Raw genomic sequence first — 70,912 nt, 5'->3', positions numbered from 1 at the left:
TTTGTGTCACCTTGAGTTAGCATGTGAGGTAATATTGGAAGAGTTGTTTTAAGATGAACCTGTAGTTTTAGTCAGGAAATGATTGTCTTTATTGAGTGTTGAAAACTAATGATGTACTTTATGCATTGAGTAGGGCAGCTGTAATATGACCTCTATCAAATGCTCTCTTTTAAGATCCCCTCGTGCTCATTAGTGTATTTTTACAATCCCTTAAAAAACACATTTGAGCCTTTTGTCAAGGTGCTGATGTGCTCAACCTGATGGGCGAACAAAAGTCGGTGAATTTGGATCATGTCACCAAACATCAGTCAAATCCCGCAGTGATGCTACCTTACCAACCAGCTGTAGCTTTCTACTCTGTTGAGCTGCACCTGCAGGATTTGATGCTACAAAACAGGTGTGCTCCTAAACTACATCAGATCTTTTAGCTTTTGGACGACAATACAAGTGCGCAGTCGAGGACCAACAAAGGAAAAACACTCAAGAAGATAACCTTGGTTTTGAACAATCTCTTACATCTGCTGTCCTCATTGTATAAGCGTATGCTTTGATGAACTCAGAGTAGCAGACAGACAATCCCACAAATAGATGTTCCTTCATTTCCACAGCTGCACATCCTTGAGGAAGCACAATATGACATGCAACTGTTGATGCCATCTGTGCAGAATTGGTTGGAGTGCTCGAGAAGTTCTTGCTTTTTTTCCCTTCTTCCTTTGGTTATATAAGTGCAAGCGTGTGGCTTCATAGTATTTTTCTGGAACGATATACCCACAGACAGCCCCGCTCCATGCATCACTTGGTCAGATTACCCAGTGGGCATCCGTTATTGTGGTGGTGGGGACTGAAGCAATGCATGAACTGGCATTAAGAGTGTGAAGGTCATCTGTAGAGATACAGTGTATGCATGCATAATGATTTGTTCCTTATATATGCATTTAGGTGATGAACCTTTACTGTAAAAGCATTTGAAGACGGGTGCTGTGTCTGTGAGGTTTAAAGCGGCAGAAAAATGGTCCCTTGGTAATTCGCTCTGACAGTTAGTCACCTCCACTCACTTTAGCTGAATGTTTCTCCATGAGTTGGATTTTACATGGCAATAATTGAAGACTTGACCGAGATGATCAAAAATGTTTGCCAAGAAAGGATGCTACTGAAGTAAATAATCACAGAGCATTAAAACAGTATTTTTAATACTCTTGTATTCTGCATTCAGCCGAAGATCAGGCAGCTGCTCGCTCTCATTTAAATAACAGTCAGTTTGGACCTTGTTTGGCTTTATTTTGAAGAAGCTTTTCTGTGCACTCATGAATAGCGATGTCCCATTTTAATAAACCTGTAGCTCTCTCTGTAGTCGGGATGACAGCTGGGGAAATAACTTTTGCCCCCTGGTTAGTTGGCTAATTATAATGAAATGACTGGCTGAACTTTAGCCTCAACTTCTGGCCAACACAATTATTGGGTAATGTGGGCACAGAAAACTGAAATTGAAGTAATTTACCAGCATGGTTCTTAATGATTTAAGTCAACTATTGAAAATCCCTGATACCTTTTAAGCTCTGCTCCATCAATAAAACTACCCATACATTTAGACTGTGTCATCAGAGGGAATCAGGCTGTCAGTTAAATGTGTTCAGCTGTTTACTCTGCTGTTTTAATCAGATGTTAGAGGATTACTGAATACAATTTCTTAATTTTGAAGCATTGCGGTTGGTACTATATTATAGTCTGTGATTGCGCAGTACAGCGACATTGCCTCAAGAAAGATAGAACAATCATACAAATGTATGTTTTTGTATTTATAATTATACTAGTACGTTAATCTGGAAAATGTATTTTAATCACCCTTGAGGACTTTGTTCTTGATGGTGCTGTTTCGAACTATAATCTTTGTTAGACAGGATAGTCAAAAGTAAACACTTTAGCCCTTTGTAATAAATCGGAATAATTATTTTAAGGCGAGAAAATGGGAAGCTGAAAATAAAAGATTAGTTGGGTGAGGCTGACAGTGGGACATAGGCATTTTATTGTTGCCATGCAATAAACTCCACCATTGGCATTAGAGGGGGATGAGGGTTAGGGTTCCTGTTTTGTTAAATGATTCTGTTAGTCTGCCACTAGGGGATTGAGATGTTTTATAACTCCTGCGACAGAGGCTCGGTGGTGTGTTCTGTTGTGCATCCTTGTGACCTGCAGCACAGATTCATGGATGGCATCAGTTGCTCATGTCATGACAAATTACCCCCTCTCCCCTCTCACTGCGGTGCTTTCCTCGGTCATGACTGACCTGACTCCACACTTCTCTGTGACTGGCAGACATATGCCCGTCACCCTCCCCCCCCCCCCACCATCCCACCTTCTTGTTGACTCCATGCTTCCATAATCTCAGTCACGGTCTCTACCCCTGTCTTTGCTCCTGCTCCCATGTCTGGCCTCCCCCTGTCCCAAATGCTGCCCCAGGACCAAAAGAAGAACTACAAGGCAGTGCAGTCCTGTGAGGAGGGGGGATCTGGGGGGGGCCTATCTTGAGCCGCTATTGGCCCTGGCCCAGAACGGAGCCAGCATGCACACCGTACTGGGGCCTGCGTGCATCTTTCTACGCAAGGGCTTCGCTGAGAGCCGGCAGGCTGTACGTAAGTCCAGACAATATCATGTGCATGCATGGCAAGAGATAAGAACACATGACAGTAATAACAAAAACATGTGATGAAAGTGTGTCGTAATCACCTCTCACTGTAACATCAACACTAACAGCATGTACGGAAAACGTGGTTGAAATGACAGGCTATTATTTTAGAAGATGAAATATGATTTAGTCCTTTTGAGATCAAGAAGGCAAGGGTGTGTGTCTGTGTGTATAGTTATGCATGAGGAAGCATTACTCAAACAATGGTGGAGATTTGTAGCAAGATGGAGAATTGTTAAATCTGGGCTATGGTAATGGCGGATATGTTCCTAACATGATTATCTAACCAATCTAATTTGTTTGGACAAAGTCTTGTTCTTTTAAGAAAACAGTGAGTCCTCAGGGTAGACGACCGCTGTTTTAATGACTCTTCTGAAGACAAACTCTCAGATAACGGATGCAGGGGTTGAGATTGAGTCATGTTGATTTAATGGATGGGGAAATGGAGCATCTGTTTTGAGCTTTGCGTCCCTCCAATGTCTCTGCATTTCATCATTTTTCTGATATTTTTACTTTCCCAAAACCCTAATGTGTTATTTTTCCACAGGGTGTAACAGAGTGCCAGGAGTGCTTGTTTTCTGCAGCAGGTGATCTCACTGAAAAGCTCTTCCCCTCTGACTGGAAGGAAACATGTAGACTCTTGGCACTCTGCGGCACATGCCTGCTGTTATTGTATTGTTTGTGGAATGCTACGTTTTGGCATGATTTGAAAGATACCAGCAGTGTTTGAATCCTGACCTTTCACTGATCTTTCACAGGACCGAGAGTTGAGGCCCGAAGAAATGGATGGTAAATTCAGTAAAAAATAAAGAATGAGTAGATATAACTCTAATTTTTACAATATTCTTAAATAATCTTCACATATTCTCTCTTGATGTCTCTCGCTCTCAGAGTTGCGTGAGGGTTTTAAGGAGTTTGACAAAGACAAAGATGGGTTTATCGGCTGTAAAGACTTGGGGAACTGCATGAGAACTATGGGATACATGCCAACAGAGATGGAGCTTATTGAACTGAGCCAGCAGATCAACATGAATTGTGAGTAAAATTGTGCCTTTGTATATGTGCATTAATGTGCCTGTTTATACATTTTTTCATCTGAAAAATATCTAGAATCAGTTGTGCATGCTATGACTAATTATCAGGTAAAGTACAAATAAATAATAGGCTACATCTCGTGTCTCTTAGATTACCGTAAAGGTTAACCCATTTTATTATTTTAACCTGTCCAACAGTGGGGGGACATGTTGACTTTGAGGACTTCGTTGAACTCATGGGGCCCAAACTTCTGGCTGAAACCGCAGACATGATTGGGGTGAAGGAGCTGAGAGATGCATTCAAGGAGGTGAGGAAAGACACGTACAGAAAAGCAAACTGAGTGATAACAACAATACGTATATAGAGCTTATCAAACATCATGTCATATAGCAATAATCTAAGGATGTTCTACCGGGGGTTTGTTTAATTCAGATATGATGATAGTGGTTGAAAAAAGCTAAGGATTAGATGTAAGAAAAGGGGGAATAGCATAATGCATTTAATTGTATACATTTCAAAAATAATTAAAGAGCCTTTGCATTCGAAAAAAACATTTAATATAAGCCTAGAAATATGCAGTAATAAACACACAGACAATAAAATGGAAAACAAAAAACATAGATTTTCACAATATAGTATTTTATGATTTTAATGTAATAACTGTGTCTCGTTTTTTTTTTCTCTCTCAGTTCGACACTAATGGTGACGGCCAGATCAGCACAGCAGAACTCAGAGAAGCAATGAAAAAACTGTTGGGCCAACAGGTAGAGAGTGTCTATCCTCTCTGTTTATCAATCATGGTGTCCGTCTCCGTTTATTCACACCTTCCCCTCAACCTGACTCTTTCAGGTCGGACACAGAGACCTGGAGGACATCCTACGAGACATCGACCTCAACGGAGATGGGCATGTGGACTTTGAAGGTAAAGAATCCTATGCAGTGCATCACACCATGCCTTGCTATTTATACACACTATACGAATTTCACAGCGTGCAGAGCCTGGAAATCAAACATGCTTACATCATAACTTTGTCTCTCGCTTTAAATCACACTCAGAGACACTTCAAAGTAAAATCCTAGCATGTGTTCTGATATCTGGACACCACGCTGATCGTGAGGTGAGGGGATGAAGGCACTACAGTAGGTCTGTCTGTCAGATTATCTCCACACCAAGGGATTATGTCACCTCACAGATTACCCACAGAGGAAAAGATGGCAACACATCAGGGATGAAAGTATTTGAAACCACTGCTACTCTCAGTTGTAAAACGATACTTACATCGACATCATTTAATATGTTTTCCTGAATTCTATACAACCCATCAGAAATAATGTCCAAGCTAAATTTGATTGTATTCCTTATGTATGCATATAGGTGGTGTAGATTTACTGTAAACGTATTTGATGATTGGTGTGAGGTTCTAAGCAGCAGAACCATTTTTCCTTAGCTGTGACAGTGAGTCCACTGCTCTCCACAAAAAGAGACTGATCTTTGAAAGTCCTAGATACATGCACAGTAGATCATGGTCAAAATGTTCCTTATGAATGGGATTTATGGGATTGGATGCATGGCAGGAAGTAACCAAGTCATATAAATGGTGAGAAGTTCTGTTTGGATCTATGATTAGAGTGTTTGTTACCAATCAATAATTTTAGAAAATAAAATGGTTATTGTGTCTGTTTTTACTGAAAACAATACAATGTTTTGATACTGTGAGTTGAGATCAACTAAAGTTAAAGTGATAATGGAGATTTGGCATTAAAATGACAGCCTCTTTACATTAACAATAATTGTATCATATGTATAAAAGAGTAGTTGTGCAGCATCAAATATTATATTGAGGTGAATTAACAAACGCTTGGTAAAAAAAAAAAATCAGCTCTTTCCTTTAATTCCCAGAGTTTGTGCGGATGATGTCTCGATGAGGTCCTGACAGAGAATCGACATGAACTCTGGTGTGGGAGCACGAGGAAAGAGACCAGCACAGAGCACCAACGGATCTTGAACTACTGAGCTTTCAATGGAAACGAAAACATATCAACCCCGCCCTGAAACTGCCATGCTGAAGCACACAGGCTGTTTACCACAGCCAGAAGCAACACTGTTAATTTCTTAGAAAATAATCAAAACCAACAGCTGCATTTGTAACTTTTACAAAGTTTATTTAAAAAACACATTTTCCTTAAAAATACCAACATCTTTAATGCTGACTCAATGGGTACAACTGGATGTTTGGACGGGATGCTCAAACACCGTTTGTTGTAAAAATCTGTCACTCAGACATTATTGTTAAATAAGAGATTAACTGCTCCTCCCCCACATCCCCATGTCGGTCCTCCCCAGTTCCTGGTGCCTCAAGCTCCTCCCCCACATCCCCATGTCGGTCCTCCCCAGTTCCTGGTGCCTCAAGCTCCTCCCCCACATCCCCATGTCGGTCCTCCCCAGTTCCTGGTGCCTCAAGCGTCCACCCTACATCCCCTTGTGGGTCCTCCCCAGTTACAGGTGCCCCAAGAGTATCCCCCACGTCCCCTTGTGGGTCTCCCCCAGTACCAGGTGCCTGACGCTCCAGTCGAGCGAGGGGCTGACTGGACTGGAGGGGCACTTGGAGCATCAGTCCAGCGGGGGTCCGACTAGACATGGGGGGCACTTGGAGCATCAGTTGACATGCACTGTGTGTCCATATCTGGGTTTGCGGTAGAACATTATCTTCACAATCTGTGTCATATTCACCACTACAGCTTGAGGCCTGTACGACGAAGCCGGTTCAACATAACCTGGATATGTTTGAGTTAGCCGGTTGGCCTAATCCAAAACATAAGCACTCTCGCTAAGCGGTCCTACGACGCAGGTTATCAAGTGGATCGCTCAAGCCAGCCGTGTCCTATCTAGTTAGGTGCACGTTCACATGAAAGGGGTGGTATTTGGAGCATTCGACCAATCACAAACATGGACAAGCGTACTGACAACGCAGCGCGTCATACCTCCTGAATGAAAAGTCAACTATAATATTAGACAAATATGAAGAAGTTAAACTTTAAACATCCATAACTTAAACACTTTATCCAGGATAAAAGCCACATAGTTGCACCTGCAAGGTGAATACAGCTGGTAAAAGAAAAAGTGTTTGAATGCGTACATTAACAGGTTTATGATATCACTGCCCCGTCTAACCCCTAGTTTCCACTGGGTCCGTCTGCGGTGCGTTACGGGCGCGTTGCGGCTGCGCCGCGCCGTCCGCAAGGATCGCGGCCACTCTAGTCAATGGGTGCTATTCCACCAGACGCGCCGTGTTACGGCTCAGAAGCGTCCCAGAAGCGTCTCGCCGCTGGGCTCCGCTCAAAATAGGATTGAAGTCTATTTTTCGACGCGACGCAGCCGTAAGGTAATGTCGGGCAGGAAGTGGAACGGTGACAGCATCCGGCCCACCCCCCAAAACCGGTTCCTTCTCCTCCCCCCATCCCTCCTCTGTAGTCTTTCCAGTAGGAGAATAAAGGCCAGCATTCTCCTTCGGTTTACAGGCACTGTGTGTAAATTATATAGAATAATTATGATGATGAATGCATTTTTTTTTTACCACTAAAATACAGCAACCCATCTTTGATTCATGTTGTTTTTAACTGGACTATTACAATTATTATTAATTATGTCAACAAAATAGGAAATAACAACAATAAACACGATTTAAACAGACACAAAAATAAACCATTTAACTACGTAGCCTACTTACTTTCTTGTAGAAGTACAAATGTCCAGGAAATATGCCCAAATCAACAAGAACTGCGAGCCGGCAGGCACGACGCTCCGCTTCCGTAATGCTTCTGAAACGCGCCCGGTAGGGTATGACGCCGGAGGAGGCCGGACCAAAACCGCGGCGCAGCCGTAACACGTCGCAGACGGACCCAGTGGAAACTAGGGGTTAGACACGATCTGACTTTAATTACATTTGACTTGAGAGTGTTCCGTCAACTTAATATGTTGCTTAAAATAATACTTCTGCATACAGTATGTGACACTGTGAGTGTTGCACGGCCAGATACGGCTCAGCTGACTCAGATAAGGAAATATATGATACATTATGATGTGATATGAATGATAATGGGACACATCTACGTCTGCACTCACACTGGGGCGGACTGTACGTAATGTTACTTTGATCCGGTTACTTATGTTGTGGCAGATATTTAAGTAAGCTTTCTTAACGCTAATGTTATAATAGTCAGATTGCTCTGAAGATGGGAGGTGATATTCTATATGTTCACGTTCACACAGTCGGTAATTTTTGCCGGCCGTCTTTCCTGCAACGGCAGTTTAAACTGTATTTCCTTTCTCCTGTAATATGACTTGATCGCTTTAAACTCCGCACACTGAGCTCTGATTGGTCAGCAGGCAGTGCTTTCACTGAGTTGATCTCTTAGCCTGCAACCTAACCTGCTCCGTACCAGGTTAACCGCTCAGCTTAAGTTACCATGGAGATCTTGCCCGCTAAAAAGAGAACCAGCGTCGTAGGACCGGAAACCGAGTTTTCCCTTAAATTAGCCCGCTAAGCAAAAATCCAGCTTCGTCGTACAGGCCTCAGGAAGAGCTACAATACTCTGCAACAAACAAATCAAATATTGCTTTCGCCAGATAAGCCTAAACAAGCTATCAATAAACCTAATCACCAATGAACGTAAACACAACTTACTCAAATAATGCATCGATATTCAGCTTGTGAAGAGCGCACATGGGGATCAGCTTGATGCTACTGGAGAGACTGAGCAGGGCTGAATACAGGCCTTAAATGGGATCAGGTGTGGCCTGGTAGGTGGAGGCTAAGCCCCGCCTCCCACCAGACCAAAAAAGGCAGGAGAATTTACAACACTGTTAATTACATTTCATGTCACTTGTTAGACGCTTTTATCCAAAGCGACTTACATACTCAATACTGTGGGCAATCCCCACAGGAGCAATTTGGAGTGAAGTGTCTCGCAGGGACACAACGACATGCTGACTGCAGTGGGGTTTGAACCTGTGACCCCCTGATCCGAACACCAACAGACAACCCACTGTACCACACGCCTCCCTGGTAATATATGTAGCATTTAAAAAAACACATTTTTAACTACAGCTGTAAGCCAGCAAACATCTGAACTAACACAGCACATTTGTTGCTAAAGCAGAGGACATCTAAAGCACAAACATAAAATGGCAATATGAAAATATTTGATGTGATTCTATCAAAGATGTGTGTTTGTGTTTGTGTTTTGTGCATAATGTTGTCTCTTTCCAACCTACTGTCGGTTTAATGTCCCCTAAGACTATGGTCATACATACCCTGGTTAAGGAAAGCCAATATTTGTTTTGTAATTATGTACAATGTAGCACTTATGCAGTTCTGCTGATTTTAATAACATTATGCCTATCTTACTGTGATAAATGTCATGTTCAGTGTGCATCAACTGCAAAAAAATCTCGAAGGGAATTCTCTTGAGTTACAGTGAGTTTCTAATCTTGACTACTGCGATATGCCTTTTTTATTACATGTATTATTTATTCAGAATTTTGCTTGCAGGAATTCATAAAGTTTGACAGATACCACAGAGCGTTAAAACTAAACTGTAAATGAAAGAGAAATTCTGTTTATGCTTTAATTTTTTCAGAGAGCTTTATGAACTTTGCCTGTTTTATTGGGGTTTCGTGAGTCTAAACAATCCTGAATTGATTTAACTTTAATACCTCAAGATTAATTGAACAATCGACCTCATCCACTAAACTGTCCCTATCATAAGCTCTAATATCTTTCTTTTTTTTACCCTTCTGCCATGATTACGTATACTTGTGAAGAAGCCACATTTGCTTCTTTATGGAAAAAGCCAAAGAAAGTTTACAAGAAAAACATGAGTCTTATTCAGTGTATTAAGTGTGTACATTGTGTTTTAGAAGTACAATCCAAGATTATATGTTTTTAAATGGCTACTTGAAATGCCCTTCCAAGTTGATGGGGCAGCTAAATTCTAGATTGACTGTTCATAAATGGACATGGGGGGGCTTATGCATGTTATAATGTTGAGACATTCTTCCAAAGGGAAATCTTACTTTGTGTTTTACTTGTCTTAAGTGTGTGAAACTATGCATGCAAGAAACAACTGACATTTGTAGCAGATTAAATAAAGATTTTTATTAGAACTTTTCTGTCTTAAATACAAATTATTGTGAGGACATGTATCTGTCCAGACCATAGACTGGTCCAGACCGACACATTATATTTTGTGTCTATCTTTCTGGTGAACATTTCTAAGGTAAGGTTTGAACCACAGACAATTCTCAGTGTTGATTGTATGACAGGTATCCATTCATTTCTATGGACAATCAATATTGGACAAGTTAAATGAATAAAGTGTTGGACCATGTGGGTTTAATTCCAACACAGTATGCATATGGTTTGAAATCAGCAACATTAGAAACATTCCTTTTAAGAGATTGGATGTTGCAAAAGCCAAAATGAAAAAGCTTAATCAAACTTTCATGGTTTATCAAAATTAATAATTTCTAGAAAAGATGCAAAACATCTCTGACATTTACAAAAATGTATTAAATAGCAATCTGACAAGTGTTCTTAATGATCTAAACACACAGTCCTTTCTATAATGACTCATTGTGTTAAGTAACAGGACACAGTAGGCTACCATCTTCACCCTCTCATTAAATCCAAATACATTTTCAAAGGATAAAACTATAACTGCTTGCAGGTTGTTTAAGGTTATTTTTCTTCATAGATTAGTCTCTTTAGGTAAAGAGATTATATGATAAATTAGGTTATATGATAAGTAGCTCTTATCATAAATGCCAAGCGCATTATCATTTTTTAAACATGATTAATAATGGATACTAGTCTATGTGATGATAATAATGTATTGCTTTGGATAAAAGCGTCACTAAAATGTAATGTATTATTATAATGTGTTTTCTTCTTGGTATTTCTGTCCAGTGTGAGCGCATTACATTGACAATAAGCAGGTTATATTCGTTTCATGGAAGCTCTGTAATCAGATTACTGTGCACTTCCTGCCCACAGTGACGGCGGCTCTCATTGGTCACCTTTTGTCATGTTGCTATGGTAAACCTGTAAATAAAGCCAGCAGCTGCACACAGATACATGTAACGATTTTACAGCCGGGGCTGTCCTGATGGAGAAACACCTGCTGGACCTGCTGACCGACTGTCACCCCACTCCTCCGCCGCCACAACACTACCGTTAGAACCGGGGGGCGGTAAAAGCCGTTACCAGGTAGCCGTTGGTCACAGCTTTATTAACCTAGCAGCTACCTTCTTATATGCTAGCATGTTGCGAAACTAACTAATGGAAACTTGCTGATAAATATTGCATACTGCGACAGAGTAACTTAACATTAGCTAGTAGGCTACACTAGTGGTGAAACCATATGCATAGAAAACAGTAGCTGTTCATTCTTATTATGTTGGTAATAAATACGGTAATGCGGGTGATAATGTGTGACATTATTGTAGCTAGATAGCCCTGCTTGTTGTACCATAACGTTAATGATATATAGTTTAACTGTATCAAAGTAGGTTATTTATTTAGAGTAACTAGCTTTTATTATTCAACCTTTCAGTGTTAATTGCATCCCTCTGCTCTGAGGTTTAACTGGTAATGTACCTTCAAATGTATTCTTACATGTATTTGTTATCATTCAATTCATAGCTACAGTAGTGACAATATTAATTTAGTGTTCTTTAAACCTTTTAATCTATTTTTTTAATTCAAAAATAACCATACACTCTCCGACAAAGGACCTCAAATAAATAAGATAAACGCAAAGAAAAGGAGGGCGAAAACTGTAGACCCTGTATTTTGTCTAGCATCTAGTAATATATGAGGGTGTCACATGTGTCTAATACATAGGTCTAATATCATACCCATTATTGGTAAACAGCAAAAAATGATATTGTTCAAAATATAAGTCAATCACAATTTAGCACAAGTCACCTGACAGGGATTCTAAACATTGTCCTTATGACTAATCTTGATCATTTGATCTGTCTTTATCTGACGCAGACAATGACTTTCTCCTAATGTTCGTTCCACCGTGGGCTTCGGACGGCGTCTCTTCAAACTAACCAGGAGTCTGTGAGCAGCATGGCTTGGTTCACAATTCCTGTTGAGAACCTGCTGTGCAGGTGCCTCTGCATCTTCATCACCGTCTGGTTGACTCTTCTAATTGTCTTCATAATGGTGCCGGCCGTCCTTGGAATATCTTTTGGTATCCGCAGACTTTACATGAGGACCCTTCTCAAGATCTTTGAGGTGAGTTTGGTCTCTGTGTAATGCACCTTGTTTTTAGAACGATACATAATCAAATTCATTTGTCTTGATATGGTTTTGGACCAGGGTGTTGTTTATTTATTATAAACTCAACACAACAAGTAAGGCAATTTGTGTTTGGTAGATGATTTCTATGTTGTAACAATGCTTTTTGGCAATACATCTTATATCGTTGAAAAGCCTGTTTTCTTATCCAATAGTAACACATTTGTGAGGAACAGGCAGGCAGGCCATCCCATCCTCTCCACTCCTACTCTATCGGTGCAGCAATCAGCAAAGCGTTCTCTGCGTCTTCTCCACACTGTGACCCTGCAATCCAATTGATGTAGGCAGATTCTGGACTCAACTAAATGTTCCTCCACATGTTGAGGTTCCAGTGCAAGTGGGCCTGAAGGTGAAGGGCAGGCTCCTGGCAGCCGTATGAGACCAGAGAGTGGCTGCTGTTTGGCATTGGCAGACAATTTTTCATGGGCACAGCACAACCCACATACTTAGCTCTGCTGCTCATCCCACAAATGCATGTTCCTCACAAATGTGGTACCATTGGAAAGGTAAGAAAACAGGCTTTCCAACGGTATAAGATTCATTGCCAAAAAGCATTGTTACAACAACGAAATCATCTACCAAACACAAATTGCCTTACCTTTTGTGTTAAGTTAACCCTGAGATGCATAAGTGGGTCTTTTTGGACCCGGTGAGGTGGTTTACTTGAAGTATCTTTATAATTACATTTTTTTTTATCATTTAATATTCCAGCTATTCCTCAAAAAACATGTTTTGGATATCATGCCATTCACATTTAAAATTTACATTTTATACTTTTTAAGAAATTGTAGTTTTTGTATTTCTACCCCAAGCTTCCATAAGTGGGTCAAAAATGACCTGCATGCATTTTCTATGGAATTTCGTTTTTTTTTCAAAATGTAAAAAAAAATTCTAAAATTCTAAATAGTGAAAAATGAAATATAAAATATTTCTAGTGTGAACCAAAATATAATACTAAATATTATACTATTGATTTTTCTTAACCAAAATGACAAAAATGGTATAAAAACACATATTATTCTAATACGGGTCCTTTTTGACCCACTTATGGAAGACTGTAGGGTCCAGTCACTCGTGTATCTAAGGGTTAACAACATGTTGGAACAAATATCCTGCCACTAAACTGCTACAGTGTAAATCTCATTGATTTCCCCAAATAATAAATCCATCCCCTGCTTAATGGGATCTATTGGTTCTCTAGCTCGGGGGGGCTATTAGAGGTAGAGGCAGGGCCGCCCATGGACAACTTGGGGCCCCAAGCGACATTGTGAGATGAGGCCCCCCCCCCCCCAACCGACAGGAGTGAAAACATTTTTTTTGGAAACAAAGTAGGCTACTTTGCAAATATAATTCCTGTTTATTATTATTATTATCAACAGTTACTTTTTTATACGACATACATGCATGCACATTCAGTATGCGTTTACAGGTGAATACGTCTGCATTTCCTGCCAAATACTACCCTCAAAAAGATTAAAATATAATTAATGCAAATAAACTACTTCTACTAATAATCATAATCAATTCAATAATAAAAATACTATATTGTTTTATTATAATATAGTTGTAATATAGTCAAGACAAAACATGCTTATGACATGCTCAAGAACTGATATTTCTTAAATCTGTATTCAAATGTAGTTCACTCTGTCATCAATGTATCAACAACTACACACACATTTCTATCAGTATTTCTCTGTGTTGTGGTTGACATGATGATGACTGTTAGGAGTTCAGGGGAGAGGCTGAGCATCACCATGAAATGTGCAAATTGACATAAAAATTAATAAAAGGGGGAAAAATGCTCCATGTTTTTTAGGCTGTAAACTTTAACTGTTATGTAAGCCAACTAGACTAGACGATTAGCAGATAAAAGGCATAACATACTTGAATGAATGTTAAATAAAGAATGCTGGAAATAACTGCATCTCCATTAGCCTATATAATATATGCTATGCAGAGACTGCCTTCTTCATGTCGTGAATTGCAGCTGATGTTTTAATATGGCAATTGGCAATTTGACTTATACAACATTCGCAAGTTGTACATTTGACTCATACAATAAACCACCACTCACTCTCGCGGGGGGTGCGCGGAGAACTGAGCGGAGAACTGAGCGGAGAACTGCGCACAGCAGCTGAGGCCCTCTGGGCGGGGCCCCCTGCGCAAGGCGGGGCCCCCTGCGCAAGGCGGGGCCCCCTGCGCAAGGCAGCGTGATTGGCCTGTAGGGAGGGGCGGCCCTGGGTAGAGGCCATGATGATGCCTAGTCTTCCTCAGGGATTTGAGGACACATGGTAGGGAGCAACACACTTTTAGCCATGGGACCACTATCTGAGGGTGCTGTGGAGACTGCAGGGAGCTTAGACCTCTGGGATGATTAGTATCTACTGCTGGAGGATTTTTGTGATGTGCTGCGGAGAACAAACGGTATTTCTCCTCAAGTCCCGCCCCTGGGGTCCTTCAGTTTCTGAGGGAGTTGTAAGAACTCCCCTTTTACACAAGAATTCGGGAAATAACTGAGGTTGCAACGAGACTGCTAACTGTTTTACTAATTTCCCAAAGGTTGTATTAGAACTGTTGAAGGCAGCTAGTTGCCATTTTACCAACATTGCTGTTTAGTTTGTTTTACTATTTTATTTGAGCTATTTAGATCTGGCTCTCTGTTTCTTTTGGACCTATCTACACCACCATATCAGTTATGTTTTTTTACAGGGCTTCTAAGCATTTATAATTATCTTTGCTTCATGCAGCAGCTCTGTAAATAGTTGATTGTGTAGGAGTGTTTGTATGTAATAATTGTGAATCGTTAGTTTTTTTTTATGGGCTTCAACACATGTTGTAGGCCAAGTGACCTATTTTCCATGTCAGACGAAGCGGGAATCTGGAACACAATCATGTTTCTGAATTGTCTCTGTATTGTTTAGTCATCTGCAAGCTTCTCAGAAAAATATATTCTCTGAATCTGTCATCTTAAAAAATGTAACAATGTTATTTTCAGTTGTAAAAAATATGTTTTTCTTATTAGTGGGCAACCTCACGAATGGAGATGGGAGCAAAAGAGAAGAACCAGCAACTCTATAAACCATGTAATGGTAAACAAGTTCTATTTGAATATTTCTCACTCATAACTGCTCTTATCACTGACTATTACGTCAAATGCATGTCTTCTTTTTGTTCTCATTGTAGGAATCATAGCCAAAAAACCACCAACGTCCCTGCAGCAGGATCTCAAGGAGCTCCGTGGTTCTGCCAGCTGTCCGCGCTCAGAGCCTCAGTTTGAGATGGCCGACATCTTCTTCTTCTGCCGGAGAGGTGTGGAGAGCATCCTGGACGACGAGGTGACCAAGCGCTTTTCTTCCCAGGAACTGGATAGCTGGAACTTGTTGACTCGCAGCAACTACAACGTCCGTCACATCAGTCTGAGACTCACGGTCATCTGGGGCCTCGGAGTGCTCGTCCGCTACGGAGTGCTGCTGCCTCTCAGGTCAGATCACAGCCAGGTGATGGGGTCGAGGGAGTAATAAAGTACATCTCATCGTGCAAAAACTAGTTCAGTCAATATATGTAAGACTGTACCCAATATCTTTTGCTTTTTAGATATGAGGCTTCTATTGAGGTTTTCGATTTAGCTGTAAATGTATGTCGCCATATTTCTGATCTCATCACCCTATATATATATATATATATATATCCTTTATTTAACCAGGTAAAGATTATATATATATATATATATATATATATGGAATATAATTATACTTTATTTGACTGCAGTGAAGTTTAACAGAACAACCTGATCTGCTTTCTTCTGCAGGGTTACTCTGGCAGTCACTGGCATCGGTCTCCTTGTAGTTCTGACTACTTTGCTGGGCTTTTTACCAAATAGAGAGTAAGTTTCCCACAATTCTCAGTAACAATTCAAGGTCCCTTTAACAAGGATAGAAACTAAAGCTACAAGCTACATGATACATATTGGAACCAAATTATAAGCTTGAAGAGTGCACCTGCACCCTAAGGGGACTGGAGTAATTGTTGTTATGTGTTTAGGTTAAGGTTCTCCCTGAGTGAGAAGATTCATCTGATGTGTCACCGCATCTGTGTGAGAGCTCTCACAGCAATCATCACTTATCATAACAGGTACAGTATGTTCGGTATTATGAAACAAAACCAGTTCAGACAGAGATGGAATTAGAACATTATGATCATCCGAACTGTAATATTCACAGGTTTTCATATCATATTTCAGAGAGAACAAACCGAAGAATGGAGGGATCTGTGTATCCAATCACACAACACCCATTGATGTCATCATCTTGGCTAATGACGGCTGCTACTCTATGGTAGAAAAGTGTGTGTGTTTCTGTGAGTGAATGTGTGTGTTTTCAGAGTAAATGATTATGACCAATTAGAGATAAGTAGAGCTGTTGTTTTTTAGATGAACTTGTGCTGAACTGGTCTCTCAGGTCGGCCAGGTGCATGGAGGGCTGATGGGAATGATCCAACGAGCCATGGTGAAGTCCTCTCCTCACATCTGGTTTGAACGCTCAGAAGTCAAAGACCGACATCTAGTGGCCAAGAGGTAACAGTGCATCTTCTCAGTGTTAGAATCACAATCAGAAACGGGTTTATTACCAGGTAGGTTAACACATGCGAGGAATTTGACTTGTGTTGTGGTGCATACATAAAAGTAAAACAAAAATTAAAAACACAGATAGAATACTATTTGAAGAAAACTATAATAACATTACAAAAATATAGTAAAATATAGCAGTATTTACATTGAATATGATTGAAATCGTAGAAATTGAATTAGAATAAAATATGTGCAGTAATGACAAACAAAATAATTGTAAATATTGTGTGCATTAATGTAATGCATAGAGTCTATGATTTCTAAGACATTTCCAACTCAGGTGATATTTGAACTTGAAATGGATCATGGGGTATACATACTGATTTGGGTTGCTATAAAAGCAGTGGTTAATATTTAATTTAATTTAACTGTAAGCCTAGAGGTTAATGGCGAGAGTCTTTAAAAACATATTGATATCTTCTGATTTGCCATTTTAGGCTAAGTGATCATGTTGCCGACAAAACGAAACAACCTATCCTGATCTTCCCTGAGGGTATGATATATATATATACATACATGTAAAGCCCATAGCATTGTGTTGTTTTGTGTCAATAAAGTCTTCACGCTACAGTATGTCTGCTGCAGGTACTTGCATCAACAACACATCAGTGATGATGTTCAAAAAGGGCAGCTTTGAAATTGCCTGCACGGTCTATCCAGTTGCTATAAAGGTAGGAACTTTCTTGGTCTTTTACCTCCTTTCTACACATTTTGCCATCCTATATAACTTTATTTTCATCTTGCAGTATGATCCTCGGTTTGGGGATGCTTTCTGGAACAGCAGTAAGTTTGGCATGGTGTATTATCTGCTGAGGATGATGAGCAGCTGGGCCGTTGTCTGCAGCGTTTGGTACCTGCCGCCCATGAACAGAGAGGTGAAGCTCTTTGTCCCAATAACAATATACAGGACTTTATCAAAAATGTACTGGATTTCATTTTGCACTCTCACTTGACTTCATCTGTATACAGTTTACTTTTGCCGGCTAATTCCTGAATGCACCATAAAGTCCTTTGCACCATTGTCTTTCTTTATTTTAGGTTGCTTGTCTCTTTGTAATTATATTGCATTGTGGGAGGAGCCTGGGCCAACAGCTAGGCTTTAGATATTGTGCAGATGACAATGAAGACTTTGAAAGATTAAACTTCAGTGATAGATCTTTCCGATGATCTATTGTTTATTTCATTGACTGGAATGCTTTACCCTCCTTTCTTTAGCCTGTTGATTTGCGTTTTCCTGTGTAGGAAGGGGAGGATGCGGTGCAGTTTGCAAACAGGGTGAAAGCTGCCATAGCTGCACAAGGGGGATTAGTGGATCTAATTTGGTGAGTCAATAGCTAAATTTACATCCAAATGTAGTGAAAATAATACATACAAAAATAGCAAAATAAATGCAGTTTTTTGCATGTTATCATTCATGACCGTTGCATTTATGTCCATTCTTTTTTTACTTAGTTAATATGAGCAGTATGTTGGATTGTTTTTAGCTTTAACAGAAACGTTTGAGTATTACATGGAAGACACTGATGACACTGTTGAGTCTGTGTCTTTTCAGGGATGGAGGGCTGAAACGAGCAAAAGTGAAAGATGCTTTTAAAGAAGAGCAGCAGAACCTTTACAGTAAAGTTCTTCTAGGTGAGCAGGACGAGCGGGACCTAGGTGACGACCAACATTAAGAGGATGAAAGAAATCAAGATCCAACAAAAGAACAATGAGGACACAGAGAATATAGGCCATTATAAATAAAGAGTCTTACATCTTATAACGTGATGGTGGATGTGAATTATAAGAAGTAGAAATGTCTATTAATATATGTCAGTACTGTGACTGTTATTTTTACCAGCCTGAAGGAAAATATTTTTCTTTTTCATATTTATGTGTAAAATGTCTATTTATTTACATTGTTTGTATGATTTAAAGCTAGGAGAATAGTTACACTTACAGTACCGAAAGCTCAAACTTTGAAAGACATGCAAAAGCTTAAAGGTCAGTTTGTCTTTGTTTTAAAACGGATTGATCATAGACCAAAGTCCGATAGTGACCTTCATTTTACTGCAATGTGAGCTTGTTGTATATCTGATTAAAACACATTCTCATCTAAAAGAAAGTCTAAAAATGTTGAGTTTCTAGTACTACAGTCATCACATCACTGCCAGACAGGGGCCGTGCCAACTTTCGTGAGTCACCTTGCTAATTGGCTCAAGGCTCTATAAGTGTCTTCGCCCTTAATCTTGAAAACAAGGGAGAGGTGAAAGTGAGACCAAACATTTTCAGGCCTAACACACCATGTAAACCAAATATCAAATGTTTGTCTGTGGTTGTTAGAATAGTCTATGAAGGATTCAAGATTTAGATTGATGCAATGTGTTAATTTGCTCTCTTTACAACAGCAGGAGTCAGTGTTGTTAGACATAAACCGTATCACATATTGTGGCATGAAAAATAAAGATACAGCTGTCTTGAATACATAGATTCCCCAACACATCTAATCAAACTCATGGGAATGAGGGTGAGTTAAATGCAGGGGAATAACTCTTAAAAAGCCAGTCTATTCATCCACTAAAACAGAAGGAATACCAAACACATTCCACATGTATCAAGGCATTCAGTCCTGAATCTGAAATCCATGCAGACACTGCAGCCTGATTAAGAGTCCAACTGGAGCTGCTTGTGAAACTGAATACAACCTATCAGCTGTCAGGCGTGTCAGGTATCCTGGCCTATCTCCACAATTGGATCACAGGTCTCTTGTTTTTAGATTTACAGTGGATAATAAAGATGTTAAAGCAGGAGAAAACAATGTAACTGACAGTAAATGATTAAAGAATACACTAGAATGTGTTTAAATGTGATGACCAGAATAATCCATCCAATTAAGTATGCAGATTAAACACTGTCACCGTATCAATCAGTCATTTGAATACAGTTGATGCTCTCTGTCAACTGTCAACAGGCATCATGTGTGGCCTGTTGTAAAACATTGTTGTGGAGTGAATGTGCCACGCAGATTTGCATGTAATCTGCTAATCTGGAGGAGTGTCTCGTCTCCACCAAGGACCCCTCTCGGTGTAACCACGCCCTATCAGCTGTTTCCTCAAAATCACCGGAGCTCACGGGAAAAAACTTTTCCTCCAGTCGCTTCAGTGCAGTCTCACAGTGAACCCATGAGAGACTTCACTGCGTCTCGGAGTTAAATTCTGTGCGATCCAGTTCTCAGCATGTCTATGGCGGATCTGCAGTGGTGTCCCACAAACGTCCAGGTAACGGTACTCCAATCCAGAGGCCTCCGGATAAAGGGGAAAAACGGCACCAACGATGCGTACGCTATCATGCAAGTGGGCAAGGAGAAGTTCCAGACCTCGGTGATGGAGAAGAGCGTGGCCCCGGTGTGGAAGGAGGAGGCGGCCTTCGACCTTCCGCCGCCCGGCCGAGGAGGACCGGAGCGCGGCACGCTGCATGTCCACGTCCTGCACCGGGCTCTGGTGGGGCCGGACAAACTGCTGGGACAGGCGGTCATCAACCTGCTGGAGCTCAGCGAGGACAAGACCCGCAGCAAGACCGAGTGAGTGCACACACTGCAGGAAGTTACAGGGTCATTATTTAATAGGTGTATAATATGGAAATATAAATGTACCTGGTTTGACAAAGCCTGGTTCTGAACCCAACTATTGTTTTACTTTTTAGTTGTTGTGTTATGATTTAATGTAGAATAATTGTCAAAGTTCCCCTCCCAAGATGTCAGACAGACCAAAAATGCCCTTATTTGAAAGTTTAGAAAACCAGAAATAATCTAAATTAAAGAAACTGGAACCAGTTGCAGAAACATTTTCTGTCAATCAACTTGTCAAAAGTCCTTTAAACCTCTATGAACAAATATCATTAACTCATTTTAAGGAGGTATCATTGACCTGTCCCCTCCATAATCCTTATTAAATCCTTTAATAATTACAAACCAAGGTTTCTATAATCTAACAAATAAAAAAAACTCTAGATTAGGGTTGCCATATGAATATATTTGATTTAATTTGTGCATGTATTAATTAAGACTCTTTGGAAGTGAGTTCGCTCTGAGATATTTGTATGTATTTCCACTGAGGTATTACACACACGCGCGCACACACACACACAGACCCAGACTCCACCCCACTTTGCCCAATGAAGCACGTTTCTGTAATTGCTAAATTCATCAAGCTTTCACATTTTCATAACGCTGCATTCACACGGAGCGAGGAACATGAAGCAATTAGCCACCCAGTGTTTACAGGCTTCGCTGCTGATATTGTAAGGACTCACTAATGGTTACCTGCATGCTCTTCAAAGCATGACGATGTAAACAATAAGCTCTTCCGTCTCTCAAAGAAAACATTTAACGTTTCAATTCAAGGTATCCTTGCTGAAATTAGAAATGCTTTCAGCCATGTCTTTAGTTCAGTAGGCTACGAGTGGGAAATGTTTTGTTGTCCTAAGCTGTTTCTGAGAATGTTAGTCCCCCGCCGTGTGACCAGTATTATATAAAATCCTACACACACACACACACACACACACACACACACACACACACACACACACACACACACACACACACACACACACACACACACACCACACACACACACACACACACCACACACACACACACACACACACACACACACACCACCGACGCCCTTTCTCATTTCTCTAACTCCCCTCCTCGACTCCTATCCTCGAGACTTAGTCCCGCCCACAGGAGATGTGAACGGAGGAGTCAAGGAGGGGAGCCGAGGAGAGAGGAGGGGAAGCAGCAGGCGGTTTAGAGAAATGAGAACTCCTCTCCTCTGAGCGGTCATTTTAAAGAGACGTCCATTAATGATGACCGGAGGCACAGCAGCCCTCTGTCTGATGGACAGATGTGTTCATGACCACTTATATATTTACTTTTAATTCATTCACAGTGCGGTATAATGAGACAATAACAGGCTACAGATGCGGGCACACACACACACACACACACACACACACACACACACACACACACACACACACACACACACACATATATGTATATATTTATATACATATATACAATTTCAGAATCAAACAGAGCACTCATAATAACGTACACTATCAGAGACTGGATATATATCCCCCCCTCTCCCCTCTCTGGTCGCTACAATGAGGAAAATAAATTACGGGCCAAAAGTTTTATTTACAAGTATTGAAAGTAAGCAGAGGACACCACTGAGACCTGTCTGTCAGCTGCATCTACGCACTGTACAACACACACACCTACACACTGTACAAAACACACACCTACACACTGTACCACACGCACCTACTGCTCCTAAAGCATCATCAGGCTACAGCCGTTGTGTATTTTATTATGTGAAGCACTAAATGGTTTTAGAAAAATATCGACTCTTTGTTTGTAGATATCTACTAAACTACAGCAAATACAGAACGTAATGTAGGACTGTTATACTGAGTGATATATATTATACACACTGCTCTGCTTTCTGCACGGACCTCACAGCTGTTCTCTCTGTAAACATCGCGATGCGATGAAAGCAGTTAATAAAATAATATCCAGGGGATGCATGCAGAGCTGTCATTAGCTGAGATAAGTCCGGCCGTGCGTCACGACTCTTTGAAACATCTCTGTTCCCGGAAATGCATCCACGAAGGAGCCATGGAGGACCCATCAGTGTATCCTCGGTTAGAGCTCCTCCAGAGAGCCTCCTCGATGCTAGATGCTCGGTCCTCGAAGTGCATTTAGAGAAATGAGATGTCCTTCAACATGGCGCGCTGAAATTCATTTCCGGGTCACTACCGGAGGACCGAGGAGTCTAGGAGTCGAGGAGGGGGATTTGATGAAATGAGAAAGGGCCAGAGTCTCCAGGGTTGTTTGTTGTTGAGGTCTGTCAGCTCTGTTTGATGTATTGGGTCATTGGATGAATTGTAATGTGGCAGTTGACGTGCATTACTGCTCATGTTTTGTACAGCATAAAACAATATCGATTTCCTGTCCAATCATTATGACAAACAACCTTTTTCATAAACCTTTTATAAAACAGAGCAGTAAAACCACTTGAAGATTTTATTCTATCAGACCTGAGAGCATGTAGTGAGCTGTGATTTTAAAAGGCCTTTGCATATCGTTCTGCTTTCGGGCCTGGCTTGTGTCCAACTCCTCAGCATGCTAAACTGAACCTCACCTGGCTGTACGATGCATACTTAATCGTGCATGGTTTTGTAGTGTGTGCATCACATCTGCTCTATTTGGCACTGTCAGTCAAATAATCAAGTTTTCTGAGGAAATCATGTTTTAGCTGGTGTTGTGTAAATGCTCAACATGTTTTCTGTTGATCTTTCAGTAGCCTTCTGTGAGCTGTGTGAGTGCACCTTGACTCAGAGGTTTAAATCCAGCTTCAGCCTCGCATTCCTGACTGTTTTTATCTATGAAAAGCAAACAGTGATGGCAACAGACACATTCTAGCGAGGTCAGTTTTTCTGAGCAACACCTCTGTGTCTGTACTGCTGACCTCAGACTGACAAACATAAGCTGCCTGCACAACAGCTCCACTGTTTAAGGTACATGGTGTGTGCGGAATTTAGCCAAAGCTGTTTTTCCACCAAGTTTCATGTGTTGCTTTCTTAAAGAAGGCACTACAGATGTGACTCAAAAGTCTTCGGAAACATTTAGACAGTCAAGAAGGAAATGAGCAAATGTCTTGAAATAACTTTAGGGAGTAGTAGAAGTATGTATTGTTTTTTGTTTAAAGTTTTTTGTTTGTACCTGTGCCTTTCTTATTCTGACATCTAAAATGATCTTCTAGCAGAATTAACTAAGTGTATAGTTTTGCCTCTAATACAACAATCTGCTGTCAGGCCTGAGAGCAAATGCGCTGTGAAGCATGGAAAGTGAAATAAAAAGGACCCACGTTGTTAAACACAGTAAATTGAGACTCCTTATTGAATAATTGGTGTAAGAATCTGTAGTATGCACGTCTCAGAGTGTGTACAGCATTTTGCCGCTTAACAGTCCATCTTTCCTGGCTTTCTCTTGGATGTGTGTAGATGGATTTTGGTGAGAAAAGGAATTTATTCGCCAGTTTCTTTGCACAGTCCTTCATTTTGGTTCACTGACTTCACTCGGGCACCTGTATGCTGTACAAAACATGAGCTGCAATGAACGTCAACTGCCAACAATAAGCCCTAGACAGTTTTGGTCCTTGAACATTATCACTCCTGAGTTGTTTTACTCACTCAGCTCTCCTCCCACTCACACAGCTGTGCCCACTGATAAGGCCTGAGCCACACATTGTCTTATCAGCAGCTTCACAAGGAAGGATGTGTGTGTGTGCAGAAAGTAGAATACATTTTACAAAATGTTTAGTCATGCGTTATCCTCTTGTGTTTGTGTCTGTACAGCAGAGAAGAACACTTTCTTCTCTTCACGAGTTTAAAGGCGTTATCTTCTTCATCCTCTGTTAAGGCACTGTTAAGTGAAGACACTTTCACAGTTTTGTTCCTTCCCCTGCACACACTTACTACCCCAGCCAGTTAACGCCCCAACACTTTTGCAACTTCCCTTTTGTTTAAACTGAACTAGCTACTTCTTCTCTTCATTATTTCCTAAAGGGATGTAATTGTGTGTGTGGCATGTGCCGGCTAAAGCAGCAGTAGTTGTTCAAAGGTCAGGGTTGTAAACACACTTCACGTTATAGTATAGTAACTGTAGGACTTCTTACTGTTAGAATAGTTTAGTATGCTACAGGCTGTCGTAGTTCATTGAAAGTATGATACACAATTGATATATGCTTATACTATACATTGTGCTTTGCTATATATCGTTACTTGCATAAATCATATACTATGTTTTTACTTATAATTTTGCCCTCTACTTGTACAATACATTGATATTGTGCTATACTAGGCACAACAATAACTTACATTTTCACTGATATATATCTAAATAGTTTGTCAAAATGCAAGTCAGTATTACATTAAGTATTGTGGTGCAGCAAAGATTGCAACGCCTCCAAATCTAATTCTATAAAGGTTTAGGACAAAATCTTTGTTGGATTCTTACGGAAAAAATCCCACCATGATCAATTTATTATATTTTTTCATATTTTTTTTAATAAAAATGGAAAACTTATGCAAACGAACTATTTTATATTTTTCTCATATTTTTCAAAAGGTTCATCCCTTTTCTATGATACAGGTTTAGAAATACTATGTGTTATACTTCTAATTACCGGTTATCCAGAATTATCGATACAAGAGAGGCTCGTTTGTGGGGTGAAATGACGAGAATGCACTATAATCAATATTTTAATTAACAATGGATTACATGACTCATGTAAAAGGGGTTGCTCATTAAAAACTTTACCAGACTCCTCTCAGCTCTATGACACTTTGAAGAGTCAAGTGTAAGTTTGAAAGAGCTGGAGTTTTTACATTTGGCATGGATTTGTAGATGTTAAAATAAAAAATGTATGAGCTCTTGATATGGATATAAGGGGATTAAGGTGTTACCTGAGGTGAAGCTAAAATGTGGGTGAAATATCAGCTTAGTTTAATTAATGGCAATTTTAAATAGCTTCAGATCAGATACCAGGGTCAAGAAAAAGCTTTGAAACTCAACTTTTGAGCATAGTCCTTTAGGCTATAATCAATATTTGTTTGCAGGTCACTAACTTTGTTTGTAATCAATAATCCAGTAAGAATAATCACCCAATTCCACTCAGTGTTTTAGCCACACCAGTCAGCAGTTGGTTGGTTTCTTGTTGTTGTTTTTTCAAATGATCTTGTGATTTAATGCAGTTTTAAAGTCCTCATTTATTTATCTTCATTTGTCTGAAGCTCTATCAAAAATAATGACTGTCAGCACTTCCATATAACACATTGCTGTGAAGCATCATACATCCTTTTATAATGTTTGTTTTGAGGCCATATTGGGTTTATTGTATAACTGTTCTTCTTTGACAACTAACCTATTCAAAAGGATGTTTTGATGCCTTGGATGAAATATTATTTTTCATAACCTTTCATAACCTTCTACCACATGTATGAGATGACAACAAACCCTGTCCACATTTGAATGATAAAAACATGCAATATGTATCTAGCAGTGTTTGTTTGAAGGATGCACATCAGCCAAAGGAGGGTTTCTATAGTGCAATATGTATAATGTCAAGCTCTATTACTCATCAACAGTAGGAGGCAGAGGTGCTGTGACAGCAGTCTCACCCATTTAACAACTTCCATGAAAACACATTTCCCTCCTTATGTTTGTGCAACAATGAAGCAATGTAGGAGGGGGAGGAGGAGGAGTGTGAATCTCAACATTATACCTCATTCAGTACCAGCGAGAGGAAGACACAGGGAGGGATGTTATGTAATGAGTGGGGGGGGGGGGGTTACAGTTTATGCCACATACAAATAAATTCAAATTTAAGACGATCACAATGTTGTGTAATGCTTTTTCTGATTCAAGTAACTTATTTTTTGCTTGACATAGCAAGGAAGGACAGTTATGATGCCTCACAAAAGAATGCTATACACACACACACACACACACACACACACACACACACACACACACACACACACCAATTGCACCCACAGCCCCCTTCCTCATTTCCTCATTTCCCCAGGAATCCAGATTTCAGTTGGAGTTGTTTGTTCAGCGGTGAGCTGACCTCAGATTTCTGCCTGATTGGCACTTTTTATGCTGACTGCTCCTTTCCGTTGTTCTTTTAAAGTATTCTGCTTTTTCTGAGACCCCTTTGGACCGTGACACAGATGCAGAAGTTGACTCAACCTGGTCTCAGTGGAAGTTTCTTCATGTTATTACAATAATTACATTTTGAGTTGCTATTTTGAGCTTCAAATGTATGTTTCTGTTGGGTTCCTTGAATGGTATTTTATTGTCAAGCTACATCAAAATGTGTTGGGCATTGCAAATGGTGGTTATGAGGTTTGTAATAGATTTTTCCAGACGAACCCTGAATAGTTTTAGCTTTTTGAGGAGTGGAGATTAAGCTTGATGGATAAAAACTCCCTCTTATAAGGAGCCGACTGGTCTACTGATTGTCTGCCTGCAGGGTTAGATGTCTGAAAAAGTGCGGAAAATGCAAAAGGTCGATTATTACGCATATCTTCAAGGCATAGAGTGTAACAATCGGAGAGCCTGCTAAGTAATACATCTACCCTTTATTATCAGTCTGATACTAAAGTAATACTTAATATGATTTGCTTCTGTGAGACTTTGGCGGAAAAAGTTTATAAAGGTTGCCTATTGGTGCAAAAATAGTAAACACAATAAAAGCATTCATTACCTCCCCCCCACGAATGGATGCCAGAGGCGGAACATTATTATTATTATTATTTGGTCAGTTTGCCTCACAGACCTTGCGAAAACATTAGAGTCACTGCTGAGTCACTCTCAGTTTGCTACTGGATTGATCAAAGTTTCCACAAAGAAGCTGCAAGGATGAAAAATATATCCACTCAGTAGATTACATTATGGTGAATAACAGCCTGTGTGGAAAAAATTCTCCAACAAAACATGTTTCCTCCGTGGCATCTTGTTACTGCAGTTTGTTTTTGAAGCATTACGTTTGTAAAGTGAATGTTAATGCACAATGGGCAGTATTTAGATTTTGAAAGTTCTACAGAGAGTCTAGGTTATTTGTTCAGCTAAATGACACTAAGCTTTCATACTTTTGTAGTAAGTAGAAAATAAATCTAAAATGACTACTATAACTCCCTCCTGGCTGGTCTACTTGCAAATGCCATCCGACCTCTACAGCTAATTCAAAATGCAGCAACCTCCCCAAGTTCTCCCACAATACGCCTCCCCTTCGCTCCCCTCACCGGCTGCCAGAATGTGCTTTCAGACACTTGTACTGGCTTACCATGCTGTAAAGGGATCTGGTCAATCCTACATCTAAGACGTGGTCAAACCATACTCCAGCACGTGCACTTCGCTCTGCATCTGCCAATCGGCTTGCTCCTCTCTCACTACGAAGTGGAACCAGGTACACCTCAACAAACAAAAAAGCCTTTTCGCTATCCTGGCTCCCAAATGGTGGAATGAGCTTCCCACTGATATCAGGACAGCGGAGAATCTACATATGTCGTTGCAAACTGAAGCGCCACCTGTTTCGCTTATACCATGCCGAATAATCACAACAACTTAAAAAAAGCACTAAAGAGTGTTACTTACAGTACAAGCACTTACAGTGATATTTTCTTGTTTGAAGTAAATATGTCAGCAGTTTTAGTTTGGACCTTTATGGTATATTGCGCTTATTGTTAGTCGCTTAATATGTAATTATGTGATGTAGAGTGAATACTGGACTTATCTCCTCTGCACCAGGTAGCCTAAAACAGTTTTTCCCAACTATTAGAATGTGTTTAACCTCAAAGATGAAGATAAGAACATCCAGAATAAAACATAGAATAGTTTTCTTTCACTTTTTAAATTAGGTCGCCCAATTTTTAAAACATTTGACATTTTGTGGTTAAAAAGCATTAAAATAAAAAACTGTGTCCTCTCTTACACAGATGGTTCAAGTTGCTGGACAAAACTGGCAAGGCAGATAAAGACAGAGGAGAGGTTCTGGTGGACATCCAGTTCACGAGGAACAACATGACGGCCAGCATGTTCGACATCTCCGCTGCCGGCAAATCCAAATCTCGTCTGGGCAAGTTCAAGGACAAAGTACGCGGCAAGAAAAAGGAATCTGACGCTGCGTCTAACATACTGCCGTCCTTCAGTCAAGTCCTGACCGACAGCGAGGAGGAGGGGAACGGTGAGGGGAACGGTGAGGGGACTGCGGGAAAGGACGATAAAAAGAAGAAACACAAGATTAAGTCTTTGTTTTCTACCAAGTCCAACCTGCAGAGGAACATGTCTCAGTCCATGTCTATTCTGCCCGCCAAGAACTCCTCGCTGAGCGGCAGCCAGTCGTCTGGGCTGAACGTGGATTCCTCTGAAGGTGAGGAGCAACAGTTTTTCTTTATTTACTCCATCACCTTTGTATACCAATAGAACCGCCAATATTCATTGTTAATTTTCATCATTTCATATAACACAACAAAACATTTATTTAAACTCAGTTAATGGTTAATTTAGAAATTGCTTCAGTTTACAATAAATCAATAAATGGTGCGCTTCTACAAACAAATAACAACATACTAAATACATTTAAACTATAGTTATTGTAGATTAACTACAGTATTCAAATTGTATAACCTTTGGCGGTTCTAAAAATAAATCTTACAGTATATTTTCTGTTCTTTTCATCCCACATCCCCCAAAATGTACCTAGATGATAAACATATTTTTAGGAAAAGTCATGGATGTCATGAACTTTATTCCCACCCCCCCCCCTACAGAATAAAACCAGATTAATAGTACAAACACATTTAAAATTAAAGACAAACAAATGGTTGAAATCACAGCACAAAAAACTAAAACAAATCAACAACAAAATCGCATAACAAGGTCGAGATAAATGTTAGTGATGGTTGACTATAGTAAATCTGTGTTTTAATTCAGTCTAAAAAAAAAAATAATAATTATATATCGGTTAGGGAAGCATTTCAAACTTTCCATGTACGTTAAAAAAGCCACCCAAAGTACACTTTATTTTCTCCATGTGTAGAAACTTCATAAGTTCTGTTGTGGGTTTTATTTGAACAGGGTTACATGTATTTGAAAACGCAGGGGGGTTAAAATGACCCTCTTGGCGGTTCTAGTGTTAATTGATGTTCTCTGTTAACTTTTCACCTCCTTCCAGGTAAAAAGAAGTTCAAGTTCATGATACACAAGCGCTCAGGCAGCTCAGACAGCAAAGACTCCGGTCATCAGAAACAAGGTGCTGCAGAACAGAGTAACCTCTGCATCAATGGCAGCCATGTTTACCGTGAAGAGCCGCCCCCCCGGTCCTCTCGCATCGGATCAAACTTCAGTCTGACCAGCTCAGGAAACGGCTCCATGGAGGATGTCCCCGAAAACTCTCCTCCATCTGTGGATTCACTGAGAGCCGTGAGGCAGTATTCACCATGGACAGAGGAGGAAGAGGAGGAAGAGGAAGTAGAGGAAGTAGAACACATGGAACAGGATGTGGAGGAACAAAGAGAAGAAGAAAGGATTAAGATGGAAAAAGAGAGAAGTAGGAAACAAGAGGAAGAACAAAGGGTTAGGAAGCAGGAAGAAGAGATTGAGAGGTTGGCAGAGGAGAAGAGACTAGAGGAAGAAAAAAGGAGGGAAGAAGAGAGAGTTAGAAAGGAAGAAGAGGATGGGATTAGGAGGGAGGAGGAAGAAGAAAGGTCCCAGGAAGAGAGGAGGCGACAAGAGGAAGAGGAGAGGGAAAGATTAGCGGAGGAAAAGAGGAGACGAGAGGAACAAGAAAGGATTGAAGAAGAGAAAGTTAGAAAGGAGGATGAGGAGAGGATAAGGATTGAGGAGGAGACGGGACGAGAGGAAGAGGAGAGGGAAAGATTAGCGGAGGAAAAGAGGAGACGTGAGGAACAAGAAAGGATTGAAGAAGAGAAAGTTAGAAAGGAGGAGGAGAGGAGACAAGGAGAAGAAAAGGAGAGAGCGAGGAGACAAGAGGATGAGTTAGCAGAGGAAAAGAGGAGACTGGAAGAAGAAAGACAGATTGAAGAGGAGGGATTCAGAAAGGAGGAAGAGAAAAGGATGAGGAGGGAGCAGGAGAGGGCTGAGGAAGAACAGAGGAGTCAAGAGGAAGAGCATGAGAAAAAGAGGAGACGTGAGGAACAGGAAGAGAGGCAAAGGGAGGAAGAGGACAGAATAAGGATGGAGGAGGAAAGGACTCAGGAAGAGCATGAGAAAAAGAGGAGACGTGAGGAACAGGAAGAGAGGCAAAGGGAGGACGAGGACAGAATAAGGATGGAGGAGGAAAGGACTCAGGAAGAGAAGAGGAGACAAGAGGAGAGCGCAAGGAGAGAAGAACAGTGTCGATCAGCAGAGAAGAGAAGAGTGGAGGAAGAGAGAAGCATAAGAGAGGAGATGAGGATTAGGAGGGAGGAGGCTGAGGAAGAGAGGAGGCAAAGAGAGACAGAGGAGATGGTGAGAAGACAACAAGAGGAGCGTGAGGAACAAGAAAGGAGGCAAAGGGAGGAAGAGGAAAGAATGAAGACAGAAGAGGAGGAAACTACTAGGAGGGAAAAGGAAACACTGAGACAAGAGGAAGAAAGAAGAAGGATTGAGGCAGAAGAGAAAAAGAAACAGGAGGAAAGGATAAGAATGGAGGAAGAGATGAGGAGGAGGAAGAAAGAGGAAGAGCGCAAGCAGTTGGCAGAGGAAAAGAGGAAACTAGAAGAACAAGAAATGTGGAGGATTGAGGAGGAAGAAAAGTTTAGGAAAGAGGAAGAGAGGAGACAAGTAGAGAGATCTAAGAAGGAAAAGGAAGAAAGACTGTTAGAGGAGGAAATGAGACGAGAGACTAAACGGATTGAGGAAGAGGAGAAAGTTAAAAGAGAGGAGGAGGAGAGGATTAGGAGGGAGGAGAAAGAGAGAGGAGAAGAGGCCAGGAAGCTAGAGGAAGAGAAGGCAACTCTGAAAGCAGAACAACAAAAGAAGAAGGATGCATCTGAAAACAAACCCAAAGCGGCTGTGGAGATCCCTGCAGAAGTGTCTTCCAATCCGTTTGATGAGAAATGTGCAACTAATCCCTTTGAAGAGGACCCAGACTCACCGGCTGGAGCAGACGGCAGCGCAGACAAGATGTCTGCCATCCAGCAGAGGTTAGATTTACACGCTGCATTTCAAATGTTCTTACTCTCCATCAATTGTTCCAACCTGATTCGAAATTCACTTATGGGAAACGGGGAAGGTTGTGGGTGTTTCAGGGTAAATGGAGTTAAGTTTTGTTCTTTGGGGTTTTCCCTTTCCTGTAGTGTTTGTATATAGGTATTTGTTGTGATGGAAATGGTCTGCGATGGCTAACATTCCAAAATCCTTTTCCATCCTCTGAAACGCCTCGATTGCCCTTTGTTTACATCAGAAACACTCACGGTTCTATTGGCTGGCGCTCCAACACATTGTACGTAGTAATAGGCTAAGGGGCGGGACATCCCTAAGCGATTGACCAATCACAACAACCAAGCAGCTAACCAATCGGAGCAGACTGGGCTCTGGTTTCAGACAGAGGGTGAAAAGAGGTGGTGCAGCACAGGCAGTGTGAGAGAAATAAAGAGCTTTTTGAACATTAAATCATGGAGACAAGTCACACGAGAGACACTACATACTGATATGAACCTGAAAATGTCTTATTTAAGTTATTTAGCCTAAAACCTGATCCACAGTCACAGTAGAGGCACAACATACAATTATGAAATTATGAGCATAACAAGGCTCCTTTAACCTGTGTTAGTTATAGATAACAAAACAAGGAACAGAAGAGGGAAGTTTGAATTTTGAATATGACATGAAGTAATTTACATGCAGAAGTGTTGTTGCAGTTTATCTTCTGTTTTTATTCAGTCAGAACAGCAGCTCCTCTCAGCACTTCTCTTTTAAACGCAACCTAACACCCTCATGCACATTGCATAGCTTTGTGCTTGCTTGTGTGTGTTAGCGTTGGTATAAGCGTGCAGATGCATACACGTGTGTTAGGTAGTTTATGTGTCAACCTGAGAGATTAATCATTGAACAGTCTTACCTCATTTGAGCAGCTGACGCATGAACAGGGAGTGAAAACTACTTGAATACAATGGGTAATCACTGAATTAATTATCAAGGGATTACAGGATGTGATTTGCTTGATATTTGGAATGTCTTTATCCTTTTAATAAACAACCACATCTTACTGCATTGCTTCTACTAAACACTGCTTTTTCATATGAACAATGCGTCCTCTTTATTTCTCTAATTTCTGCATCACAAGTTTGTAATAAATATAATAATGTTAATCTCCTTTTCACCATATTAGAAAGTCACTCCAATGGTACCCCATTTAATTGCAAAAGTTATGTGTCTTGTTTCCAGGGTTCAATCTGCTGCACCATTGGTGGGAAGCAAGTCTATTTCTACAGATGAAAAGGATCCTATTAGTGCTCAGCGGGAGAAGCGGCTGGCTCCTCAGCCTCCAGGAAGGAATCAAGACGAGAGTCAGAAGGATGGCTCTGCGCAACAACTACCACATATTACCAAGAAGAGTTCAGACAAAGACATCAAAACCATCAGTGTTCTCCCTCAGCGCTCGGTGCAAATGATTGCTCCTATTAGTAGGCCTTCCACAGACGCAAAGAACACCCAGAGCTTGACACAAAGTAGTGCCCCCAAAGAAACATCAAATGAAGCCAAACACAGTAAACGTCCTGCGCCGCTTAAACCTCTTTCTGTGGAAGAAGAGCCATCATCTAAACCCAAGATAACCCTGTCTTCCGATGGCAGCATTTCCCATACATGTCTCTCTGTGGCAAAACAAGTCCCAATCGCTTATGGCTTGAATCCATTTGAAGACGACGAAGAGGATATTGCACCAGAAGATGAAGCAGCGCCCTCTAGTGAAACTGGATCGGGACAAAGGCCTTCAGTAGCATCACAAGCTGCTGATAAAGATGACGCCTCTCAAACTAAAATCAAACCCTCAAAAGCTCGCGCTCCTCTACCTTCTGCAAGGAAAGCTGCCACAATGAGCACTTTAATAAACCAAAACGAAGAAGGTGAACATGTTACAGGTGCGACTGATAATGTGACCCATGCATCTGACCCCAAATCAGAAGCAAAAAAAAGCCTCCACGTCCAGGAGGCTCCCCTTCGAGAGTCTCAGCCTGCCACAGTGCAGAGTGCTGGGGAGGAGGCAGGCGGGAAGAAAGGCGGAGCTCCTGTTCCTTTGCGCAGGTGAGAGTTCAGCTCCTCTGCAGAATATGTATACAACTCATCCTTATCTTCAGACATTATACATCGCACACCGCTAGCTCGGAATAGTGTCTTTCATAAGAAAAAGATTCATCACCCTGCACATTTCTAATGCAGAGTTTTCTAGGGTTCATCAATCACACTCATTCATATTTGTTTCATCAGCCGGTTGTATCTGATAAGGTTACTGCAGATCAATGAGATGTCAGCATTAATATAAACTATCATATTCTGTTTATTTGGTGATTCCTAAATAAAAAATGGATGAAGCTTTATAACTGACTTATACTTGCACGCATACTCTATTTCATTTCACTTTCATCAGCCAATGCCTACATCTTTTTTATGTTGTCATTGCAGGCTTCAACCTGTGAAACCCCTTAATCCTCTGGAACAGCAGTCGGTTTCAGTCGTTCAAGAGGAAAGAGATACCAAATCCTCAAGAATCACATGTGAGGATCAGGAGAAAACAAAGGTTGGTAGGATCCAAAAAGTATATGGTTCTTCGAATGAACAAAAGAAAGTCTCTGAATGTATAGTTAGTATATGCTGTTTCATCAGACAGCATGCTTTAAATCAACTTTCAGGGGCTTTGTGTCTTCTGTATGATTTGAATATACACGTATGTTTTATCCACTCTCACAGGTCGATGCCCCCAGACTGAAAGGGCCCTATTCCCAGCTTACTCAGGAGGAAACTCATCTCTCTGGTGCTCAAACAGGAAAACAAGCTTGCAGATGGAGACAAAAAGATATCAGAGCTGGAGCTGTACATCGACAACTTGCTGGTGCGCATCATAGAGGAGAAGCCGAGTATTCTCATGTCCTTGAACTCTGCGAAGAAAGCTGCCTAGGATTTACATCTGGCACTTTATTCCAACTGTAGCCTTCTCTGTTCAGACCCAGTAATCTAGCCGTACCACCAAAGCAACTTAGATGTTCTTGTGGAAGGACATCTTGCAGAAGCTGTTCCAGTTTTATCTAAGAACTTTTCAAAGATATTTTTGACATTTTTCTAAATATTTAGTCACCTTTTTGACACTTTGCTACAGTATGCGTTTGACGAATGAATGAATATCTGTCATGAATGTTTTCATGTTGAGCATTAAAGTCTTTGATGAATGTCAAATTATGTCAAACGTAATTACTGTATTTCACTGTAAAAAATAAATAAATAAAGTTTAAAAACAGCTTTCAGGTATCTCCGGTATGAAGAAGAGCCTTATTTCACTGTCCGATCTATGCACTAGTTATGTAGATAATGTTTTCTCAGTGTCAATGTTTATGTTTCTACTAACACTAAAAGGCACTTTACCCTGCTTGTACTATTAACATGATGTACACTGAATTGCTTTACTGATTTATGGTATCAACCTATGCAGAATGAAATAAATGGTTTTCTTTTTCTGATAAACAAACGTTGTTATTCCTAATTAATAAAGTTAACATATTTCTGTATAATAGCTAAAAGAAAACACGAGCTATTAAAGCAAAGAATTTATAAATAATATCAAATAGCATAAACACATTGAAAGAGGTTACTTTCCTGGATAAAATACACTGCAGTTGATAACATTCACATTTGATGAAAATCTGCTGGTGAACACACATTCATAAACAATGCAGAATAACCATTAGCATATGGATTATACTCAATTGTTTTCATATTTTTTTCCTTTACATAAATAAAGACATTTCCACCATACATTGGACCATTAGGACCCCCAGAACCCGCCTTATATGTGGCCCAAAACCAGAGGTGGGAATTAACCAAGTAGTTCTTACTCAGTACTCAAGTCGGCATATCCAGCCATGCAGTGGGTTGGTTTGTGAACTACCTCTCTGAAAGGTCCCAATGTGTTCACTTTGATGGGCTGTCTTCTGAGTGGTTAAACATTGCTAATGGTGTTCCTCAAGGTTCTGTTTTAGGTCCACTTTTATTCTCCATCTATATCAACAGTTTAGGTGAAAATGTGGATGATGCTACTTTACATTTTTATGCTGATGATACCGTGATGTATTGTGCAGGTCCCTCCATTAAGGAGGCTGGTGTTCAATTACAGGCTGTTTTTAACATTATTCAGACTCAGCTTGCTGAACTTAAGCTTATTTTAAATGTTGATAAAACCAAGGTAATGCTATTTTCAAAAGCTAAAAAGACACCAGAGCCTGTTTTGTATATTGTTACTATGCAAGGACAAGTACTTGAAGTGGTTACCAGTTATAAATACCTAGGTATCTGGCTTGATGATTGTCTTACTTTTAAACTTCATGTCAATAACCTGCTTAAAAAGCTGAGGGTTAGACTAGGTTTCTTTTTCAGAAACAAGTCCTGTTTCTCTTTTGAAGCCAGGAAAAGGCTAGTCACTGTGACCTTTTTACCTGTGCTGGACTATGGTGATCTGTTGTATATGAATGCACCTGCCCATTGCCTGGAAAAGTTAGATGCCGCCTATCACAGTGCCCTGAGATTTGTTACTAACTGTAAAGCACTTACTCATCACTGTACCCTGTATGCCAAGGCAGGTCTGCCTTCACTAACTGTACGGAGGCTCAGTCATTGGTACATGTTCATTTACAAAGCCATGTTGGGTAAACTACCTTTTTATATCTGCTCTCTGATCTCTCGACGAATTGAAAGTACATATTGCCTGAGATCTCGTGATGTTGTTTTATTAAATGTGCCAAGTGCTAGGACTGTCTTAGGGAAGAAAGCTTTTAGTTGTGCAGCTCCACTAAATTGGAACAGTCTGCAAACATGTTTAAAACTGATCACTTTGGTTCCCCTGCATCATTTTAAAACTCTGCTGGGTGACATGCTGTTTGATACTCATGGTACCTGTCTCTGTAAATAGAGTTTGTAAACTGTACCCTGTACATTATGTTGTTTGTCATCCTTATTGTTGTTCTGTTGTTTTTATGTTACATGTGTAACTAATGTCCTGCAGGTCACCCTTGAAAAAGAGATCTTTTGATCTCAAGGGGCTTCACCTGGTTAAATAAAGGCTACAAACAAACAAACAAGTCACATTTTGAGATAGGCTACTTGTATTTACTTGAATATTTCCATTTTATACTTCTACTCCACTATAAATCACAGGTACTACCAGGGGCGTCGCCTGGACCTGGAAACATTCGGGGCTTAGCCCACAGTGGCGGCGTTACAGTCAAATTTTCTACTGCAAGACTCCCCACACGCACATACACAATTGCGCCATCTGGTGTCACAAACGTGTGCCTGCATTAGCTTTGTTACGGCAATGGATTGTGGGAGATTCTCATAGCACGTGAGGATCTCTTGAGGGTAAGGTGCCTGTATTATCTCGGTGGACAAAATGTATGTTTTTTATTTTATAAGGACAATAACGTACTGTTGTGTTTGTTTAGTTTAATGTTAATTGTTTAATGCTCACAGTCACAGCAACATGTTTTTAGTGTGATTGGCTATTTGTTTTATATGATTTATCAACGTGATCATCAATAGCTAATCTGAGCACCAGAACCCAGCTCACGTGTCCTTTTATGCTGTCCATTGAAATGCAGGTATGCGAGTTTTGTACACCAGTTTATTTATGTTTAATGTTTCACATTGCTCCACATGATGCCTTGACTACAAAGTCTTCCATGTTTCTACACTTCTTCCTCTGTGTCTCAGTTTCGGGAATATCCAAGATCATTGCACAGGGCCTTGGTCTTGTCATAGACCTCATGTGCTTTCTCGTTACTTCGGAAACTTTTCAGTGTGTTCTCAACTGCTGTTTTGTAATCTACTGCCTGCACCAAGTCAATTGTTTCTTTCTGCAGGTATTTGTGCAGGCCCTGAGTGGTTGAGAGCAGTGTCTGGAACAGGACAGCATGTAGATGGTACTGCATTTTCAAAGCTTGCTTTCCAGTCCCTTTGCTAGAGGGGCTGAAAGGCTCCCTAAAGTCTTGATCAAAGCAGGGAGGTTTTTGACATGCCCAGCGAACAAGTTGTTTGTCCCCTACCTCTAGCTGTTTCTGAAATGTTTGCAATCTCTGATGGTGGACAAGAGATGTGGAGAAGAAAGAGTAGAGACACTCCAGTAGATCAACGCAGGTATGTGAGTTTTGTACACCAGTTTGTATAAGTTTAATGTTTCACATTGCTTGTGAAAAATATACTACCACTATACGATCACTGATGTTTTGTTGTTGACTGGACACTTATTTTATAAAAGAGATAGCATGAGAGGATCTCTTAAGCAATGCAGCTCACGTGTCCTTTTTATATGCTGTCCATTGAAATGCAGGAAAGTAATCAGCTCTGAGTGATCTGTTGACGAGGGGACACTACACCGGAGTTACATAAGCAGAGATAAAGTGCTATTTTGGGGGGAACTCACCTCCTCTGGGGTCCCCCAGGAAGACTTTTTTTAAATACTGAAGTTAAAAGCATCAATCTTGTGCACTTTGAGAGCAACATTAAGAGATATGGATACATCTCTCAACACCCATATGTCAAAAAGAAATCAAAAGAATCAGAAACGGGTTTATTATTTAAAAACACTTCATTTTCCAATTAAATCATAAACTATGTCAAATTATTAGAAGTTGTTAGTAATCAGATTAAACAGAAAAAGGGATGGAAGGAGGAAATAATAATCCCTCATCTCTTGCTGTTTGTGGTTGAAATGATCTCTTTTGCTGGCCAAACATGCTGGATGGAAAGCAGTGATGTCTCACTTGCCTTGGCCCTGTATCTGCAGTCCCTAAATCAGTCATGTTACTCATTGACTCTTGTCTGTTCTGGTGTTCCTGTTCATTGTTGTCTCCATTGTCGTTCTTGTCTGTTGTATCTCCTTCTTGTGTGTCCCTTTCTCCTGTTCTCCTTTCTTCATCCTCTACTCTGTTTGACTCATCTGTGATGACTGTGTAGGTAAACACAAACAAGTATGTATCAGTTTCCAGCTCTATCAAATAAATGAATTTCAAGATACACAAATTTGTCTTCATTCAAATGAGTGTCACCACACTGTCACAAAATGTAATACTAACCAATTGAAAATAGTTACATTTACATCTCTTGTAGATATCACTGTTAGAGTAGTTATCTGCCAATAGGACATAATCATTCCTATACAAATGCAGTTTGAGTAATTCACTTAATATATTTACTTAAAACTTTAATATAGTCATTTTCACTTAATACTCTAATATAGTCATCTTTCTGCTTTCAACACTAAGGAAAGCTGTACAATTTGACATGATAATGAGAAAAAAGGCCTCCGACAATGCAGATCATTTTTTGATCATATCAATTTTAAGATGCGGGTCAAGGCTTAATATTTGGGAGCATAGTGTCCCTTGCTCCCTTTTAGGAGCCCCACTGGATTGGCTTTGATCTGAAATATTTGTATAAAAAGCTTGTTAGCTGGCTGTCCATCTCATAATGTTCACATAGAAACTAGCTGTCAATAGGAAATATAAATCAGAAGAATTATATTTTCATGCAAAATCTGTCACAAAAAGAGGTTGCACATTTAAATGCAGGTGTTGTTATGGCAACGTCAGTGGCCAGAAAGCCACATTTACTGCTGCAAATACGTTCAAACATGCTGCTGTCGACACGTAAAGCAGTGGCAACTATGCCACCATTTCAGCTGACTTTTTCTCAGAAATACTGTCACATAACATCCATATATATATTTCAGTGCTAGGTTGATGCTTAGCAGAGCTAACTATGAAACACTTTAATTGACAGGACTCAGGAATCAGGATCAACTGTGTAAGGTAGCTTCTAGCTCCATGTCGAACACAGACAGTAAGTCAACATTTCCCAGAGAGCTTTCTTTGAAATCACCAAGTAACGCTAAAAAACACAACATTTAGATTGTATGACAAAGTGTTTATTTAATATATCTGGCTAGCTATATCTACTTGCTAACGGTTTAGCTTACCCGCGCGATTCAAATAACGTCAACGTAGCTATAATGTATGCTTTGCTTACATGTTCGCATAACTTGTAAGTTTACTGACAGGTACATACCTTGTTCACCTGAATCAGGTGGTGGCTCTGGGGTTGTTGTGTGAGCCACCATTTGAGAATTGCCGTCTTTTTTATTAAAGAAATGTCTAATGTCCATCTTCAGAATCTCCGCGTCCGGGGCTGACAGTTTAAAGTTTAAACATTGTCACAGAGGAGAGGTCAGCCAATAAAACACGTTTATTTCCATGCAACTCTCTGATTGGTCTGGTGGCGTCGTCTTGCCTCTGTGTTGCATTCACTGAACATGGGAAATTACATTTCTGCCGTCCGTCCTATAGGTAAAGTAGGTTAATGTATTATATTATTGAGGGAGAATTTGTCCGGGGCTAAAGAAAAAACATCCGGGGCTAAAGCCCCGGATGCCTACCCCAGGCGACGCCCCTGCGGTACTACATTTATGGCGCGTTTCCACTGCAGCGGGGTAGCCCCGTTTAAGCGTCCCTAATGGCGCGTTTCCACTGCAGCGGGGTAGCCCCGTTTAAGCGTACCTAAGCGTCCTCGCTTTGGCCTTGGGCTGCCTCGCTGGCCGGCCCAGGCCGTGGCGCATTTCCATTACAGTTTAGGACCTGGGGTAGTAACGCAGTGTAGGCGGGGCGATCGGCTTTGTTTTTGTTCACATTTCGAGTTGTTCCGTCGAGCTCCCGCTGGATGTTATCATCCCCAATGAGATGTAGGAACGTCGTCACCTCCTCGGTCGACCACGGTGTGCTTTTCTTATTAGACGTAGCCATTTTTGTAGCTCATCCGTTTACAAAATGCTGTTTATAAAAATGCTGCAAGCTTGCTTCTAAATATATATGCGACGCTAGGGATGAACTCGCGCGCGATCTTGTGACGATTCTCTCTGACCAATCAGCAGTCGAGAGTGTTGACGTCACTAGTTCAGCCCTGGCCCTGGTCTGAGGGAACCACGATTTTATGAGGCCGGAAAAAGAGGGGAAAAGTACCCGCTGGCCGGTACTAGGCTATATGGAAAAAAAACCGGCCTGGCCGCTTGAGGACGGTTAAGGACGCTTAAACGGGGCTACCCGCTGCAGTGGAAACGCGCCATTATTTTGTACCTTTAGTTACTTTCAAGATTTGGATTAATAATGTGAAATATAAACAACACTAAAATAAGACTTTATTTGTACCATGAGTGACATTCACAAGCTACCCTACACGCAGCCCAAAATATATAATTTTCACTCCGAGTGGGAGGATGATTATTTTTGTATCTATTCCAATTCAAAGTCCATCTGTCTCTCATCTGCAATGCGAGCGTGGCTTTATCGAAGAAGGGTTATTTAGGAGCACAAACGCTACGAGACGGAATTCCCTCCTAATTCTGCCCTACGCTCCCAAAAGTGGAGGGGCCTGAAAGGACAGCTAAATGCACAGCAGTCCATTTTCACCAGGCCCAACAACAAGAGCAAGGCTGCTACCATAGCATCTTATCGTGTCAGTCACGTTCTTGCGAAACACAAGTCTTTCAAAGACGGCGAAGTTGTGAAAGAAGCATTCCTGGAGGCTGCCGATGAGCTTTTTGGGGACAGGTTTTTGATATAATAAAAACTCAAGTTAGATACCGTTATTAATCAGCTGTAAGTTTTAGTTTGTTTGAACTTATTCATTAAAATTATTGTACATAATGGTATAAGAATGCAAACATTAAGATCTGTTCTGTTTTAATTGATTATAGTCTATTATCAATTCAGGTTAAGAAACTAGTGTTGCTTGCATCCTATTTTAAAAGGCATTTATTTTTATATTCTACTAAAATGCAACAAAAAAATTGTTTGATTCTATTAATTTTGTCTTTTTTATTGCACTTTGGCAGCAGATTCCTGTGTAGCTTCAGATCTGAGTTGTCTTATTAGTAAGCCGAATGTATACTTTTGTAGCAACACTATTTTTATATAATGGCAAAGAAAGGGTTCAGAGTATTTTCTTTTTTCCCTGTGTCATATGTGGCAGCACTGTTCAATGTTTCTTGAAAACATTACCCACTGTAGTATGTGACGTGTGAATAAACTCCAACTCTGTATCAACAACACTGTTGTGTAGCTTCAGTTAAATACTTGTATGTGTGTAGATTAGAAAGAGGTAAGATAAAGGATCTGCAGTATTTTATGAAGTATTCATCGTACAAAGGTCCGTTTTATACAAGTAGAAGTGTGTATTTACCTGGTAGTAGGCTGTCAGTAATGGCTTCGCCTCTCTATTTGGACTGGTAGATCTCGGCAGACTGGCAACTTTAAAAGTAGCTCTCGGTTCAAAAAAGGTTGGGCACCCCTGCCCTACAGTATCAGAATCAGAAACGGGTAGGTTCACATATAGGAGTTTGACTAGGTGTCGTGGTGCATGGTGGTGCGTGGTGCATGCATACAAACTATATATAGGCTACAAACTATATACAAAGTCATTAAAACTATCTGCACCTTTACCAGCTTTGACTCATATAAACATATCATTTATAGTATTCTAAAATGGTCCAATTTGCTAAATAAGTACTTTCGGTACAAGGGTCATTCCAGAATTGGAGGACATTTCATGTCCCCCATATAAACATTTCTAATAATCCATGCCCGAAAAGCTAAAACATGCACGTGTTGTGTTAAACATACTTGTCTTGAGACAAAATGTATATAAAGTTGTAGAAAAAGTGGTTTCAAAATATTATTTAAATTATCTCGAACATCCCCTAAAATGGCATTTTTCTCTTGTCCCCGCTTCTTGGTGACTAATTTGCATGTCAAATTTAACATTTAAAATAGGGATTTTATTTACTTTTTTTGGTATTATTCTATTGATATAGTCTCTTGTAATGGTAAAATGAATTTGTTAAATCATAAACATATTTTAAATAACAGTAATTTTGCACAGAAGGTGTGTCCCTCAACATGCGTTCAACCCTGTTACCCAAACCTTTTTAGATTGGCACAGGAAGTGAACAAACTGTAAGTCAGATGACACAGTGGAAAGGACATCAGCAAGCCATGTGCTAGTGCCATGGGTAGACCACAACTAAGTCCTCTCTTTTATTTTTCATATTTGTACAATCTTTTCAGTCTTAAAGGAGTGTGGCACTCTCACCCACTCAACCCTGTTACTGATATTATCACAATAAAGCATATTCATTTCAAAGTTATCTTTCTTTCATTACATAGGCTATCCAAGTTTGTCCTTGCCTTGAAAGTAGCATTACATGCTACATCTAGCAATAATTCCTGAGGTTAAAGCTCAAATTAGCATTGATTTTCAACCCTGTTACTTTCAACCCTGTTACTATAATTAGAGTAACAGGGGTAATTCTTCATTGGAAAATATACATTTGATGCCTTAGCTGGGCAAATCACTTTTTTGGATGGTTTATTATCTATTTTTCCTAAATACATTTCTTTTAAAAAGTAAAATAAAAGGTTCATTTTTCTAAAATGTTGGTGTCTAAATTGTCCTCCAATTCTAGAATGACCCACAAGTATATTTGGATGCTAATACTTTTCTACTTTTACATCTGTTTGCTGTAAAAGTATTCCAATTACTTGTAGACTATTATGCACTATTTCTACTATATTCTATTTTATTTACTTGCACTATTTTATCTGCTTTATTGTGTTGCACTGTTGGAGGAGCCTATGACCTAAGATTTTCATTGTCATAACTACACTGTAGCTATGTACGAATGACAATAAAAGCCTTGCACCTTGAAAGCAGTACTTTTACCTGTAAGATAGTATTCCTACACTCTGGCACTTCTACTTGTACTAAAGTACAATATCTGAGTACTTCTCGTACCTCTGCCAGTCCAAAACCCACCAAAAGAAACAAACCCCTTGACTTTACCTATTTGTGTCATGACCAAGCGGAACAATCGAACATCCGAGTGTGTGTTTCAACCCGGACATATTTTAAGCGGCCCCGGCTTGTTGAACAGCTGATTACAGTTTCCTCCATTCGTAAATCGAGTCCACTGTTGTGCAGCAAGTGTACAGACTGATAAAGAGGTCTCCATCTTTACCGCACACGGGGGCAGTTCATCAGAAAGATGTCCGCCTCGGTAACACGCTGCCCGGGCTGCGGCTCCTCCAACATCGTGGACGATGACCTGTACTGCCAGGCCCAGCGGGTGTGCGTGGACTGCGGCTCCGTGGTGTCCGAGGGGGTGCTGACCGAAGACTGGACCGGACACACAGGTATCAACGGAGAGCTCACACAAACACTTAAGCCTAGTGATATGGTACACCGTTTGTCCATTGTGTTTCTCTGAGGTGTTGCTCACAGTAGGACTCGAGAGCACTTCACATGTACAACACTTTTATGGATCACAATTTCACTCCAAAATGCCTGCAAAAAAAGGGTCATACAACTGCTGTGAAGTTAGTTTTAGGTTGACCTCCTGACTCCAATCAATGGATACGCCTCATTTTATTGGATGTTAGTCCAACTTTAATTTTATTTGAATATATTTTCAGAAAAAATCAGCAGTTGTCTATTTGAAAATACTTTATTTCTATATCATGTGCTTCGTATTGCTACACTGGACACATAGGACACACCTCTTTTTTAGGGTATTTTAATGTTTACTTTACTTTTTGCTGTTTTTCTTTCTGTTTTATATGCATATTGGTAATTCAGCTATTCATGTACTGAAACGTTTTCAAGCTCTTAAAAGATGACCTGTGTATTTAGAAATTGATATTGACATTGATAAAGGGCCCTCTAGACAAATGTAATTTTGCAGAAGCCAGATTAATGCAGATTATTCTCTTGTCTAGATGTTGGTGTCCTGTTGTCTGATAGCTAGTTTGTGCTTTTTAAATTCCTGTGTATTATAGCATTGTCGATTAGCTAACTAGCATTTATAATGTTTGTAATCAGTTGTTGTTTGTCCCTTTAACTTTAATTATGTGAATGAATGAAACATGTTATTGCATCCTTTTGTCTTAGATTTATCCAATTCCTAGTTTACCATTATATAAATGGAATGATTATCTTCGTCCAGTGATTCAGGGAAGAAGTTTAGCTGCCTGTTGGATTTGGAGGACAGAACACTTTGGTCTATAAAATCATCAGAAAATAGTAAAGTGACCACACCAGCTTTTAAAGTCAAAGGTGATGTCAATGCATATCTTGTCAGTCAAAAATATTTCGTTTAATTTGATATAAAACAATAGAAAATATATTTGAAAGGCTGGAAAAAGTCTGACATGAATCAATAAATCTGACATGTTTGCATAAACATTTACTTTAAGAATCAACTGTGAAAGAAGTTGACGATTTAATATTTTGGTCGACTACCCACTAGCGTTAGACACCAGCACTTGTGATTTGTGCATGTGACATTGTTATATCTTCACTTTTTCAAACTTCATATGCCTTTGCCATTACAGAGATCAGCTACAGCCGAACCACAGCGGTGGCCAGAAAGCCGTGTTTGAACCTGATCAAAGGTGAGACCTTCTCTCCACGGGAGCATTTGCTTGTTAGAGATATTGATATAGCTCCTCTGTACAGGTGCTCCTGCTGCTCTCACATGCACGTATATATCTTTGTAACACCTACAGGTCTGCAGCGTGTTAAAGCCATTTGTCGGATCCTCAGAGTTAACAACGAGATCGAGAAGCATTCGCAGACCTATTACACCCAAGCCTATCAGCATGAAGCTTTCATCAGAGTGAGCCTCCAGAAGAAAGAGGTTCTTGCTGGATGCTGCGTGCTTGTGAGCTGCAGACTGCTCAATTGGCCCATTACCATGGGAACCATCAGCTGTCTGCTGGACGCCGACCCGGTGGTGGTGGGAGCGGTTTACCAAGAGATGATCAAGATCCTCAACATCAAGGCTCCGGTCTTCATCATCAATGATGTGATGGAGGCCCACAGCCAGGAGTAAGTGAAGGAGAGTGTGATCAGAAGGGTTTGAGGGTCATCTAGTCAAAACATTATAGTTAAATCAGCCTTATTTGTTTTACTCTGACATTTAATTTTCTCTAATCCTGGTGTACAAAGAGGCCCTGCATGAGATATATGTAGATCTGATGGGAGGGGGTTGGTAGGTGTTATTGTCTTGGGAGTTGTCCTACCATGTGATAGGTAGTTGATTTTTAAGGGCATATCATCTAATTGGGTGAAGGCTACCATGCAATCTACAAATATAGAATTAACACATATCATTGGTGATTTTAAGCAACTTTGCTTTTATTGAACTGCATATGCTATGGATGTATCATGACACCGTTGAGGCTTTATAAAACGGTCAGGTGTAGATTGTAGGCTATAAATATTCATGCACAGTCACACATGTACACCGATAAAGTTTTTAGATGGTTGATTATTTGTAATTCAAATAATTGATTTTATAGATTGAAAGCAGCACTGAAATGATGTCAAGCAAACTGGAAATAGAAGGTCTTTTTTTAAGAGCATCTTCCGTCACAACACTAATGGACTCTCTTATTAAAAATAAAGTGCAGGTTAAAGTCTTTTCACAACTAATGGCTGCTTTAAAGACTGGCAGCAAAGGTTAAGTGTGGGATGGTGCTGCAAATCTAATACATTTCACATATTGTGCGATTGGTTGAGCAGATATCGTGGACTTGTGTCTTCTCTACAGCTGGTTTTACAAATGGTAGATATTGGGATGTAACTTGGCTTGAACATTTTAGTCAGAAGATTCATTCAGTCATAATCCCTCTATCACCCAGGCCTAAAATAAATTGAGCTTTTTTCCTTTAGACACATTTATTTGGCTTTCATTTAATTAGTATTAATATTGGTTAGTGTTTTTAAGAAAAAGTGCTCTTCACAACACATGTGTTTCTAAAAACCTTCTATAGTTCTATAGTTAATGAAAACCTTTTTTCTGCCAGGTATAAAATCAGCTCACTTCACGTTCCTGAAGAGCTGGCAGAGAACTCGAGGGACTTGACGAAGCGTGCCGTGGCCCTGGTAGAGCTGGCAGCAGACACCTGGATCGTGACTGGCCGCCACCCCACCCCCATCATGATGGCCTCAATCTATCTGTCGTGGCAGTCCTTGAAACCCAACAAGCACCGCTTGAAACTCACTCTGGACAAGTTCTGTCAGATGGCCAAAGTGAATAAGCTGAAGCCTGCTATGAAGAGGATCGCTGAGATGAAGGAGGTGCTCTGCAAGCTGGGGAGGGAGATTCCTTGGGTCAGGGAGGAGGTGACGCCAGACAATGTTATGCAGCAGGTGGAGGATATTTTAAATTACAGGTTCGCTCTGCTGAGGAGGGCTCTGAGAACACATGAGGAAACTCTGCAGGCAGAAAGTGAGGCCAGTGGTGAGGACTCTCTACCTGAGGAGGCTGCTTCCTCACAAGTATCCGAGCATGGAGAGCAGAATTCAAATGCTCCCACTGCAGAAGAATATGAACTGAATGCTAAAAGTGCCCAGAGACCCAGAGATGGAAATGATGATCCACACACAGAGCCTGAGGGGAACACTGGAGGAGGAGAGAGCCAGGCTCCAGCACCAAACTGGGGGAAGCGAGTGCTGTTTGCCCCCCCGTGTGTGGTGCATCCGAAGAGGAGGAGAGTGGAGCGGCCCGAGTGCAAAGATGTGACTGGGGATGAAGAAATCTCAGACAGTGAAATCGACTCGTACATCCGCACTCCTCGGGAAGCGCGGGAGTTTGCTCAGACGCAGAAGATGTTGTCTGAGAGTGAGAAAACATAACCAGACTGTTCGAATAAGGATTCAGGTATTTTCCTTTCCCTTTAGTTTCGGTTCATGATAAGGGATGCTACAACCAATTTTATGTAGTTTTCTACAGTAACGGATTGTGTCTGTTTTTGCTTTTGTTGATGGTGCACTTTCAAATAAAGTTATGTTGAAGTGGTTAAAAAAAATATGATTTCGGACAGTTTATGTGCAATCAATGGAAAAAGCAGTGTGAAAGGTCCCATGACATGGCCATTTCTACTGATGATAATTGCATTGTTGAGGTCTACTAGAATAGATGTACATTGTTCAATGTTCCAAACTCACATTGGTTTTCTCATACAGCATCTCTGTATAGTATGTGTATTCACTCTCTGTCCTACACGCCTTGTTGGAGCTCCTGCCCCCCCTTCCCTATGAGCACACTGTGCTGATTGGTCGGCTTGCCCACTCTGTTCTGATGAGTCCACCACAGTTACAGCTGAACATCAGTGTTTGTGTTACAATGGCGTTAGCAACCAGAAAATGACACCAGTAATGACAAACAGATGAGAATGCTGCGTGGGGTCTGGGCGCTGTGTTGGTGGGACGTTGCGGGGCTCGCTGCTCCGCCCTTTGAGGCTCGAGGAGCGGACAGTGTGAGCTGGGTTACTGGTGTAATTTCCTGGTTGCTGCGTGGGGTCTGCGAGACACCGAGACACCGGAGCCTGAGCACACACACACTCACAGCCTGGCTATGTGCGGAGATCTGCGGAGCCGCGGCTGAGAAAGTGTGTGTGTGTCCGTGGATTGGTCCATTTGGACCTGGGTATTGTTACGTCACTATACTCGAAGAAAAAGATAAATCTCCAACGAGGCGTTCTGGGGCAGCATAGACAGGTCTTTTCTATGTTAGAGTTTTACTCACTACAGGGTGTACTTTGAGGGTTTGTGACTGCAGACCGTTTACATGCATAAAAACCTTCATAACACACAAGGGGACGGGTAATAACCGGAAAAGCATGACATGGTACCTTTAAGAGCTCTTTGACAAACTGGGAAATGCTTCTCTTTTTCTTAAGAATAAGTTGAATTTTTTTAGTTTTGCAAACCATCCTCATCAAATTGCCTGATATGAAAGTATTTCTCAACTAGGATGTCTGTAGAATCCCTTCTTTTCTTTAAATGTTACCCTTACATTTTGGAATCTAACCGTAAAGAGAGCACAATTACTCATCGCTGAATCTATTGATTTATCTGCTTCAGTTTCAGGGTCCTGTGTATTGCTTGTTGGCTCAGTGTCACACTGACATGGTTAACTGGGACACTTGAGCCATCATTAATGTTATTAGTAAAACGTACCATTCCTGACTAATCAGGTCCACTTGTAAAAAGGTCTATTATACTGATTCAAATTAAGCAGATTGAATATCTACTTAGCAATGAGTCATTTCATAACGCATTAAAACATATCAAAGATACTTCTTCTCCATTACGGATTCGCAAGAAATGCCAGCATGACCGTGTGAATAATACCTGTGAATGATTGCGCTGTGAAAGCCATCTTTTCAGAGTAATAACCTCCTTTCATTTCAAGAGTATGTGATGAAATTGACAAATCCTTCAAAGGAAAAGCGCAACTATGACATGCTAGATTCATTTCAGCCCCTGAGAATTTTTGAATATATGATCCAGGATACTAGATACTGATTCAGTGCTACCCTCTACAATGTTAAAAAGCAGCCTCTACGTAAAGAGCACGGAATAAAACATGCAGCTGACATTCAGGAAATACTCACCTTGTGTTCTACAGGCCTTATTTTATGATCAAATATTCTAATTTGATGAACAGGAACAGAATTGGACTCTTTTCACAGGCTCAATCAAATTAACAATATTCATCTGCAGGAAATGAACGTCATTGTTGGCAAGCACCTCGCCTGCTAAAACAATCAATAAATTCTCACTTTGTTTCAATGTCCTAAACTCGTCTAGTGGATATGCATAAAACACTTCTGTCCTCCCCGTTATTTAATTAGTAAATTCAGCCTTGAAACCACACTGAACAAGTCCGATATAATTAAAAGTACTCATGCGGTCACATTGATCGAAGAAGAGAGGTCATTATACATCTGTATTTTTATTCCACAGTGTATTGTTAGTACAGGATGATTTTCTTTGCATGTCACAAATCATTTACATAATTTACACCATGATGTGGTCGACAGTACAGTACATACAGTGTGCACTCAACACTTAAATCACTTCATAGAGCAAATGTTGATGGGAGAAGAGCAAACATAAAGGCACATGTGTTTTACATCCGCACCGCTGTAGATGAGGTTTAATCATTTTAGTGACAGTAGCACTTAAAAACTAGTCGACTTTGTTGAGTTATCACTGCTGCAAAGATAAATCTGTCCCGTCTGTTTTCAGGAAGAGACAGATGTCAAAAGAGAGAATACAGAAGAAGTGACATGACAGCTGTTACATCAACTAAATAATGGAAGTGGAAATCAGTCTTGCACATATTAGATACAATCTCAAGAAGCAATAGAAAGGAGGCAGGTAACACAGACACAAGCAACAGAGACGTTTTACAGCCGTTCTACAATGCTTTCTGAAATAATGAGCTCAATTATAATGTTAGGGAGCCTACTCATCAACCACAGGCTTAAAGAAAATTAAAGCCCAGGGGTGCAGGTTAATACATTTAATTTATTCCACGGGAAGGCACACCAGGATTAATTCTGTGCGCTGGTGGAAAATTCACATCTGCAGCGAACATGTTCAAACACAATATGACCAGGCAGGCTAATTTTCTATTCATATCCAATAAAGCTACACTTGAGTTCATCATGCATAACTCCTATCTTTTTTTTTCTATGTCATTTCAGATTTGTATCAGCATCCATTTTAAAGGAAGGGCTTAAGATCTCGTGCATAAGAAATCTTCTTGTGACAAGCACGTTCTCGTCCTTATATAAAGGTCTGATGTGCAGCATATGTACAACATACTTCATTAAGTGTTTCAGATTCTCAAGGATTCATGTTTCTCTAACAATTTGTATTGATATTATTATAGAGTAGGAACATTTTTGTACTGTATTTAGCCAGGCTTTTTAAAAATTCCCCCTGCTAAGGACAGCCGTGGCCAGAATGATTAGTTTGCAGGGTTGACCATTGTTAAGTTCCCATTTACGTTACTGCTATATCTCAGCGTTTCGAGGGAATTTCCTTCAAATTTGGCAAAAAAGTCTAAGTATTTAGGTGGTGGTCAAAGATCAAGCTTACTCTGACTACACAAAACACATTTGAACCATAATTCAAACGGTTGGTAATTATTTCAATTCCACACAAATGTCTTAAATGATGACATTTTGGACAGTCATGGATGTGAACTCCAACTTAATTGTCATTCAACAGCAAGAGAGGAATTTGTATCCAACAAATGATTGGCCTAATTTTCGAGAAATGCAATGCAGTAAATGATGCTCCAGTTACATCATCTGCTCTTTAGATTCATGGAATTGGCACATGGTCATGAACTGTATTTGGCACATTCATGAACCCATTGTACAAGATGTATTGCTGGTTTGCGATAACATTGATATATTGTCATGATCCACAGAGCATGAGCACCAGTTGACCTTTCTTTTAGAGCCACCCCCTGCCAACTGACCATCTTGAATGAATAATGGCTGAATTGTATTGTAAGTTTCTGTGGATGTTACTGGTGGCTGTATTTCAGTTTGATCTAAAGACTCCACTTGCACTCCATGAGAAACCTACCTACACTGATATAATAGCAAATGATCAGGTAATTACAAGACCACACTTCCACAGTTATTAGCCGGCACTCCAATGCGACGATGGCACTTGAACATCTTCCGTAGCTCGGTGCGGAAGCGGTCATGTAGCCATGCGTAGAGGAAGGGGTTACAGCATGAGGAGCTCATGGCACACAAGTGGCACAGCAGTTGGATGAGTAAAAAGTAGCGCTTGTTAATGAGGTGGATGTCTATGTCTCGCAGCACATTGAACACATGAATGGGAAGCCAACACACTGCAAAGGCCGTCACCAGGAGGGCAACCAGGCGGAAGATCTTCCTCTTGCGAGCCTGTTGAGCTCCCGTCTGGTTTGGTGTTCGGTGGCCAGGAGCGACACACTTCTTCAGTTTGACAGTGATACAGAGGTAAGACACAAAGACAGCAGAAAGCGGCAGGACGTACGTGACCAGCAGGGTGCTGTATGCATAGGCACGTCTCTCTTTCTCTTTCTCCAACCAGAATTCCTCACAGATGGTGAAGCCTTCCTCTTTGAACTCCACATGGTATGTGTGTGTGATGGCGGGGGTCACCAGGCTGCAGGACAGCAGCCAGATGCCGGTCAGGACGCAGGCGCAGGTCGCCACAGAGGTACGCTTCTTCAGGGGATGAACTGTTGCATAATATCTGCAGTAATGAAAGAGCAGGCTTTAATAATAAGGGGAACAAAACGCATGACTATCATCCGATGGACAAGTAAAGCATGATTTATAATGACCTGCAGCATAATTATGATACAAATTCAAATTCCAATTAGCTTATGAATTGCTAAATGTTAAGTTGAGTTGATTACATCTAAGTATTACTGAGCACTGTATTAACTCTATATTTGTTTTTTTGAAAACCTAAATAATAATCTTAATAAAAAACCTTATTGTTGCTTTAAATGTCACCTTACAGCACAATATTTTTAATTGTTACACTTTTCAAGTTTTAAGGTTTCAAGGCTTTATTGTCTTTTAGGTTTTAGCTGAGGTGTTTATAATTCGAAAGCAGTGGAGCAGTAACAAGCCAAGACAGTTTTGCAACTGTTGCTTTAAAAGCCTCCATCTACGATGCTCTCTTGGTCACTGAAGGAAGAGAAATCAACAATTGACATGCAACACTGCAGGAAGCTTTACTCAGGCTGTTTGAGTTTTCAGGTTCAGATCACAGATCTAAGGCCGATGGGATTTGTCGGCAACACATACCTGATTTTTTTTCTGTGTGCAAAATATAAAGCTGGATAATTGGATTTTCTTGATCTGATCCCATCATACACACACTGCTGCACAGTTATTTAGCATTCGGTATTTGTTTATGAATTAACAAATGGATTTAAAAAACGTAGTTAAACACATCATGAAACATTAGTGAGAGTTTCCCTTACAGTAGGGGGCTATGTATTTCTGAATGATTAATGTGTGATTTGAATGTTAATCAAAGACTCTAATACATGCATCCGTTACATGAGCTAACACAAACCTAATCATTTATTTATGTTAAGCCATAAGGGGTCTTTGTTATGTCAAACAAAGCATGCACTGAATCATGATGATTCATTCTAATTCATTAAGCATAAGTAGTGACACTTATAGTTACTCTTAAATCTCCATATATCCTTAATTTCCAAATTAGTATAAATTAAAAGATCATTTTCAATGATTACATTTCCTGGAACAGTCTAATTTTTTAGATGTCAGTTACACTCCAATCACACTGAGAAGAGAATGGTACTTAAATGTGAAAAAAAGATACAGTATGGAGGGGGGGGATCTCATCATTTTGTTGTGTTATTCTGTTGTCCTTTAATCAGGATGGTCACTTTAATAATAATAATAATAATAATAATACATGACACTTATATAGCGCTTTTCTAAAAACTCAAAGACGCTTTGACAGAGAGATTTTTCATAAAGAGATAAACAAAACAGAAAAGATGAGGGTGGGGGGGTGGTCAGAGTTTGAATGCAGTGTTGAACAGGTGGGTTTTGAGGGATTTTTTGAATGCGGTGAGGGAGGAAAAGTCTCTGATGGCTTGGGATAGTGAGAGAGACTTTAGGTCAGAGATGGCAAAAGTACACACATCCTTTACTCAAGTAGAAGTACAGATACTCGTGTTTAAAAATACAATACTCTGGTAAAAGAGTACTGACTGAACTTAATTACTCTACTCTTATTTACTTTAAGTAAAAGTAAAGAAGTACAGTATGGGCTTCAAAATGTACTTAAGTAAAAAGTACCCATAACTAGCAGCTGCTTTAAAGAGTACCTGACCTCCCTTTATATTAATAGAACAATAATGTCATTGTTAGCTAATGAATGTTTCCATGCTGAACAACGGCAACATGACAACGTTTCCATTGGTCCCTCTTCTATAGAGAAGACCAGGAAATTATGGATACACGGATCGTGTTCAAATCAATAGGCACGCAATGACTCTAAATAATAATGATCACGCCACCAAACACACATTCAAACTAAAGGAACCAGCCTGTTTTGAAAATGTAAGAAGAAGAAAGTTCAGGTATTTGTGTTCAAAATGTAAGAAGTAAAAGTAAAAAGTCGTCAGAAAAATAAGTAGTGGAGTAAAGTATGATACCAGATAAATGTACTTACTGTAAGAACAGTAACGAAGTAGGATTTTGTACTTCACTACTTCCCACCTCTGCTTTAGGTTTAAATCTGTCAATCAAGACATTCTCAGCCACTATGGCAGTGCAATCATGTTACATAAACCATTCATCTTTGAAGATAATTGAAAGGGAAATAATCCAAATGTCACTTCTGCTTACCTGTCCACAGCAATAGCAGTGAGCGTGAAGACTGACACGTAGACTGTGACCGGCTGGATGAGGAACACCAGGTAACACATGGGGCCTCCGAAGACCCAGCCGTGGGGGTTAAAGGCGTAGGCCAGAGTGAAGGGGACGCAGGTGACACACATGAGCATGTCAGAGAAGGCCAGGTTCCCGATGAAGAAGTTGGTGACATTGTGCATCTTGCGGGTTCGGCAGATGACATACAGGAGCAGATAATTCCCAAAGACACCCACAACCACCACGAGCACGTAGCAGGGGATGATGAGGGGCTTGAACGTCTGCAGCAGAGCCACATCTGCAAACTGGGAGCTGAGGTTGGTGGAGCTGTTCTGCATCGCGACCTCGTAAACATGTCCGCCTGTCTGTTCTGCACTGTGATTTCCCTCCATGTCAGCAAAGCTCAATCTGCCAGTACCTGATCTGAACAAAACACATTAGAAACATGTTGCAGCTGTTAGGAAATAACACTGAGAACTTTTCCAAAGGTCAAATTAGTAATAAATGTTAGGATGCATGCAAATGTACCTGTAAACAACTTCAGGACATTTCAAAAATTGAAGAGTATTATTTAATAAGCATGCTTTTACCACCAACAGTCCTTTATCGGTGAAGAGTGCTTATAATTATAAGGTAAGTGAATATAAGATGAGCAATGCGTACATTTTGCTTCCTCCATGATTGTGTAATTTGTAAATGGAAAATGTGATGGTTGAGTCTGCATAGTAGTGTTGTCGGTTTTTCATCTATTTTACATGACTGGGTTTCTGGACTTTTAAGCATTTCATACGGTTTTTAAACTTCGATTTTAAGGTAAGTTTGTTACATTATATTCCCTTTGGCAGCCGGCTTGCTGTTTGGAATTGGACTGAAAATAGCTTTTTTTAGCAACAAGATAAAAACAGCTTCTTATACTTTGTCTTGTCTGTGAATGAGGACACTCTCCTATGTGTTGTTCATACTTAAGATAAAGAATAAATACAACATTCATGCAGTAAAGTATATACAAAACTAAACTATGATGCCTATTCAAAACAATCTCAAATACTTTTTAAGACACCCCATGTTCAGTGTTTTTAACTTAATGCTAATACATTGAGTGCAGTCAGTCACTGATGCCTTTATATTGTATCATATGCAATGCTTCCTGGGGAACCAGATTACATTTTATAAAATAACAGAACATAAAATTACAATGCAAATTGTTTTATGAAGCATGTCATTCACAACTTTAGTTTGATCTCCAACCCCTGCGGTTGTACTTGGGCAAGATGTTTAACCCCAAATTGCTCCCGATGGTGTGTGTGTGGGTGTTTAGCAGGTGTCACCTTGGTAACCTCTGTATAAATGGGTGTGAATGTCACGCTGACCTGAATATTTAAAAACTGAAAAAGCACTTTATAAATGCAGTCCATTCATTTTTTTAAATATTGAAGAGATATTCAGTGGTATGACCCACTATCTTTTTCTTTGTTATTTTGACGTCTATTCCACATGTTTTTCTCACATTTCCCCCTTGTTACATTGCATAACTGTCACTCACTTGTACAGTGAAGCGGTACAAAGGAAGACCTTGGACCTTGGTTGTACATTTCAAATAAAATCAAGTTTTATTTGTAGAGCACATTTAAAAACGATTTTGGTCGAGCCAAAGTGCTGTACATGTAATTTAAATACATAAAAACACATTACATCACAATAAATCACAACAGATCAAAACAACACATGGAACAGTCAGTACATACGCATACGCAGCGACTTATCACTACTTTTACAGTGAAGGGGAGATTTGTGTATGTGTGTGCATGTGTGTGTGCATGTGTCTGTGCGCGTGTCTGCGTGTGTGTGTCTGCGTGTGCGTGTGTGTGTGTGTCTGTGTGCGTGTGTCTGTATGTATGATTCATAGTTATTAAAACGATGCCTTACTTGCTGTTCTCATCTTATAGACTACCAAATGTTATTAATCAGAGAAACAATTATAACAAATAAACAAACAAAAACTGGATTTAAAAACACATTTAATATATTTTAAATGACCATTGCAGAAATGTAATGCTCAAATATTCAGCTTTATGAACAAAATCAGAATTTTCATTTCAAATGAATTTGGCTTGGAAACTGAAGTATGGACCAAGTATTAAGTGAAGATTGTGAGTAATTTTCCTTGCCTTAAGCAAGGCAAGGAAAGGAGCCTAACTCTGTCTCAACTGCGATATACGTATATATTCCTTGTTGTTGTATTCCAATCAAATCACAGCATGTTATTAACTTGGATGTTACAGTGCAGCTTAACATAGAAACAACATATTTCCCCCTTGCCCCTCCCTTTGGAGTAGATGCTTATAGATTCTGTTCCCTCATGAGATATTTCATATTCAAAGCTGCTCCCTTATATTTATTTCACAGTTGATTTGCATAGCACGGATTTATTATAGAAGTCTATACATGGGGGAATTTTGAAATAGATATGCATTATCCAGGGTGTGCAAATTCTTCATTCCTTTACATCATGAACCCCTGACAATTTTCCTGAATAACATGACAGGAATAATGATGTTCATAAGCAGTCTGGAAGGTGTTTGTTATTGTAAATGCCAAGAATAGATTCTCTAGTTTATTACTCTAGTAACATGTCTATTGAGTTGTTTTATTCTGTCTTAAAGAAAGGACTCAAGCACAAGTTTAAAATGAAACAATGCAAAATAATATAAACTCAGATCAATTATAAATAATAATTGCACAATAACTCACCAGTGTTGGTGTTACTCAGATGAGTTGAGTGTGTTTGAGTTAGAGAAGAGCGGACCTTCCTCGTGCGCTACTGCACAGTCAGTGAGATGGAGCTGCTGCTGTACAGAGAGGGGTGGGGGGGGGGGGGGGGGGGGGGGGCGGGGGGAAGAGAGATGTCTATGAAAATGACCGTTAGCCAATGAGATTGCAGAGGGCTCCTCAAAGACAAATGTCTCGGTTGGAATTGATGAAGACGTTTAATCCTGAATTGATCAATTGGTTGTCAGGCAAGTAGATTGAAAGATGCACAGATATATTGCCCCACAGTGTAAACATGAGCTGTTTTTCAGAACTTATTATTATTATTATGGACGAAGCTAATTGGTTGTGCTTTTACACAAGTGTTGTCACAAGTTTTGTCATAGACAGAAAATGATTTGTATCCAAAAAGTAATTGTGAGCTTGACAATGTATAGCTCAGTAAAAGAAGGTAAATGAGTCACGTGCAGAACAAGCATTTTTCCATTTATTTTCAGAAATAATCTAAATGTTTCTTCCCCTATAAAAACTTGACCAAATTCTCCGTATCTAACCCTTTTTCATAACAAAATCTTTGTGGAAAGCACTTTTTAAAAAAAAATCTCCATTGAGATGCTCTCCACATACGAGGCAACTGAGTGCTTTTACTATTACTATTGTCCACAATCGTGGATAAAAGTGCATCGTGATTCACATTTACATTTCCTCCTGTTCCAAATAAATTTGCCCAAAAAACATGAGAAGGTAGCCACGGATAAAAAAGGCTGCTTCAGAGGCATTACACGCATAATATAATGAAGAATTGCTTCATTACAATTGAAAATATTATACGTTAAGATATAGAAAATAATTTATATCCAGATTTAATGTAAAAAAATATATATATCTTAACGTCAAATTGTTTCAATTGTTTTTATTTTATATTTTGCTTGTTTTTTCTTAATTGGTATCTTCTTTAACGGTTCATTTATGCACCATGTACACCAAGACAACATTTGTTAACCTACTTGACAATAAACCTGTTTCTGATTCTGAACACTTTTTTATAAATAAAAACTAGAAAGATGACCTATTGAAAAACTAGATAACTCACTAAGCACATACAGGCTGAAATAAATGAGAACACTAACTAGTTCCTGTTCCTATGATGAGAAACCCCACATTTCCTACACATTACATTTGATGTTTGAATTATATATTATGCTATGAATTACAATGACAGTTCTGCCATCTTATATTGCCAAGCCTGTCGATCAGTGAAACACTACAAAGGTGGAGGAAAAGAGGATCAATTTTGGAAGCCTAAGGGAATCCATAAGCGGTCCCGAAATGATCAGAGGTTTAGAGGGGGGCATTGAGGGAAGCAATGTGATTCTTATCTGCCTGGGTAAGGCTTTCATCTAGAAAAGAGCGCCTGTGGCTTAAGATGAGAAAATACAGAAACCAGAAGTGGGAATATTTCCTTTAAAATATGCTAAAACATGTAGCCTAGATGTGTCGATGCAAATGTCTCCACTGTGGAGGAGTCATGGGTATTGACCACCTGCTGCCAGACTCCATTGTCAATACTCCATGGTCATGTTAAAATCAAAATGTCATTCAAGTGTGTCTCAAAGTGTTTTCACAAATGAGAAACACTGATAACATAATGCACTGGTGTTCATTTAATTTGGAACGTGTAATCAGTACAATATCAGAGCACTTCTGAGGTGAGAGGGAATTAGATGTGGAGTGAAAATTAGAATTAGAAAATGGAGTGTTCATCATGCCTTTATACTGTATGTATGTCTATAAACAGCACAGAACTTTATTAGTGTGTAGTTGAGAGGAAAATAAATAGCCGGGTTTTAATAATTAGTTGGCAATAGATCTCCATCCGTTTTAAGGGAATACAAATCTGGAATGTTACATAATAATATTATTATTATTATTATTATTATTATCACAAACCAATCAATGGATTGTTTTAAAAATGCCAGAAGAATTCATTTGAAATCGGTTTTAAAGATCCTTTGCATAATATTCAAAAAAATGTAAATGTGTTATTTTTAGTGCTGTCAAAATTATCGCGTTAACGGCGGTAATTAATTTTTTGAATTAATTGCGTTAAAATATTTAACGCATGTGCAGAATGGCCCGCCCCATAGGTGCCACCAGTGGCAGCGCCAGGGTATGGCTGGGGTAGGCTACACCCATACCAAGAAATGGCTTAGCCCCACCATGAAAAATGATGTTAAAGTAAGCAAAATAAAGTCTGCCAACTCGCGCGGAGTAAATTGCACAGACAGCAGTTAGTAAAATTGATTTCAGTAGCCACGGTTTTGAAAACTTTTGTCACGTAGTGATCGTCTTCTCAATAGAACATCTTTGATAACGGCGTGGTGTTGTTGCAGGAAGTCCCGACGGAGAATACTTTTGCTGTAGTACAGGGGTGCACATAGGCCTAACTGGTACGCAGGTAATGTGCGTAATCTGAAATGCGTACCGTCACTTGTGTCACAAAGCGCATTTGCGTACCGACGTACTTGTGAAGCTTTTCCAGAAGGCGGTTAGATCACCGGACGACAGAGTCGGTCTCCGTGTGCACAGATAGGGCTGCTGTTAACGTCGGTCTGTACAACGGAATTGTGCCAAAACTACGCCAACCGGCTGCGGAGGGAGACTCTCTCCCCCCCCCCCCCTTCACTGGAGAATTGCGCTAAAACAGCTGATCACAACGTTCACACTCTGTGGTCACGAAGTACTCCACTAGCCGCCGCCGGCCCCCCCCCCCCCCTGTCGACTTTCCTGAAGTACTCCCCCGTTGATATAAATCACCACTTAATTAATTAAGACCCCACGGTTTGATGATTGATAGGTGTGTGGGTTGTCTTTCATTTTGACACGCAGAAAAATATTATAATAAACATAGATACTGTATGTTAAATGGATATATCCGCCTTCTTTCATTTATCTTTCCATTCCCACAACAATATACATACATAAATGGCATATTTTGGACATAGTTCGAATGGTGATTAAGCATGATTAATTAATTTGTAACCCTTGTGTTATGTTCACATGTCACACCCTTTGGTAATGTTCGGGTCAAATTGACCCGGGACATATTTCAGGGTTTAAAAAAAATACAGAACTAAATTCAACATGCACAATTCCTTATATATATTGTCTTTAACTCATTCCCCAACAATATAAATGAAATATATGATTAGTTTTTGAAAATACTCTTTGCTAGATCAAATTTAACAATGGAAGGGTCCATCGTTTTTTGTGATAAAAATGTAATTTATGTTAAAAAAATATACACTGTAATAAAAACTAAGTTTACATTTTGCTCATGCTTTTCTAGGACTAATGTTAATGAAACATTTTTTCATTAATGTTTATTATTTTTAATCTGTCATATAATAATCAAAGCCCTGAAGGAAATAAAGCAATTTAGCAGCAATTGGAACACAAGAACCACACATCCAAAAGTATTTGGCTGTGAAATATAGAGAGAATGAAACATCCATATAAATGACAGAACAGATATAAACACAAAGCAAATAAAAACAATTAACAGTCACTATTCATAAAATACAGTATATCCGAAAAATATATTGATGAAGTGACGCTGCAGAACATCATGTGAGTCAATGGGCAAGTCTGTTTAGGAAACACATGATGTACAGAACTTCTTCGTGTGTATAGCACAGATGTACTTGTTGCAGTTGCTGCATGTAGTCTGTGTCTTGGAGTCCTTTGAGGGTCCACAGACCTCACAGCTGGCTGTGGGGGTCTTCCAGAAGCTGACTGTGGGGGTCTTCTTGCGGCTGGCTGTGGGGGTCTTACAGCAGCTGGCTCTGAGTCAAGTTCATCTTCCAATTTGCTGTCAAATTCTGAGTTTACCTCCACATTATCCTCATCTTCAGAAATGTCTTCCTGTCCCGCTTCACCGTGTTCCTCTAATGCATTCCACTCACTCTCATCCATTATTAGCTCCAAGGCTCTGAGCAGAATATCTTTTGGCCATTTTGTTGGTAGATAATTGTAGTTCTGCACTACACTGTTACTACACTGAGGTTATGTCTCTGTTTAGTCCCTCCTCCATGGGACGCATGCAGGTGCGAGGGGGGACAGTGCGAGAAAATGTAAAATGTTTATACATTTCTGGAAGATCTAAAATGTTTATAATGTTCTAGGATAGTTTTGTGTACACACTACAAAGGGTAAAGATCAAGGGAAACCAGGATCAAACAGCTTCTCTATGCATACGATCGTGTGTGTTTGTGTGTGTGTGTGTGTGTGTGTCTTTAGTTTGTGTGTTTCTGTGTGTGTGTGTGTGTGTGTGTGTGTGTGTGTGTGTGTGTGTGTGTGTGTGTCTTTAGTTTGTGTGTTTCTGTGTGTGTGTGTCTTTAGTTTGTGTGTTTCTGTGTGTGTGTGTCTTTAGTTTGTTTGTTTCTGTGTGTTTTTCTCTGTCTCTCTGTCCTGGTATTGTATCCGGGTCAGATTGACCCGAACCTCTTATGAAGGACATAAATGCGGGTGGGCATTTTTTCATAAGTGGAAAAAAATAAAAACAATTCCACATGTCCTTCACAATAAATAAGCCCCGGCCATTGAGTTTCAGGTTGAACGAAAATATCCTTATATTTTGTTTTATTCATTGAAAATGGAAATCGGGTCAATTTGACCCGAACACCACACAAGGGTTAAGCTGTGATTAATCTGATTAAAAATTGTAATCGTTTGACAGCCCTAGTTATTTTATTATAATTGTATTGATGTTTTTAGTATATTTTGTTCCTAAAGTGTACCTTTATTATTCAATTTGAGGTATTGTTTTTATAGTGATCTTGTGTTTTTTATAAAATGGTGACTCAACATCATTTAGGCGGAGGCTTCTGAATAACCCAGGTGTTGTTTTTGCCTCTTCCTGCACTGTTTATCATTTATATAGTTTATGTTTGTCCACTTAAAATGTGCAAAACAATAAAATGCAAATACAAACTATATTATGGCTGATTCAAATGAGGCATGCTTTATTAAAGGTTTCAAGGCTTATTGAATCTGCAAATCTGATATACACTGAACAAAAATATAAACGCAACACTTTTGTTTTTGCTCCCATTTTTCATGAGATGAGCTCAAAGATCTAAAACATTTTCTATATACACAAAATAACCATTTCTCTCAAATATTGTTCAAAAATCTGAAAACATCTGTGATGGTGAGCACTTCTCCTTTGCTGAGATAATCCATCCCACCTCACGGGTGTGGCATATCAAGATGCTGATTAGACAGCATGATTATTGCACAGGTGTGCCTTAGGCTGGCCACAATAAAAGGCCACTCTGAAACGTGCATTTTTGCTTTATTGGGGGGGGTCTGGGGGGGTCCGAAAACCAGTCAGTATCTGGTGTGAGGGGTAGGGGTAGGGGTAGGGTTAGGGTAATGTTGTGAATCGAGTGGCCCATGGTGGTGTGGGGTTATGGTATGGGCAGGCGTATGTAATGGAGACGAACACAGGCCACTCAATTCACAACATTACCCTAACCCTAACCCTACCCCTACCCCTACCCCTACCAGCTTTCTGCTGTCCTGATGTCAATGGGGAGCTCATTCCACCATTTTGGAGCCAGGATAGCAAACCGACATGTTTAGCCATGTGTTAAGCATTGTTATAATTATTATCATCGTCATGATAGTTGCATTATGGGACATTTCTGGAGCATGGCCCCTACAAGAACATTTCATTTTAAAAAAAGCCAGGCTTTTGCTGCTTAAATTCGGATCCTTACATTTGTATGTGTTTCTTACATTTTTTTTAACAAAATAGATCTTGAAATGAATATAGATGGTACTACCACCAAATTGTGGAAAATCGAATGAGTGTTTCGAGCTCAGCTCATCATTATGAAATGTTATTTAATCATGTGATATTGTAATGCAAGCTGTTTTTTCCCCAATGCCATTTTTACCAAAGGCCGTTATATTTTATAACCATACTTTTTATTGTCTATTTGAACTGAGGCAACAGCAGATCACTTGTTTGTCTTGTTTATCAAAAAGAAGCAAACTGTTTAATCATTTAATAAGTTATGTCGCATTATGTCACATTTCATGTTTGCATCACAAGCTTTGGTTTTACTTCAGAGGGTTGGAGACATCATGACTAACATTTCTTCCTTCATACCACCCTGGTGTTCATAACAAATGGAATAAAAGGAATGATCTGCAGCAGAGTCTCCTTACAGAGCCTGTGCACTTCTCTCCATACACAAATCCACAGGGCTCCATGGATTGGATTGGCTCTGTTTTCTTGAAAGGAAAGGAGGCATCAGAATCTTAAACTGTCCAGAAACCAGAGGAAAAATGTGAGGAAAAAAATGTGTATTGTCAATCTGTGAGTTATCCACCAGCCTTTGTCATGCATTTTCAATGAAGTAAAGGTATGTAAAGACTTCAGATAGTTGTGCGTGAGTATCATAGTCTGTAATAAGGATCCAACATCTCCAAGGTCTAATGGAGAATTTATCAAATTGTGTCTTCATTTTTAATATCAACCAATCATATATTAGTTGTGTAGCCCATATCACAAAGGACACAAATTATCACAAACCCTCTGTCCTTGTACAATATAGCGGACAAGCAAAAACTCCCAAAGAAACACCCAAATTAAGGGAGGAAAAAAGTCAAATCATATTTTTTATAGCCACTTTAATCAGGTTCCGTTTTCGTATTTCAAAGCTTTAGTTTGAACCTGGTAGATGCTTTAGGCATTTCATAATATCACACATTAAAGGTGACATGTCATAATTTTCCGGTTATTACCCGTCCCCTTGTGTGTTATGAAGGTTTTTATGCATGTAAACGGTGTGCAGAGTCAAAACCCTCAAAGTACACCATGGAGCGAATACAACTCTAAAAAAGAAAATACCTCCCCAAAACGTCTCGTTGGAGATACGTCACTGTCCATTTGATTCTTCCGGGTACATCATGATGTCATGTCGTCCCCGGAACGAAATGGACCAATCCGTGGAGCCGTTACGTTACGTCCGCGGAGCCGTTACGTTAAGCCCCCGCTGATTGGTCCAAATTGACCAATCCACGGACTTCCTCACACACTCAGTGCAAGCAGCTCTGCTGATTTCTCCTCCCGGGCTGATAACAGACAGTTGGGATCGCGGCGAAATTCTCTCTGCAGACCAGGGGCGGATCTACCGGGGTGGCATGGGGTGGCAACTGCCACCCTAAACAATAGCCTTGCCACCCCAGCTGCCACCCCAGTTGGCATCTTTGTTTTGAAAGAAAAGTTGTTGCTCATCGGACATTTATGAGAGAAAGTCTCTAATGTCCGAGTGCAAGTGAATGCAGCACAATATGCACGTCATGTAACCCCTCCCCCGGTCCTGGCGCGAGAGTGGAAATATGATTGGTGGCGAATTCATTTGAACGGGACGGCGCAAAAAGAGAAGCCTTTCGGACCCAAGCACTGAAGGAATGAGGTATTTGCGGTCTACAATGACAGAGAAGAGAATGTCAAGTTTGGCTGTACTCAGCATTGAATCAAAACGCACTACAGCTGTTGATCTTAATACATTTGTGAGGCGTTTTGCTGAACAAGATAGTAATCGCCGCATTCAGCTGTAATAGACATGCCAACTTGATGCTCTGCTCACGGATGACTCGATGAGAATAACAAACTGTTAAGATGATGACCTTGTATGCGTGTATATATATTTTTCTTCAATTTTAAGTCCTGAAAAAGTTAAATAAGACGGTGTGTAAAACTACACTGCCCAGCCAACAGAAAGTAACCACTTTGATTTAACTAGGCCAGTAGGTAAGGACCTTCCACTGGATAATAACTGCAGCGATGTTTTAGCTGAATACACGTTTTTTAACCCTAACTGATGCAGTTAGTCACTTCTTTAATGTTTGTTCTTTCTGATGTAAAGTCAAGGTTGTAACTGTATATCAATAATGATATAATTACTTGTTTTTCAAATTTGAAGGAGGGTGAGCAAGCATCTTGATGAACATTCATCATTAACTCCTCCAAAAAATAAATATAGTTTATTCAATAATAAATGAATATGTGAATCATAACAGTTCTTCACTATATCTGTAAAGCGTCTTTGAGCACCTGTAAAAACGCTAACAAATTAAATCTATTATTATTATTATTTATTATTTATTTATACAGCTGATAGGAATAATATGATTGTTAATAGTATCATATTCATTCAGACAAACATCGATGAGACAGTTAATTAATGTACTTATTGCAGCAGTCTGCATAGATTTGGTACCCCTACTGGTCTAAGAGTGAGACAAACTCATTCAGTTATTGTTCAGTTAAAATTCATTAAATTACGTCTGCCACCTTGTATGTAAGGCTTTACTGATGTGCCACAATAATATCACCTATGTGATTGAGTTAAAATATTAATATTGTGGCTTTCCAAGTTAACATTGATTGTAGGGGTGTAACGGTTCACAAACATTTCGGTTCGGTACGTACCTCGTTTTTAGGTCACGGTTCGGTTCGGTACGTTTTCGGTACAGCAGAAAAAATTATCACAAAACATTCAAAACATTTTTTTTATTATTATTAAACTGTGACTAATGTATTCAAATAAATACAAAATATAGTAAAATAAACATTAAGGTGCTGCATTTCGATGAACTGAAATAATCTGTATTTGAACTGTACTAGTACCTAAGCAGCCAGCTTGACATTAGGACTTGCTTTTCATTGTATTTTCATGTTGTTTAAAGAAAGATTAACTTTTCCACATTGCTTACTGAAATGGCAGATCTGCTGGCACTAACAATGTCTCCTGCTGTGGAGAACACCCTCTCTAGGGACAGAGGTAGCAGACACAGCCAGGTAGCGCTTTGCTAACATGGCAACATAAGGATATTTGGCGTTTGTAATAGCTTTGGCTCGGTCTGAACTTTCTGCGAGTGGTGGAGGCTTACATGCTAGTGGGAGTTGGGTTTGCACTTCAGTCTTTTTTCTTTTGGTACCGGTGATATTCACATTCGGGTGATGCCTTTTCAAATGAGTGTGATGTATTGCCAGCCGCGTAACCAATGTTAGTTGAACAATGCCGACAAACAGCTTTGGTTCGGTCCACCTGTCTTTGTACGTCATCCTTGTGTAACTGCGAAACCAAAATGTTCCCAAACCGGAGACTTCAATGATGCTGTAGGATTTTCAGCTCAACTTTATCTGCGTTCGCCATTTCGACAGTTCCTCAAATTACTGACTACATTTGAACACACGTGTACCGAACCGAAGGGCCCGTACCGAATCATTTCAGTACTGGTACGTGTACCGTTACACCCCTAATTGATTGATATGATTGCGATTCAAATCAGCATATACTTCTGTCAGGGGATGCCACCCCTCAAAATCTCCTGCCACCCTCTTGCCACCCCATGAATATTTGTCTAGATCCGCCCCTGCTGCAGACCCATTCTCACAGCGTTTATCAACCTTTTTCTTACTCAATATCAAGCCACACTTATTGTTTTTACTTCGGCTGTGACTTTGTGTGTGCTCAGGGTGAGTTTGGCTGTGTTTCGCTGTGTATCGCTAAACAAGGAAATAACACCTCCACGGAGCTCAGCGCGATTCACAATGTCCCGACTGGTCCCGACCAATCGGAGCACACTGGGCTCACAAGGAGGGGGGGCAAGAGCTGCAACGAGCCGTTTAGTGGAGAGAGTGAATACTGCTGAATACACATACTATACAGAGATGCTGTATGCGAAACCAATGTGAGTTTGGAACATTGAACAATGTAAATCTATTCTAGTAGACCTCAACAATGGAATTATGATCAGTGAAAATGGCCATGACATGTGACCTTTAAAGGTGGGGTATGTCATTTATTTCAGAAACACTTGTTATATTCCATGGAATGCTCTTAACATCCCGATAGCAATGAATATATTAAATGCTTTGACAATAATACATTAAAAAAAAATTCATCTGTGGAAGCCGTAACGCTGTAAAAAGCACGACCAATCATTTTAGCCGGCCCGGCTAAAATAACTGATTGGCCTACCTGCCTGTCAGCCTTCCATCTCGTGCACAAACTTATCTCGTGCCCTCATTGGTCATGTGCACGTTTGTGTGTGTTGGAGGAGGGGCTCTGTAAGGAAGTGGCAGATTGTTTCCGGTTGTGTATTTTCAAATTCTAGCGCACTCGAGCTGGTTTCTCCAAAAACCCCACCTTTAAGCTTACTGATATCTCTCTCTGTTGTTGTGAAGGACCAAAATATACAGTTTTTAGTAGTGATGTTACGTATTGCGCCGAGGCTTCGGAGCGTGTATCGAGTAATCCCCGAAGCTTTTTGTGAAGCTGGTATCGAGCAGAGCCCTATAATATAAATCTATCTATACGGCGCTGGTATCGAGGCTTGTATCGTTTTGGGCCAGTGACATCACCGATGACAAGCCTCGCTGCCCCTCAATACCACGTGACTGCTTCAGAAAGTGCTTTAGATCGGTTGAACACATCTGTACCCGGGCCCGGTGACACGATGGAATTAAGAGAGCTCAGACCCTCACTTATATAGAGGTCGGAACATGTCATAAGTATAAATAAATAAAAGCATAAATAAATGCAGGAATAAAAACATGAATAAATACAGAAATAAATAGTATCCAGTTTTTTCAGTTTGATTCAGTGTGTGTGCTGTGCCTCAGCTGGAAAGTAGTTGATTTTTAACCGCAGGGTCCCTGGTTCGACGACTGGTCAATATGCCTTTGTTTTTGTTTATAAAAGCTAAAGCTAAATGTGATAATATAGTAGTTAATAAATGTAGGCTATTCTTTGATATGGTGAGCCTTTCTCAGGCTACAACATGGTTAAGTTTACGAATATTATTAAGGAATACAAATGAATCCCTCTTTGCAATGTTTACCAGCCTCCTTAGGCTTTTTAATCACAATCATTAAACTGGAATAAATACAATATTGTTAACATGAAAATATGATTTTATGTTCATTGTTTAGATGTATTCTAAGGCTTTACTCAATGGGAACTCGGTATGAGAGAGCACACTGTTGAGATGTCAAATCTGCCTGTTTTACACACTTTGACCAGATGTGTTCAGATGAAGCCCATGAGGAAGCCTCATGAGATGAACCCTTTTTCGAACCAATTCGCTGGAAAGCTTCAAAGCTTCATCTTGCCATCACTAGTTTTTAGGATGGGCCAAAAAAACAATTAGGATGACAAAAAGGTAAATGATTTAATATAAACAGACACAATCGAGAATCTAGCATTCATTAATTAACAAGAACTTCACCAAACTGGATGCCAGTGCTCTTCTTCCGAAGAGCAACTGGCTTCCTGTCCACACTGCAGGAATGTATATGCTGGCCAGTCCATTGTTGAGTGCAGGGGAGAGAAGACTCTGAAGATGGGTGGCTTAGATAAAGTAGCCTCTTTAAACCCCCCTCAATGTTTTAGGGGAAAGGCACCGTCCAATTAGCCAGGCACATCTACATAGGCAGGTGCTGTTCATCATCTCAGCCTTTTGCCAGGAGAATGGCGAGCTGCAAGACACTGACAATAAGATTGACACAACACACAATTAACAATCACAATTTCTACCAAGATTGCGTGCACTCAATCTAATTAAACAAAATTGTTTACAACATCTGTGTATGTATGATGTTAAAGGTCCCATGTCATGGCCATTTCTACTGATCATAATTCCATTGTTGAGGTATACTATAAGAGATTTATATTGTGCAATTTTCTCACATTGGTTTCTCATACAGCATCTCTGTATAGTATGTGTATTCACTCTGTCCTAAACGGCTTGTTGGAGCTCCTGCCCCCCCCCTCCCTGTGAGCCCACTGTACTCTGATTGGTCAGCTCGCCCACTCTGTTCTGATGAGTCCACCACCGTTACAGCGGAACATCAGTGATTATGTGTTACAATGGCGTTAGCAACCAGAAAATGACACCAGCAATGACAAACAGATGAACTGTTTGGCCTGGGCTCAGAACGAGCCCAGGCCGAGCCCCGCCGCGTCTCGCCGTCTCAGCCTGAGTTCAGGCCAGGGGCGGATCTAGAAAAATATTCATGGGGTGGCAGGAGAATTTGAGGGGTGGCATCCCCTAGCAGAAGTATATGCTGATTTAATTACAGTCATATCAACAATGTTAACTTGGAAAGCCACAATATTTATATTTTAACTCAATAACATTAGGTGACATTATTGTGGCACATCAGTAAAGCCTTACATATAAATATATAAGGTGGCACACATCATTTAATGAATTTTAACTGAACAATAACTGAATAACTTTGTCTCACTCTTAGACCAGCAGGGGTACCAAATGTATGCAGACTGCTGCAATAAGTACATTAATTAACTGTCTCGTCTATGTTTGTCTGAATTAATATGATAATATTAACAATCATATTATTCCTATCAGCTGTCAATCACTGTTATGATTCACATATTCATTGTTATTATTAAATAAACTATATTTTTTGGAGGAGTTAATGATGAATGTTCCTCAAGATGCTTGCTCACCCTCCTTCAAATTTGAAAGACAAGTAATTACTATCATAAATCAAAAGAATCAAAAGAACAGTTCAGCGCCCCACGACTTCATTGCAAACAGTTACAACCTTGACTTTACATCAGAAAGAACAAACATTAAAGAAGTGACTAACTGCATCAGTTACGGCCCGTCCACACAGCAGCTTTTGGCGATTTGTCCACCGCTTCCAGCGCGTCTCCGCCCATTGACTTTGAATGGGGATGACGTCACTTTCCCTCGCTTGTCGCCGAACTGCATTGTGGGGGGGCGAGGCGAAGATTTCCAGGATTTCCAGGATGTTCAGGATTCCAAAGTTGAACATTGTTCAACTTTTGAGGCTGAGCTGGAAGCGACAGCCAATCAGATCCGTTTATGCAAATCTGACAGTTCAAGCGCTAGCCAATCAAACCGCGTGCAAGCTGGGAGAACGAGACCCGCAGTTCATTTCTACATTCCACAAAAATGGAGGAGAATTTAGTTATTGCGGTAGCAAATCACCCGGTTCTTTATGACCAGTCCCTATTTACCTACCGGGATACAAACCGGAGGAACCAGGCATGGAGGGAGGTGGCAGAGACAGTGGGTGAAACTGGTAGGTTTTCGCTTGTTTGGGGATTTTATATCCAGTTTACTTCGTTGCTAGTTTACTTCGTTGCTAGCAAGCATAGACAGTATCATTAGCCAGCATGGAATGTAGCATAAAATAGCACCATAAACATTAATCTCATAAATGTTCAAAATGTTAAAAAAATAAATGTTCATCATAGCCCTTCCTATTTGACAATAGTGTAGAAGAACCGGGTTTTTTTGCTTTGTATGTCGGGGGCGGGATATTCATGTGATATTCATGTGATTGGTTGTTGGTCGCGAAATCCCCAAGCTGTCAGACACGCCCAGCTCCAGGATTTTCAAGATTTGGTCAAAGCTGCTGTGTGGACACACCGTTAGGGTTAAAAAACGTGTATTCAGCTAAAACATATACATCGCTGCAGTTATTATCCAGTCGAATTACCTACTGACCTAGTTAAATCAAAGTGGTTACTTTTTTTTGGCTGAGCAGTGTAGTTTTACACACCGTCTTATTTGACTTTCTCAGGACTTGAAACAGTTTTTTGGGGGCAGACCCCCACAAAGAAGAAAAAGTGATACACACGTAAGGTCATCATCTGAACAGTTTTTTATGCTCATCGAGTCATCCGTGCAGCCTGTCCTCCTACAAAAAACGACCATATAGGCCGATTGTTCATGCCCCTATTACGACCCAGAGACACGTTTTAAAGTGTATGTTGTTTCTTACACGACCACTAGAGGTGCTCTAGTGGTCTCCTGCTGATTTGATGCTCTTTTTATTTAGTTGTTCTGATGGACAGGATGCTAAAGTGTAATAAAGATTTCTGTTTACATTCCAACATTTGTATGCAACATTGCTCCAAATCTCAAGTCAGAGCTTGATTAGTTTTTGCTCACTGACGTAAGACATCCTGTGCTCACTATATAACCTGAACACAACACAACGATACTTTCACCGACCTTGCACAGAGAAAAATAAATCCTTCTCACTTAGTTCTATACAGTATATGTGTTGATGCTGCTTATCATCCCCTGTTTGTTTTTCACAACCATATCATGTACCTGATGCTGTCTACCGTTACCCCTGTTTTTTCTTATGTCTTTGAGTTTCTGCATGTCTTTCACCAAGCC

General features: G+C 40.1%; 5 protein-coding genes across 8 annotated transcripts in view; 4 read left to right on the top strand and 1 right to left on the bottom strand.

The window, feature by feature from the left end:
• cabp1b (calcium binding protein 1b) overlaps positions 1-6,628 on the top strand; it is a 14,564-nt gene extending 7,936 nt beyond the window's left edge. The window contains exons 2-8 of one of the 2 annotated variants that reach the window (XM_034234158.1): positions 2,458-2,626; positions 3,442-3,472; positions 3,575-3,718; positions 3,916-4,025; positions 4,408-4,482; positions 4,568-4,640; positions 5,619-6,627. In XM_034234158.1, the coding sequence (XP_034090049.1) occupies positions 2,561-2,626; positions 3,442-3,472; positions 3,575-3,718; positions 3,916-4,025; positions 4,408-4,482; positions 4,568-4,640; positions 5,619-5,644 (525 nt within the window). In that variant the 5' untranslated portion in view covers positions 2,458-2,560 and the 3' untranslated portion in view covers positions 5,645-6,627. Of the gene's footprint in view, positions 1-2,457; positions 2,627-3,441; positions 3,473-3,574; positions 3,719-3,915; positions 4,026-4,407; positions 4,483-4,567; positions 4,641-5,618 lie in introns of both variants that reach the window. The other variant, XM_034234157.1, reaches the window with a different exon arrangement.
• A 4,161-nt stretch (positions 6,629-10,789) lies between these two features.
• Positions 10,790-18,817, top strand: LOC117558118 (glycerol-3-phosphate acyltransferase 4-like). Of its 3 annotated transcripts, XM_034234111.1 has the most exons (13): positions 10,790-10,986; positions 11,776-12,024; positions 15,113-15,179; positions 15,274-15,571; positions 15,899-15,973; positions 16,132-16,221; positions 16,331-16,424; positions 16,548-16,663; positions 17,155-17,210; positions 17,303-17,388; positions 17,464-17,592; positions 17,960-18,039; positions 18,270-18,817. In XM_034234111.1, exons 2-13 carry the CDS (start codon positions 11,857-11,859, stop codon positions 18,388-18,390), a joined length of 1,380 nt encoding a protein of 459 aa, XP_034090002.1. In that variant the 5' UTR covers positions 10,790-10,986; positions 11,776-11,856; the 3' UTR covers positions 18,391-18,817. The 3 variants fall into 3 exon arrangements, with proteins under 3 accessions (XP_034090002.1, XP_034090004.1, XP_034090003.1); XM_034234113.1 differs by lacking the exon at positions 10,790-10,986 and having other exon boundaries at positions 11,968-12,024; positions 15,113-15,173; XM_034234112.1 differs by lacking the exons at positions 10,790-10,986; positions 11,776-12,024 and adding an exon at positions 14,391-14,514.
• Positions 18,818-19,823: 1,006 nt separating this feature from the next.
• On the top strand, positions 19,824-35,016 carry LOC117558121 (trichohyalin-like). Its single transcript, XM_034234120.1, has 6 exons — positions 19,824-20,276; positions 28,271-28,704; positions 29,509-31,480; positions 32,724-33,581; positions 33,960-34,074; positions 34,245-35,016. Exons 1-6 carry the CDS (start codon positions 19,933-19,935, stop codon positions 34,482-34,484), a joined length of 3,963 nt encoding a protein of 1,320 aa, XP_034090011.1. The 5' UTR covers positions 19,824-19,932; the 3' UTR covers positions 34,485-35,016.
• An 8,494-nt stretch (positions 35,017-43,510) lies between these two features.
• On the top strand, positions 43,511-47,458 carry brf2 (BRF2 RNA polymerase III transcription initiation factor subunit). The gene is made up of 4 exons (XM_034234135.1): positions 43,511-43,780; positions 44,978-45,037; positions 45,152-45,473; positions 46,454-47,458. The coding sequence occupies exons 1-4, from the start codon at positions 43,633-43,635 to the stop codon at positions 47,283-47,285; spliced, it is 1,362 nt and encodes a 453-aa protein (XP_034090026.1). The 5' UTR covers positions 43,511-43,632; the 3' UTR covers positions 47,286-47,458.
• A 3,434-nt stretch (positions 47,459-50,892) lies between these two features.
• On the bottom strand, positions 50,893-56,709 carry LOC117558136 (prolactin-releasing peptide receptor-like). Its single transcript, XM_034234143.1, has 3 exons — positions 56,627-56,709; positions 53,852-54,298; positions 50,893-51,704 (listed from the first exon to the last, which is right to left on the bottom strand). Exons 2-3 carry the CDS (start codon positions 54,265-54,267, stop codon positions 51,074-51,076), a joined length of 1,047 nt encoding a protein of 348 aa, XP_034090034.1. The 5' UTR covers positions 54,268-54,298; positions 56,627-56,709; the 3' UTR covers positions 50,893-51,073.
• Positions 56,710-70,912: the final 14,203 nt, after the last annotated feature.

This window comes from Gymnodraco acuticeps, unplaced genomic scaffold (assembly GCF_902827175.1).
Source record: "Gymnodraco acuticeps unplaced genomic scaffold, fGymAcu1.1, whole genome shotgun sequence".
In the NCBI taxonomy this organism is placed as follows: Eukaryota; Metazoa; Chordata; class Actinopteri; order Perciformes; family Bathydraconidae; genus Gymnodraco; species Gymnodraco acuticeps.
This window is presented reverse-complemented; position numbering and strand designations above follow the sequence as displayed.

Coding starts and splice junctions, on each gene's coding strand:
- brf2 (XM_034234135.1), top strand. CDS start 43,633: ATGTCCGCCTCGGTAACACGCTGCCCGGGCTGCGGCTCCTCCAACATC. Junction 43,781..44,977: donor AGACTGGACCGGACACACAG/GTATCAACGGAG, acceptor TTGCCATTACAG/AGATCAGCTACAGCCGAACC. Junction 45,474..46,453: donor ATGGAGGCCCACAGCCAGGA/GTAAGTGAAGGA, acceptor TTTTTCTGCCAG/GTATAAAATCAGCTCACTTC.
- LOC117558121 (XM_034234120.1), top strand. CDS start 19,933: ATGTCTATGGCGGATCTGCAGTGGTGTCCCACAAACGTCCAGGTAACG. Junction 28,705..29,508: donor GAACGTGGATTCCTCTGAAG/GTGAGGAGCAAC, acceptor ACCTCCTTCCAG/GTAAAAAGAAGTTCAAGTTC. Junction 31,481..32,723: donor ATGTCTGCCATCCAGCAGAG/GTTAGATTTACA, acceptor TCTTGTTTCCAG/GGTTCAATCTGCTGCACCAT.
- LOC117558136 (XM_034234143.1), bottom strand. CDS start 54,267: ATGGAGGGAAATCACAGTGCAGAACAGACAGGCGGACATGTTTACGAG. Junction 51,705..53,851: donor ACTGCTATTGCTGTGGACAG/GTAAGCAGAAGT, acceptor TCATTACTGCAG/ATATTATGCAACAGTTCATC.
- LOC117558118 (XM_034234111.1), top strand. CDS start 11,857: ATGGCTTGGTTCACAATTCCTGTTGAGAACCTGCTGTGCAGGTGCCTC. Junction 16,222..16,330: donor ATCATCACTTATCATAACAG/GTACAGTATGTT, acceptor ATCATATTTCAG/AGAGAACAAACCGAAGAATG. Junction 17,389..17,463: donor TCTATCCAGTTGCTATAAAG/GTAGGAACTTTC, acceptor TTCATCTTGCAG/TATGATCCTCGGTTTGGGGA.